The 68,344-nt window shown below is 37.5% G+C and overlaps 12 protein-coding genes, 1 long non-coding RNA gene and 1 pseudogene across 16 annotated transcripts in view; 5 read left to right on the top strand and 9 right to left on the bottom strand.

The window, feature by feature from the left end:
• Positions 1-9,079: 9,079 nt before the first annotated feature.
• Positions 9,080-10,897, bottom strand: LOC131006302 (uncharacterized). Its single transcript, XM_057933495.1, has one exon. It carries the CDS (start codon positions 10,760-10,762, stop codon positions 9,293-9,295), a length of 1,470 nt encoding a protein of 489 aa, XP_057789478.1. The 5' UTR covers positions 10,763-10,897; the 3' UTR covers positions 9,080-9,292.
• Positions 10,898-18,240: 7,343 nt separating this feature from the next.
• Positions 18,241-25,043, top strand: LOC131013802 (pentatricopeptide repeat-containing protein At1g22960, mitochondrial-like; annotated as a pseudogene).
• Positions 25,044-25,797: 754 nt separating this feature from the next.
• On the bottom strand, positions 25,798-26,187 carry LOC131013818 (uncharacterized). Its single transcript, XM_057941827.1, has one exon. It carries the CDS (start codon positions 26,185-26,187, stop codon positions 25,798-25,800), a length of 390 nt encoding a protein of 129 aa, XP_057797810.1.
• Positions 26,188-30,450: 4,263 nt separating this feature from the next.
• LOC131013849 (putative F-box/LRR-repeat/kelch-repeat protein At1g11620) lies at positions 30,451-31,587 on the bottom strand. The gene is made up of 2 exons (XM_057941829.1): positions 30,880-31,587; positions 30,451-30,525 (listed from the first exon to the last, which is right to left on the bottom strand). The coding sequence occupies exons 1-2, from the start codon at positions 31,585-31,587 to the stop codon at positions 30,451-30,453; spliced, it is 783 nt and encodes a 260-aa protein (XP_057797812.1).
• A 1,340-nt stretch (positions 31,588-32,927) lies between these two features.
• LOC131006303 (uncharacterized) lies at positions 32,928-37,136 on the top strand. Of its 2 annotated transcripts, XM_057933496.1 has the most exons (6): positions 32,928-33,494; positions 35,285-35,418; positions 35,717-35,865; positions 36,212-36,294; positions 36,373-36,444; positions 36,874-37,136. In XM_057933496.1, the coding sequence occupies exons 1-5, from the start codon at positions 33,005-33,007 to the stop codon at positions 36,402-36,404; spliced, it is 888 nt and encodes a 295-aa protein (XP_057789479.1). In that variant the 5' UTR covers positions 32,928-33,004; the 3' UTR covers positions 36,405-36,444; positions 36,874-37,136. The 2 variants fall into 2 exon arrangements, 1 of the variants encoding a protein (XP_057789479.1); XR_009095449.1 differs by lacking the exon at positions 36,874-37,136 and having other exon boundaries at positions 36,223-36,294; positions 36,373-36,390.
• Positions 32,950-34,093, bottom strand: LOC131006304 (uncharacterized). The gene is made up of 2 exons (XR_009095450.1): positions 33,970-34,093; positions 32,950-33,928 (listed from the first exon to the last, which is right to left on the bottom strand). It is a non-coding gene; the product is annotated as an uncharacterized LOC131006304 (long non-coding RNA).
• Positions 37,137-38,143: 1,007 nt separating the features above from the next.
• Positions 38,144-39,334, bottom strand: LOC131013865 (aspartic proteinase nepenthesin-1-like). Its single transcript, XM_057941830.1, has one exon. The coding sequence runs from the start codon at positions 39,332-39,334 to the stop codon at positions 38,144-38,146; it is 1,191 nt and encodes a 396-aa protein (XP_057797813.1).
• A 2,159-nt stretch (positions 39,335-41,493) lies between these two features.
• Positions 41,494-45,052, top strand: LOC131006305 (monocopper oxidase-like protein SKU5). Its single transcript, XM_057933498.1, has 9 exons — positions 41,494-41,678; positions 41,802-41,911; positions 42,027-42,297; positions 42,623-42,737; positions 42,936-43,287; positions 43,512-43,962; positions 44,050-44,227; positions 44,472-44,586; positions 44,869-45,052. The coding sequence occupies exons 1-9, from the start codon at positions 41,541-41,543 to the stop codon at positions 44,906-44,908; spliced, it is 1,770 nt and encodes a 589-aa protein (XP_057789481.1). The 5' UTR covers positions 41,494-41,540; the 3' UTR covers positions 44,909-45,052.
• Positions 45,053-45,154: 102 nt separating this feature from the next.
• Positions 45,155-46,454, bottom strand: LOC131006306 (zinc finger protein ZAT5). The gene has a single exon (XM_057933499.1). The coding sequence runs from the start codon at positions 46,275-46,277 to the stop codon at positions 45,438-45,440; it is 840 nt and encodes a 279-aa protein (XP_057789482.1). The 5' UTR covers positions 46,278-46,454; the 3' UTR covers positions 45,155-45,437.
• Positions 46,455-47,327: 873 nt separating this feature from the next.
• On the bottom strand, positions 47,328-50,450 carry LOC131006307 (SHUGOSHIN 2-like). The gene is made up of 12 exons (XM_057933500.1): positions 50,169-50,450; positions 49,644-49,801; positions 49,525-49,562; positions 49,250-49,358; positions 49,144-49,167; positions 48,966-49,034; positions 48,677-48,755; positions 48,546-48,594; positions 48,297-48,464; positions 48,063-48,194; positions 47,852-47,983; positions 47,328-47,772 (listed from the first exon to the last, which is right to left on the bottom strand). Exons 1-12 carry the CDS (start codon positions 50,230-50,232, stop codon positions 47,478-47,480), a joined length of 1,317 nt encoding a protein of 438 aa, XP_057789483.1. The 5' UTR covers positions 50,233-50,450; the 3' UTR covers positions 47,328-47,477.
• A 3,666-nt stretch (positions 50,451-54,116) lies between these two features.
• Positions 54,117-59,444, top strand: LOC131006308 (probable pectate lyase 5). Its single transcript, XM_057933501.1, has 5 exons — positions 54,117-54,509; positions 55,090-55,807; positions 55,883-56,074; positions 56,534-56,739; positions 59,100-59,444. Exons 1-5 carry the CDS (start codon positions 54,379-54,381, stop codon positions 59,350-59,352), a joined length of 1,500 nt encoding a protein of 499 aa, XP_057789484.1. The 5' UTR covers positions 54,117-54,378; the 3' UTR covers positions 59,353-59,444.
• Positions 59,445-59,918: 474 nt separating this feature from the next.
• On the bottom strand, positions 59,919-62,783 carry LOC131006309 (serine/threonine protein phosphatase 2A 57 kDa regulatory subunit B' beta isoform-like). 2 transcript variants are annotated; one of them, XR_009095451.1, is made up of 4 exons: positions 62,646-62,783; positions 61,152-62,495; positions 60,168-60,640; positions 59,919-60,061 (listed from the first exon to the last, which is right to left on the bottom strand). XR_009095451.1 is itself a non-coding variant. In XM_057933502.1 (3 exons), exons 2-3 carry the CDS (start codon positions 62,277-62,279, stop codon positions 60,338-60,340), a joined length of 1,431 nt encoding a protein of 476 aa, XP_057789485.1. In that variant the 5' UTR covers positions 62,280-62,495; positions 62,646-62,783; the 3' UTR covers positions 59,919-60,337. The 2 variants fall into 2 exon arrangements, 1 of the variants encoding a protein (XP_057789485.1); XM_057933502.1 differs by having other exon boundaries at positions 59,919-60,640.
• Positions 62,784-62,805: 22 nt separating this feature from the next.
• On the top strand, positions 62,806-67,046 carry LOC131006310 (putative ribosomal large subunit pseudouridine synthase SVR1, chloroplastic). 2 transcript variants are annotated; one of them, XM_057933503.1, is made up of 10 exons: positions 62,960-63,549; positions 63,835-63,914; positions 64,090-64,190; positions 64,288-64,360; positions 64,470-64,563; positions 64,650-64,698; positions 64,996-65,146; positions 65,838-65,894; positions 66,307-66,362; positions 66,641-67,046. In XM_057933503.1, exons 1-10 carry the CDS (start codon positions 63,075-63,077, stop codon positions 66,699-66,701), a joined length of 1,197 nt encoding a protein of 398 aa, XP_057789486.1. In that variant the 5' UTR covers positions 62,960-63,074; the 3' UTR covers positions 66,702-67,046. The 2 variants fall into 2 exon arrangements, with proteins under 2 accessions (XP_057789487.1, XP_057789486.1); XM_057933504.1 differs by lacking the exon at positions 66,641-67,046 and having other exon boundaries at positions 62,806-63,549; positions 66,307-66,366.
• Positions 67,047-67,086: 40 nt separating this feature from the next.
• The window catches only part of LOC131006311 (U11/U12 small nuclear ribonucleoprotein 31 kDa protein-like), a 1,402-nt gene continuing 144 nt past the window's right edge, over positions 67,087-68,344 (bottom strand). Inside the window, exon 1 of the mRNA XM_057933505.1 lies at positions 67,087-68,344. This exon is cut by the window's right edge and continues 144 nt beyond it. Within this exon, the coding sequence (XP_057789488.1) occupies positions 67,213-67,989 (777 nt within the window). The 5' untranslated portion in view covers positions 67,990-68,344 and the 3' untranslated portion in view covers positions 67,087-67,212.

The following is a 68,344-nucleotide window of genomic DNA, read 5'->3' on the forward strand; positions in this document are numbered from 1 at the left end:
GAAAGATACAAATTTTCTGCCGCCTTGTCTCTTTTGATCCTCATGCCAAGAATCTGATTGGCCTCTCCAAGATCTTTCATGGAGAATCGTTCAGACAATTGCTTCTTCAACTTATCCATTTCCTTTGCATCAGCTCCTGCGATCAACATATCGTCAACGTATAGCAAAAGGATAAGATAACTTTTGTCGAACCTCTTGTAGTAGCAACAATGATCAGCGTGGCATCTCGCGTAGCCAATCTCCAACATAAAACTGTCAAACTTCTTATACCACTGCTTCGGAGCTTGCTTCATGCCATACAAGCTCTTTTTCAACTTGCACACAAGATTTTCTTTTCCTTTCACCACGAATCCCTCGGGCTGTGTCATGTACAAGTTTTCCTCCAAATCACCATGAAGGAACGCTGTCTTTACATCCATCTGATGTAACAACAAGTTTTCTGCAACTACCATGCTCAACACTAAACGAATAGTGGTCAGTTTCACAACAGGAGTAAAAATATCGGTATAATCAATACCGTATCGTTGCTCAAACCCTTTGACAACCAGCCTTGCCTTGTAGCGTTTGCTACCATCAGCTTCAATCTTGATTCGATAGATCCACTTGCAATGCAATGCCTTCTTCCCCTTCGGGAGCTCTACAAGTTCCCAAGTGCCGTTTAGGATAAGAGATGCAATCTCATCATCCATAGCAACTCTCCACATCCGCTTATTACTACCAGTATCTGCCTCTGCATAGCATTCAGGCTCACCACCATCAGTAAGTAGTAAATAAAAGTTAGAGGGCGAGTACCTATCAGGTGCACGTCGCTCTCTAACCGGTCTTGGCAGCGGATTGTTTGGTGGTGGGGTTCTTGGCTCCTCATCTGGAACCTCTTCAAAATTCTGGCTCTCCTTGCTCCCACTCGAGTTTGAGATGTCTAACTCGACTACTTGGGAATCAGAATTGCCAGGGCTAGATGCTTTCACTCTTTCCTTGTACAACACCTGTTCATTGAAAACCACATCTCTACTTCGAATAACCTTTCGGTTCTGCTCATCCCAGAGCCTATAACCGAACTCGTCTCCACCATAACCAATGAACGTACACTTAAGAGATTTAGCATCTAACTTGCTTCTATTAACATGATCAATATGAGCATAAGCAACACATCCAAAGATGCGTAGAAAAGATAGGTTTACCTCTTTTCCTGTCCATTCTTCCTCAGGTATCCGAAACTCCAATGGAACTGATGGACCTCTATTGATTAGGTATGCAGCTGTGTTAACTGCATCTGCCCAAAACATCTTAGGCAACCCACTTTTCAGCCTCATGCATCTTGCTCGCTCATTTAGTGTTCTGTTCATCCGTTCTGCTACACCATTCTGCTGGGGAGTTCCTCTCACGGTTTTCTCCATGCGAATCCCATTCTCAGCACAGTAGTCTTTGAACTCCTTAAGTTCATATTCTCCTCCATTGTCGGATCGTAGACACTTTACTTTCAGCCCTGTTTCAGTTTCTACAAGGGCTTTCCACTTCCTGAAAGTATCAAATGCATCGGATTTATTTTTAAGAAAATAAACCCATACCTTTCGAGTGGAATCATCAATGAAGGTTATGTAGTATTCCGAGCCACCAAGGGATTTTACAGGCGCCGGTCCCCATAGATCACTATGGACCAGCTCCAGCTTCTGCGTCTTCAAGGTTCTGCCGCCTCTCGAGAAGCTTACCCTTTTCTGCTTTCCGAACACGCAATCCTCGCACAGGCCAACTTCAACAGTTTCCAGGCCAGGCAGCCTACCCTTCGAACACATTATCTTCATCCCCTTTTCGCTCATGTGGCCAAGCCGACAATGCCACAAATCTGCATTGTTCACTCCTCCTGCAAGATCAATGCAATCTTTGGAGTTAGTTGTCATATACAACGTGCCATCCTTCTTTCCACGAGCTACAATCATAGCTCCCTTGATTATCTTCCAATTACTGCAGCCAAATGTCACTGTGTAGCCTTCTGCATCAAGCTGCCCAATTGAAAGTAAGTTCCTTTTCAGTCCAGGAATATGTCTGACTTGATTCAGCTTCAACTCGGATCCGTTGGATGTCACAACTCGCACGTCTCCCTTTCCCACGATTTTCAGGGGCTCATCATCAGCAAGATACACCTGTCCAAAATCGCCAGAGACATAATTTTCAATTATATCTTCATTACTGCATGAATGGAAAGACGCTCCAGAATCCAGCACCCACGACTCCATCGGACTGGTCACGCTCAGGACCAACGCCTCGCCTACATCTTCTGTTGTGGCTGCGTTCGCTGTCTTTTTGTGATCCTTTTTCTTCGGTGGCGCTTTACACTGATTCTTAAAGTGCCCGAACTCTTCACAGTTCCAGCACTGGATTGAACCCTTATCCGTCCTGGATTGGCTCTTTCCTCTGGACTTTGACCTTCCCCTGTTCTGCCTTCCTTTCGATCTTCCTCGATATTCCGTGTTCAGTGCAGTCCCTGACCCTGAAGAAGATGGAGATTCTTTCCTGCGAATCTCCTCGCTGATCATCAGATCTCTTACTTCGTCAAAGTGCAACTTTGCCTTTGCCGATGAAGCGCTAACTGCTGTCACTGTTCCGGCCCAACTTTCTGGCAAAGAAGATAGCAATATTAGGGCACGAACTTCATCATCAAACTCGATCTCCACCGAGCTCAGCTGTGTGGTGATCATATTGAACTCGTTCAAATGATTCTGCACTGGTGTGCTCTCGGACATTTTTAGATTGAACAATCGTCTCATCAAATGTACTTTGTTTGCAGTTGATGGTTTCTGGTACATCTCTGCCAGAATCGCCAACATCTCCTTTGTTGACTTTGCTCCAGTCGTGTGGTAGGCAACGTTCCTGGACAGCGATAAACGTATTGCACTCATCGCCTTTCTGTCCAGCAGCTCCCACTCGTCCGGATCCATCTTTTCTGGTTTTTCCTTGAGGGGCTGATGTAGATCTTTTCCATAAAGGTAATCCTCGATCTGCATCTTCCAGAAACCGAAATCCGCACCATCGAACTTCTCAATCGTAATCTTTCCGTCGCCCATCGTAACTGCTCCCAATTGATAAACAAGATAATTTTCTCAAAGTAATTCTTTTCTGATGTGGAGGTTCAGTAATTACTGCAACCACAGAGCATACTAAGAATTACAAAAGAACAATCACTGTTCACAACGAAATCACTATTCACGATGAATAGTAACAGCACAAGAAAATTATCAGACCGCCACAAACGTGGCTCTGATACCAGTTGTTGGGAAATATACACAAATACTTCCGCCCATTATCAAATCGAAAGCAATATCAAAGATATAAATTATCTAAGACGGGAAAAATAATGACACCGATATTTAACGTGGTTCGGCCAAACTGCCTACGTCCACGGACCCACCCCAATATATTAGAGAATCTCACAAAAGGAGGAGTACAACAATACCACACTGTATTTTGTATCTGCCTACGCAGAGGCTATTTCTCAACTCACTTTTATCACTCGTGTATAACTTCCACACTGAAGTTTTCTCTCACAAGATTTTCTCTCTATCTCTCTCTATCTCTATCTCTCTAACTAGAGAATGCTTTGATTGTGTTTTTTTTTTTGGTGTGTTTTACAAATGCTGCGGAGAGGCTCTTTATAGGCAAAAGTTAAGAGGTGGTTGGTGGCAAATGGTGGTAGGTGGCACATGGTGGAGGTAGTTGATGGCTACCTACCTATTTTTGACTAACACCAACTTATTCAAGTTATTTTGGGACGGCCAGCTCCCTCGTGAGTGTTTAATTGAATATTATGAACCTTGATAATCATTACTGCTTTCAACCCTAAAGCTGATTTATTTGGGGATTTCAGTGTATGTTCTTCGTTTTATTATATATGTGAATGACTTGTATTTTTTTATGGAAATATGTGTGATTTAGAAGAGACTCGCTTCATGAATATTTGAAGTTAAGATAAGAACATGTTTTATATGAATCCTAAACTTGTAATATATGTTAGTATATAAAAAAATTTGATCTCGGTGAGTACCCTTTGAATGATAGAACAACTGGTTTTCTATTCAAACTAGTTCATTACCAAAAAAGTATTTACAGATATTAGCATAAAAAAATACAAAACTTGAATTTAGGATTTATCTTTACTTCTGTTTAGTAAAGTCCTATTCTTTAGGTATTTTTTCGGAGTTTTCTTTAGGATTTTTTGTGAAGCGGCCTTTTCTTTAGATTAGTTGAACTATTTTGTTGTTTTCAGTTATGCTTTTCTTTGCAAGGCTATTTAACACGACACCCACTTTGTTTATTTTCAATCAAACAAGTACATTCGCCCGTGCGATGCACGGCGAGAATAATTTTGTATCAAAATTAAACGATGTAGTGTGTGTATCGGTTAAGCGATTAGGGGTTAATGTCTAAAACCGAAGGTCTTAGGTTCGAGCCCCCTGTGGCACGGCCTTTAAATTTCTTTATTTAATCATGTTAATTTATCAAAAATAAATAAATTAAATGATGTATCAAATAAATAAAAAATAAATATTAAATATAGTTAGAATATAAGTAAATGTAAATTATTTTTTCTTAAAAAATAAAATAATCTACATCAATTACTCAGTAAAGATCCTTAATTGTATTTTATAATTTTGAAAAGTATTGTTTTTAATTTTCCATCTATTTGATGGAAAACTTTATTTTCTTCCCTAAAATTATAGAATAAAAACATTGTTCAAATTAAAAGAAACGAAGAAATAATAAAAAAAAGAATTTTCACATCACAATATATATTTTTAAAACATGAGCTAATCATGCATAAAATTATTTTTTCTAAGTTAGCTCATTACATATGTCATCTTATTAGAAAAGCTTCAATTGATAATTAAGTAGGAAAATAAATTATATTATTAGAATTTATTAGAATACTAATAAAAGAGTTGAATAATTATTTGATACCAAATCAAAGATCTTGCATTTATCTTTAATTTAAGATATATGTAGAATATTTTTTATAAATAAAATTTGATTTTTTTTTAAAAAATCAGCAAAATATGAAAAAGAGAATATGAGAGAGAGAGTATAGAAAATTGAAGAATGCCTATGATGAAAAAGAGGACAGAGGAGAAAGAAAATATATGGGATTTGTTGAGTTTTATATTCTTTAATTACAAATTTGCCACAAACTGTGTTTTCATATAATAAATAGATTTGAATATGTATATACCACTATTCTATATATCCTCAATAATTATTACTTTAATTTGACCTGTGTTAAAATATGACGACAAGAATAAGTAGGAAAAAAAAAGGCCTTACCATATCCCTGCTTCTCTTCAAAAGCTATACTTGCAAGTTGCAATCTAACCAGCTCAAGGGTGAGTTGCACCTGCTCATTCCACTTGCGTCTCAACTCTACGACTTCTCTCTTGCTAATAACAATTTATGTGGATCAATTCCAACCTCCCTCTGCAGTAACACGAACCTCCGTCTTCTTGATTTGTCTAGCAATAGATTAAGTAGCAGCATACCCCTTTGTTTACTTGAAAACATTTCAGAGTTAGATCTAAGCCAAAACAACATCAGCGGTAGCATTCCAGATAATTTTCCTATGGATTGTAACCTTGGATATTTGGATCTCAGCAAGAAGGGAAAATCCCAAAGTCTATCGAAAGATGCGAGGGGTTGCAGTTCATGATTGTTGGGAACAACAACATCAACGACATTTTCCCATGCATGCTATCATCTACGTTGCGTGGTCTTGTTTTGCGCTCCAACAGATTCCATGGAGAGGTGAGATGTCATGACAAGAGCTGGCTAGAGCTTCATATATCTTCAAATAATTTCAGTGGATCTCTGGAATCAATAAACTTCTCTAGCTGGAGTTCAATGGTGTCAAGTCGTTATGGTAGACAATTCAACTACGAAAGTTACCGCAAATTGTGGAGCACTGTCGTAACATTAATAATTAAAGGGGTAACCCATCAGATTGATAAGATTTGGCCGGACTTTGGCACCATTGATTTCTCTTGCAATAATTTCGGAGGAGAGATACCAAATGGAATTGGTGATTTTGGCTCACTTCATCTTCTCAACCTCTCCCATAATACCCTCAAGGGAAGCATCCCAAACACATTTGATCAGTTGAGTAGTATTTTACAATGAATATGTATGTTGTTGAGAATCGACCCTCGTCGTCGTTGTTGAAGGCTTCCTTCTCCGGGGCAGCAAAGCAGCGGCAACACAGCGGCGGAACAGCAGCAGGGACGGCGGCGGCAGGGGCAGCAGCAGCGGCGGCTGTCCTCCGGCAACAACGCAGCAGCAACAGCGGCGCAGCAACGAGGTAGCAGCAGCCTCGACAACCTGCAAGGAAAAACACACAAAGAGAGGAACAAGGGGCGTCGATCTTCTCGGCTCAGGTACAGCTCTCTTCCTCTCGATCACGCACACACTAAGCCACGAAGAATCACAAAGGGGACGTTGCTCTCGCCGGCACCACAATCGGCCAACAAGCCTTACACCTTCACCGGTAGCACCTCCACACAAAGGAAGAACACTAAGCAATTTTCGCCTCCTATACAGCCACAGACCAAGGGCTCTTTAAATAGCCTACCAAAGAAGGATCTAGAGAAGGAAGGTGAAGAGGTTCATGGGGGAGAAGAAGCGCAGGGGTCACAGCCCCAAAAGGGCACTAATTTTCGACTGGAAGGGGGAAATGGGAGGGCTGCCAAAATAAGGAGGATAGGGCATGGGCTTGTTGGGCCAAAATTGGGCCAACTAACAACATCTCCACCTTTGGCCCAATCACGGTATTGTGTGCATCAAAGAGGAAGCTGTACCATAATCATCATCGCCGAGCCCCCTGTTAAATCACAAAGAAATAACAGGGAAACACAAGACCACAAAGGTCAACGGGTAAACTAACCAAGTCAATTCCTGCAAAACACAAACAAGAGAAAGACAGCCACCAAGCACGAAGCACACTAACACAAAGTTAGTCTAGCACAAAGAGCCACAAAGAGCTAGCACAGATCACAAAGTACACATGATCACGAAGATAACATGCGACACAAACGGTCATCACAAAGTAAAACTCACAAAGCCACATAGACACAAAGCTACTAATCAATCACAAAGACACTAAGCCACAAAGACTCACATAGTCATTAAGGCACTAACCACCGAAGTCTCACAAAGCCACAAAGCCTAAACAATCACAAAGAACAACACTAAGGCATTAAGAAAGAGCTCCACCTTAGAACACATCACTATTGGTTTCATTACCAATTACATTAGCATGCTCTACATCTTGTTTTTTCTTAGGGTGAGGACAATCCTTAATATAGTGACCAGTTTCACCACAGTTATAGCACTTCCTAGGCTTATATCTATGATTAGACTTATCATTAAATCTCTTTTCACCCCTAACATGCATGACTTTGTCCGGTTCTTGAACACAAATATTAGAATTTAAATCTAATTCCTTATTCTTTAAAGCACTCACAACAATGTCAAGCGTCACATTATCTCTACCATACTTAATAGCAGATTTAACATCACTGTAAGAGTCAGTAATAGCATTTAAAAGAGCATACGGAGCATACTCATCAATATGTTTATCACCCGTCAGTTTTATATCTTGAACTAACTTAGTGAATTCATCAACATTTTCATCAATTTTCTTATTCAAATCAAGTTTGAAACGGAAAAACCTTTCAATCAAAAATATCTTAGACGGCAACGAGGTTCCAGTGTACAACTCCTCTAACTTAGACCATAGTTCTTTAGCAGAAGTCATTCTCCCTACTTTTCTAAGAACACACTCAGACAAGTTGAGAACAATAGCAGACAAGGCAAGACGATTCAATTGAGTTTTCTTTTTCTCATCAACATCTTCATCATACGAATCATCAATTACTTGATAAACATTTTGTTGAATTAAAATACATTCCATTTTCTGCTGCCAAAAACCGAAGTCCGTTTTACCATTAAAAGGAGCTAAACCATAATTTGCCAAAGAAGACATCGCAACACGAAGCAAATAATCACAAAGACTCACAAAGATTGACAACCACAGAGTTTATAGCGGAAGTAAAAATAAGAGACCAAAAACACTATTCACGAAATCACTATTCACGTGAATAGTGACAGCGAGAAAAAAAAAATAAAACAGAAAACAGAATTCGACACACGAATCCTAGATATCTACTAGCAGATAAGCACCAAGCCTAAACTGCACCAGATGGCAGCAACTAGAAATTGAAAAACAAGAGAGGTTTAAGCCGCTTTACCAGAGCGGGATCCTAAGGTCAGGACCCCGACTTACCAATGCGACGACGAGGTCAACCGTGGCTCTGATACCACTGTTGAGAATCGACCCTCGTCGTCGTTGTTGAAGGCTTCCTTCTCCGGGGCAGCAAAGCAGCGGCAACACAGCGGCGGAACAGCAGCAGGGACGGCGGCGGCAGGGGCAGCAGCAGCGGCGGCTGTCCTCCGGCAACAACGCAGCAGCAACAGCGGCGCAGCAACGAGGTAGCAGCAGCCTCGACAACCTGCAAGGAAAAACACACAAAGAGAGGAACAAGGGGCGTCGATCTTCTCGGCTCAGGTACAGCTCTCTTCCTCTCGATCACGCACACACTAAGCCACGAAGAATCACAAAGGGGACGTTGCTCTCGCCGGCACCACAATCGGCCAACAAGCCTTACACCTTCACCGGTAGCACCTCCACACAAAGGAAGAACACTAAGCAATTTTCGTCTCCTATACAGCCACAGACCAAGGGCTCTTTAAATAGCCTACCAAAGAAGGATCTAGAGAAGGAAGGTGAAGAGGTTCATGGGGGAGAAGAAGCGCAGGGGTCACAGCCCCAAAAGGGCACTAATTTTCGACTGGAAGGGGGAAATGGGAGGGCTGCCAAAATAAGGAGGATAGGGCATGGGCTTGTTGGGCCAAAATTGGGCCAACTAACAACATATGTAAACTTCATCAATGTCATTGGATGATTGCACGGAACAACACAAAAGAAACAACGATAAAGTGAAACCATACCTCTCAACAAAATGCATTACAACAACACCAAAAAGATTCATAAATCAAATTGATATTTTGATAAATCATACTCCAAAAAGAACTTCTTGGTTGAGACTAAAAATGAACAACGGAGATTCCAAAAGTAAGAGGAAAAGAGATATTGATATAAACTAGACACAAATGTATGAAATACCAAAAGCTTATTACTATCTAACATTCCTTTAATAATAGACGCGACTGCGACTGCACATTGAGTCTTATACTCTTATCCTCTTCCTTCTCCTTCTGTAGAATCCATCCATTGATTTTGAATGTGGTATCCTCTACTACTCCTACTCCTACTCCTTACTTGGTTTTGAATCTCGTAGTCGTAATCTCCTCTCCTACTCCTTCTCCTACTCCTTGATTGGTTTTGAATCTCGTAGTTGTAATCTCCTCTCCTACTCCTTGATTGGTTTTGAATCTCGTAGTCGTAATCTCCTCTCCTCCTCCTCCTACTCCTTGATTGGTTTTGAATCTCGTATTCGTAATCTCCTCTCCTACTCCTTGATTGGTTTTGAATCTCGTAGTCATAATCTCGTCTCCTACTCCTACTCCTTATTTGGTTTTGAATCTCAAACTCGTACATGAAATCTGATCTGAACATCCTGCCCACCTTGTACAACCTCCTCTTGTCCTCTAGATCCTCCCTCTCCTCCTCCTCCTTACTGTAGGATCCATCCATTGGTTTTGAATCTGGTAGTGAAAATCTGCTCTCTTCGTAAGAAAATATCATCATGGAATATACATAATCATATATATCCAGATCCTCCAACTTCTTGGTTTCCAAATCATAAACTACTAGTTGCTCCATCCCCTCAGAATTTTTTTTCTTTAAAAACAAAAATCGACCTTGGTGCAACATCAGCGGCCTCTCAACATCACATAGATCAACACAAACCCAAGGAATCCACGAGCTCTCTTTCAATACCAGAAGCCGAAAAGTGGTAACAACTCCAAAACTCTGTGATGCCCTCTCATAGCGGATAACACCCACCATGTCATCATGAACCTTGACAAGAATGTCACAGTCCAATAAATGCTCGTTGTCCTTGTGTATTGGTGGTAAACTGATGTTGGTGGAAAAGCATTCACGAGTAAAATCAAATGATAAAACACTATAGTGAAATAGTGTATCATCCCTATGATTTAATTTTATCCAATAACAAGATCCATTAACATAACACTCAGAAGAAGACGAGATGCCATCTAAATCAAAATCAGCAGCTACTTTAATCTGCTTCCAGGAATCCGTTTTGAGTGAAAACACCTCAACTTTCATCTCTGTTTTCCCTCCTCCTCTACAATAACGACACGGGTTCTTCATCTTCACTGTACAATAATGATACAAGTAATCGAAGACTCTCACAACTTTGTAGTCATCTGATTTATGATCATACCCAAACCCACTGCACTCGAAATTAATAATCGCATCTGAATAATGTCGCATCTGAGGGGGATCAAGGAGTTTCATCGCCCTAGTTGTTGGATTGCAAATAATAATTTTGCCCCTAAAATTGTCAAAGTATAACAATCCACCACAACTACTGCCACGAACACAACTTGTTTTGGAGAAGGGGAGAAGGAGATTTTGATAGTCTTCACACACAGACCGGCCTTGCGGAGAAAGTAAAGATAAAGAATGCCCATCACCGCCATCGGCATGATACGTGCGTTTCAGAAGAAGTCGATCCATACCTCGTGAAGAAGGTTGGAGGCTCGATTTGAGAAGGGTTAGATCGATGAAAATTTGGGAGGAGACGATTGTGGAATTTTGAAAAAGGATTAATTTGACAAGGGTTACAACTTAGAAGAGATGGACATGGAATTTATATTTGCTCTTTTACCACGATGCGGCCCGTCAAAATATCAAATTAGGCCCACAATGAAGTAATGGTAGGTTGAGGCCTGCTTATATATAGAAGGCTTGAATATTTGGTAACTCGCCTCCAAATATGTCTAATCGCTGTCCCCAACATGGTAATGGTATTCAAGTTATTTTGGGACGGCCAGCTCCCCTCTTCACTATTTAATTGTATGCATATTAAATACGGGGATTTCAATGTATGTTCTTGGTTTGATATGCATATTAAATAGTATTTTATAATTAGTTGAATTTTATAATTTTTATAAAAAATAAACTAAAAAAATTAAAAGATAAAAAGAAAATAATATAGTAATTTATAAATAAACCTTCAATTTTATAATAACTTCAAAATTACCACTCAAATTGAAATCTTGTCTTTTTAGGGTTTTTTTTTTCCTTTTTTCTTCCTCTATATTTTCTTTTCTTGCGTGAAAAATTATTCAATATTTTGTCACTCAAAATATTTAATATGCATATCAAATTTAATATCACAATAAGAGCTTTAATTCGATATATTTTATGTAAATAGTTAATTTGAAATATAAAAGTTATACTCCATCCGTCCACGAAATAAAGGCCTACTTGCCTTTTTGGGATGTCCACAAAAACAAGGCCTACCTATTTTTGGTAAGTTTTTATTCATATTTTAATTGGTGGGTCCCAATAATCAATACACTTTTTCTCCACTCAACTAATAAATAATACACTTTGTGGGTCCCTTTCTCCACTCAATCAATAAACAATACATTTTGTGGGACCCTTTCTCCACTCAACTAATAAAAATACACTTTTTCTTAAAACCCGTGTTTTGGCATGTAGGCCTTTATTTCGTGGACAGAGGGAGTATTTATTTAAGATTAAAATTTTAAAAAATTATATCTTCTCTCCCATTTTTTTAGGCCCATACCTTTGGTCATTTTGCAAATATAGGACACAAAATTTCGGACTTGCAATTGTAGGACAAATTGATTTTTCAGGCTCAATTTGTCCTACTTATGTCGAATTTTTTAGAATTTGTCCTATAATTGAAAGCCCGAAAAAAATTGTCATATATTTGCAAACCAACCAAAATTAAGGGCCTAAAAAAACTTTGGGGTCATAATTTTTTGTTAGAGAGACAAGACAAAATCGAAAAGATATAAAATTAGAATGATATATAATGAAAATAAAAAATCATTGTTGAGCTATTTTGTAAAATAATTATTGCTTATAAGAAAATGAGAAAATAAGTTGGGATATAAATAACTTATTTTTGTACTCTAGATAATGATAATAATAATAATAATAATAATAATAATAATAATAATAATAATAATAATAATAATAATAATAATAATATAAAATTCATACAAAAACGTACTAAAAATTTAATAAATGTAAATCATATTAGAAATTCTATTTTTAAGGTGTATATATATATATATATATATATATATATATATAATTATTTATCTACAAATTTATATTTTAAGCTAAAGAGTTCTAAAATGAAAAAAATATAAGTTTAATCTTTGTAACCGCATTATATTGTTATAATAAAAAATATAAATATACAAATAATACTATATAGTAAAAATATAAAAAACAAATTTTAAAATGTTATGATTCTTGATCATGACAAATTTTAAATTTAATCTTTGCGAGGTTGTATTTGTTAATTTTATCAAAATACAAATTTTAAAATTAAACTATATATTCATTAAATATATATATATATATATATACAGTGTATATTTCAGTAGAAATTTTGTATAAATTATTTTGATATAATGTGTATATATTATATCATCTTTAATTTTGTCATGTATGAACGAAATTAAAATTCAGGGCAAATTTCGGAATGAGCTAAAGTTTATGTATTTATATTGCAACTTTATATAGTTGAAAAAAATAGCGAAATTCACTAATAGTTTGTGGATTTACAGTCAATTAACGCCTTAAAAAAATATATTATGAAATGCAAATCAGTAAAAAGTAATTAAAAGTTCCAAAAACCCTTTCAAAAACTAATAGAAAATTTGAAAGAAAAATATCTAGATATTTTGGTAGAAATTTTTTAAATAGATAATAATAATCGTTAGTTAAAAAGGTTTTGTCAAGATCTTGGTTATTCATTTTATATCCTCCAATTATAAGATGGTTTTATCTTCATTTAATGCTATTATGTTTATTAGAAACACGTCCACTACCGCTTGGAAATAGTCCTGAGGATGTACACCGAAATACTGACCGTGGGAATTCCACTCGTGTGTCCAAAACTCTCTGCATGCACGATGATAATTTGGCCCATCGTATTTTAAATTCGGCCAATACCGGTACATCAGCCGGACGAGCGCAGCGGACAAATGGTCACGCTGATCAAAATAAGGTTAAAGATTAATAAACCTAATCAAAACAAAAAAGCTAAAGACCAATAAGCTAAAGACTACGGTACTGGATCAAATGGTTCGTCAAGTCGAAATGGGATTCTATGATCCAAAGGGTGTAACCACCCACCGTGGATGAACTCACGGCCAGACCGAGGACATATGCTATTGCAAAGAACATACTCAGCATCCATGGCTAGTGACTGACGACAAAACTACGACCAAATTTGACTATTTCAAGAAACCAAGAAATAACATATATCACTATACAACCAACTAATCCCATGCAAGAACCAAAAACGAAAGTGAAAAAAAAAAATGACATTTTAACGAACGAAAATGAATTGAAAAGAAATGACATTTAAAAAAAAGAAAGAAATGACATTTAAAAAAAATAAGAAAGAAATGACAATAAAACAAATTAAACGTACCCGGATTAAGGAGGTTGAAGAGATGCTGAAGTGACGATGAATACTAATTATCAGTCCTATCCCTCTTTATAGAGGATTTAAGAGATCAAAATTACCATTCGTACTTAGAGTTTACCGTTAAACAAAATCGGTGAAATAGGTTTGAAGAGATAAAAATTACGATTCGTAAGATTTTCCTTACTTACATTATACCGTTAAACATAGTCGGTGAATTTTTTTAGCTAAAACTCGCTGAATCTCAAGAGTTTGCTTACTAATCTCAAGAGTTTCCTTACTTACAGTTTACCGTTAAACATGAAACACATTCGGTGAATTTTTTTAGCTAAAACTCGCTGAATCTCGGTGTTTTTAAGGGTTTCTCATATTAACTTAAAAAAAAATTATATATATATATATTAAAAAAAAATGGCTTTCTTTTCTTCTTTTTTTGAAACGTTTTTTTAATTTGGCTTTCAATCAAATAAATTCATTAAAAATAAATAACTTATTTTGAAAAGCATTATCGATTTTTGATAATATCGAAATATCAATTTTATTGATTCAACACAAACTCGAATCTTTGAGCGAACTTCCTAGCTATGACCTTAGTTTGTTATGTGGATCTATTACTTTGGGCATAGTTGTATAAAAATTTTGTAATAACTTTGAGAAACAAATTCCGTATTGATTAAATTTCAGTTTTCAATTTTGACATAGGAGAGAGATAGACCTATTTTTATATAGTGTGAACTCGATAATCTAAAATTTACCAATGTAACCTATATAATAAAATAAAATTTTAGAAAGGAAATTGATTTCTTTTAAATAGATTTGTGAAATCCATAACATTTTTGTTATGGATTTACCTACTCTCCCAGCCCAACAGCTCAACCAATCTGATTATACTACTTCGCATTATTTTGAACTATTAATCCATATAACAGAATTAATACCAAAGTCGGATTTTAGATACCAACCTTGAGGTATAGGTAAATGACTGAAATTAAACAAAGCACAGTCTTATAATATGGCAAAAGTTTATTAATTTAGTTAGATTCATTAGGATAAATTAATTTGTTCAAATATGATTATACCCGTCTTGTTAAATTATAGGTAAACTAGTTAGTAGGAGTCACGAGCTAGTCTGCGAATTAAACAACAATTAGTATAACATATAATTTATTATTGTTGTACTCATAATAATAATAATAATAATAATAATAATAATAATAATAATAATAATAATAATAATAATAATAATAATAATAATAATAATAATAATAATAATAATAATAATAATAATAATAATAATAATCAATATATTCAAATAAAATTAATTGATAGTATAATTTCTGATATATCTGGTACAAAACAAAAACTGATACAAAAATGATTGTTCAAGGTTTAAAAAATCATTCTTGATAATATAATTGATAGTGCAAAAATAATTTGAGGGTTTAAAATGATATTTACTCGGCAAAAAAATGGACGAATGATACAATTAATATAAATTGATAGTTCAAGGTTTAAAAAATCATTTTCGATATTTCAAGATATCGGATATAATAATTGATAGTGCGAAAATAGTTTGAGAAATAAAACAAAAAATATTGACTTGAAAGAGGCATTCCGATAATTGAACTCGGGACCTCTCGCACCCTAAGAACATCCGCAGCGGGCTCGTGCCGCCTTCTAGGGCGCACCGCGCGCTCGAGTGCTGCGGCGGTGCGTCCTCGGTACTTACGTTGAACCCGGGGCGAAGAAGGGGGAGAGGGGGCACGTTCCACCACGCGCGAAAAATAAATCGATTTTTAATTTAATTTTTGACCATTTGAATATATATATATATATATATATATATATATATATATATATAGGGGCGCGTTACAGTGAGACTCCCTATTTTTCGTGTAACATGAGTACAATGAATAAGACATATAATACTAATGAACAAAACGTATATCTAATGAACAAGATGTATATACTGATGAAAAATAAAATTTAAAAAATTCGTAATGAATAAGACATATATACTGATGAACAGGGCCGTATATACTGATGAACAATGCAGTATATACTAATGAATAACAAAATTTAAAATATTCTGCTCCCTCTAGGATTCGAACCCTGCGAAAAAAAATCACCCTCCAGATACAATATCAGCCATAGGATTGATAAAATAAACGCACCAGATCGTGCTCTAGATCTCACTTAAATTAGAGGGTCTCATTGGAGCGGCCCCCTATATATATATATATATATATATATATATATATATATATATTATGTGTGTGTGTGTGTGTTAAATCGATAGTTGCAGATGCAAACGGCTAAAATAGGGAAGATTTTTTTTTTAAAAAAATAATGTACCTTCAATGGTAACTTTAAATATTTTAGTGTAAAAAAAAAAGAAAATGGGTTAAGTAACGATTGCAAATTATTCAAAAAAAAAAAATCATTTTTCGATAATTTATACGATAATCAATACTTTTCCAGTTGCACAATGTTTGGTAGCTCTCCTCAATTCAATAAAACTTACAAAATCGTCTCCCAATTTTTTTCTAGCAATTCTTTTATTTATGTCATTTAATAATTTGAGTCCTCTGCTTCTAAAAAAACTAAATAAAAACATTATGCCTACTTCGCTTCAACTACAATATATACTCTTCAATAATATACGAAAGAGATCATGTAGTACCCAAGTCTTAGATAGTATGTAATACTCCCTCCGTCTCGTTATTCATGTCTTATTATTTTTCGGCACGGAAATTAAGGAGAAACAAATTAGGTGAATAAGGAACGTGATCCACATATTTAAGTTTGTGACGATTAAGGAATAACAAATCATTTATATTTTATCAATATTAAAAAAGATTTAAGTTTTTTTATTAATTTAATTTTTAATAATCTGTAATTAAATTAATCATTTCATAAAATTCGAATTATACCAAAAAAAATGAAACTTGTAAAACCTGATCACAAACTTAAAGCTGCCCAAAAAATCAAAAGAAAATGGCGCCACAATTTTAAACAATAAACTGGAATAGCAATTAAATTATTAGATTTATTATTTTTAAGTAATCAAATATTTTAAAATAAATCAAATAATTTAAATAAAATAATTTATTATTTTAAAATAATGAAATTATTAATGTTTTGAAAATAAGGAATATAATAATTTAATAAATCTAATTCATCTAATAATTTATTAGTTTAAGATAATAAATCTATTAATTATTTGCTTCAGATTAAGATTTATTATTTTAAATATGGTTAATTGCACCAAATATCACCAACTTCGCCCGAATTCCAATTTCCCCATAATTTTAAAAAAAAAATCAATTTTTTTTATCACAGATTAAATTAATCGTTCATTTTTTCCACGATTTTTAGCTCCGGTGATCGGAAAGCTCAAATAACAAAATCACACATTTTTGAGTATTAGTCTTAGACACCAGTTCCTAAGTTTTCTGGTAATTGCGTAGTGGTTTGTATCTTGGTGTTAATTCATTTTGATTTTGATTTTGATTTTGGTGTTAATTCTCGTGAATTCATTTTAATTCACATAAATTATGGAAAAAATGAAACTCGAGCAAAGTTTGTGATATTTGGTGTAATAAAAATACGCAATTTTTGCAGTCGCCGGAGTGGAACGTGTGTAGCGTGTGCCGGTGAACCATATCAGCGCCGCGTCAACTCCGATCTTAGGGGGAAAAAAATCGTGGGAAAAATGAACCACTAATTCAATCAGTGATAAAAATGATTTTTTTTTTTAAATTATGGGAAAAATAAAATTCGGACAAAGTTGGTGATATTTGGTGCAATTAATTTTTTTTTATTTTTTTCTTCCCTTTTTCCATCGTGAATCTTTTTATAATTTGTCCTGGAAAAATTTATATAAAAATCTGTATTAAACCACTTGAAGAGTTAAGATCCGTCGTATGAATTTTAATACCCTGATTCAGCACCAAAAAGTGGTGATAATTTTGTGATTATATTGATATAAAGAAAAATAGTAGTATTATTTTTAATGGGAGAAGTAGTACTTTTGATATTGAAAAATATCAATTAAAATTGAGGATTAATTGTTTTAAAATACATTAACTTTTTTAATTTTGCAGATCAACTTTAAATTTATCTTCGAATACAAACTCTCAAAAGATAATTTTTGCATAAGTTGAAATAGATTTTATTAGTTCCGTCCACAAAAAATTATCTTAGTAAGAGATTGTATTATGAGTGGAGAAAGAATTCCATTTAAAAAAGTAGTATTTATAATGATAATTAATTATATTTTAAGTGAAGAATAGAGGTTATCATGTGATAAATAATTTTTAAAAATAAAAAATAACACATTTTTGTGGCTACTTGCAATATCGAAAACGTTCCAAAGTGACAACTACTCCTATTTTTCGCATGTCAAATCTATTTGTTTTTATTTTTTCTTCAAAAAAAAAATCTATTTGGCTCACTCTTGTTAATTTTAATAGTGAGAAAGGAAAAACAAAATCGAAAAATTTTGATGTTCCGTTTTATCTCCTTGACGGCTCTTCATTCTTTCGCCGCCACGGTAATGGGCCAAGCCACCCTAAACCTCCCGCCTCCATTTTCAAACCTCTCTTCAGCAACCCTTTCACTCTCACCCTTTTTTTTCTTAGTTTGATGATAAACTGCAGAGCATCATAGAATGCCCCTTTGGTTGCCAGCTTCAAAATCGTTGGCTTCCAAAATTCTCGTTTCTTTATGCTATCCGTCTTCTTTCAATTACGACTTCGGTTTCAAGGTACGGTTTCACTTCGTTTCACAGTTTCATCGCAATTCGGATTTGGGAAAAGATAGCTTTAATGGTGAAGTGGGAAAATATAGTTTTAATGAAGTGAAAGGGAGCTCTGGCGGCAACGACAACGTTAAATCGTCACGAGGGCTCTATCAAAATCTGATTTTGAAAACTATGAGAGAGAATCCGAAGGCTTTTAGAGATGACGACTGGGTTGTTCCTGATTATTGCAGTGCTTTGGTAATCAATTCCGATTTTCTATCGAGTGTGATAGATTCGATTCGCCGCCGGCCGACGACGGTTTTGAAGATATTCCGGTGGGCCGAGCGGCGGAAGGGGTTTAAGCATTCTGAATTTGTGTTTTGCAGTGTTCTTGAGGTTTTGTTGGAGAATGATTTGATGAGCCGTGCGTATTGGGTGGTTGAGAGAGTTATTGATACCAACATGGAGGGTGATGTTGTTGATGCTTTGATTGATAGTTACTCGAATCACGCAGGGTTCTCGATTTCATATTGTGGGTTCTCACTACGAAATCAGATGTTGAGAGGTGTTTGTGGTTGTTTGAAAAGATGGTGAAGAATGGGTTTTCACCAGATGTCAAGAATTGCATTAGGATTCTTAGGGTTTTTAGGGATAGAGGTTTAGATGGTAAAGTTAGAGAAGTGTATGAATCAATGGTTGAGTTTGGGATTGAGCCAACTGTAGTTACTTACAATACAACAGTGGATGTGTTTTGCAGACGTGAGGATGTGCAGCAGGCGCTCGGCCTTTTGCAGGAGATGCAGCGCGTGGGGTGCAGCCCGAGTGATGCTACCTACAATGTGCTGGTTGCCGGGTTGTCAAAGAAAGGCAAAGGAGTTAGCTTCTGAGATGGTGAGTGGAGGGCTGAAGCTTTTGTTAGCCAAAACATGGAGGCTCCACCACCACAACTTTGAGAAAGTTGTTTGCCACCACCACAACTTTGCCACCACCAAAGAGGAAAGTGCAGCCCCATTAACTTTGAGAAAGTTGGGATGTGAGGTGGAATCAACTTTGAGAAAGTTGGGATGTGAGGTGGAATCAACAAATGGAGGCTATAAATATGTGCATCGCAGCAACTTGCAGAGCATCCCAAATTCACAAAAGAAGTCTTGTGAAAGAAGTGTTAGAGAGTGAGAAAATATAGTGAGAGAAAACTTCAGTGTGGAAGTTAAACACGAGTGATAAAAGTGAGTCGAGAGATAGCCTCTGTGTAGGCAAGATACAAAATACAGTGTGGTATTGTTGTACTCCTCCTTTGTGAGATTCTCTAATATATTGGGGTGGGTCCGTGGACGTAGGCAGTTTGGCCGAACCACGTTAAATATCGGTGTTATTATTTTTTCCCGTCTTAGATAATTTATATCTTTGATATTGCTTTCGATTTGATAATGGGTGGAATTATTTGTGTATATTTCCCAACAACTGGTATCAGAGCCACGTTTGTGGCGGTCTGATAATTTTCTTGTGCTGTTACTATTCATCGTGAATAGTGATTTCGTTGTGAACAGTGATTGTTCTTTTGTAATTCTTAGTATGCTCTGTGGTTGCAGTAATTACTGAACCTCCACATCAGAAAAGAATTACTTTGAGAAAATTATCTTGTTTATCAATTGGGAGCAGTTACGATGGGCGACGGAAAGATTACGATTGAGAAGTTCGATGGTACGGATTTCGGTTTCTGGAAGATGCAGATCGAGGATTATCTTTATGGAAAAGATCTACATCAGCCCCTCAAAGAAAAACCAGATAAGATGGATCCGGACGAGTGGGAGCTGCTGGACAGAAAGGCGATGAGTGCAATACGTTTATCGCTGTCCAGGAACGTTGCCTACCACACGACTGGAGCAAAGTCAACAAAGGAGATGTTGGCGATTCTGGCGGAGATGTACCAGAAACCATCAACTGCAAACAAAGTACATTTGATGAGACGATTGTTCAATCTAAAAATGTCCGAGAGCACACCAGTGCAGAATCATTTGAACGAGTTCAATATGATCACCACACAGCTGAGCTCGGTGGAGATCGAGTTTGATGATGAAGTTCGTGCCCTAATATTGCTATCTTCTTTGCCAGAAAGTTGGGCCGGAACAGTGACAGCAGTTAGCGCTTCATCGGCAAAGGCAAAGTTGCGCTTTGACGAAGTAAGAGATCTGATGATCAGCGAGGAGATTCGCAGGAAAGAATCTCCATCTATTTCAGGGTCAGGGTCTGCACTGAACACGGAATATCGAGGAAGATCGAAAGGAAAGAAGAACAGGGGAAGGTCAAAGTCCAGAGGAAAGAGCCAATCCAGGACGGATAAGGGTTCAATCCAGTGCTGGAACTGTGAAGAGTTCGGGCACTTTAAGAATCAGTGTAAAGTGCCACCGAAGAAAAAGGATCACAAAAAGACAGCGAACGCAGCCACAACAGAAGATGTAGGCGAGGCGTTGGTCCTGAGCGTGACCAGTCCGATGGAGTCGTGGGTGCTGGATTCTGGAGCGTCTTTCCATTCATGCAGTAATGAAGATATAATTGAAAATTATGTCTCTGGCGATTTTGGACAGGTGTATCTTGCTGATGATGAGCCCCTGAAAATCGTGGGAAAGGGAGACGTACGAGTTGCGACATCCAACGGATCCGAGTTGAAGCTGAATCAAGTCAGACATATTCCTGGACTGAAAAGGAACTTACTTTCAATTGGGCAGCTTGATGCAGAGGGCTACACAGTGACATTTGGCTGCAGTAATTGGAAGATAATCAAGGGAGCTATGATTGTAGCTCGTGGAAAGAAGGAGGGCACGTTGTATATGACAACTAACTCCAAAGATTGCATTGATCTTGCAGGAGGAGTGAACAATGCAGATTTGTGGCATTGTCGGCTTGGCCACATGAGCGAAAAGGGGATGAAGATAATGTGTTCGAAGGGTAGGCTGCCTGGCCTGGAAACTGTTGAAGTTGGCCTGTGCGAGGATTGCGTGTTCGGAAAGCAGAAAAGGGTAAGCTTCTCGAGAGGCGGCAGAACCTTGAAGACGCAGAAGCTGGAGCTGGTCCATAGTGATCTATGGGGACCGGCGCCTGTAAAATCCCTTGGTGGCTCGGAATACTACATAACCTTCATTGATGATTCCACTCGAAAGGTATGGGTTTATTTTCTTAAAAATAAATCCGATGCATTTGATACTTTCAGGAAGTGGAAAGCCCTTGTAGAAACTGAAACAGGGCTGAAAGTAAAGTGTCTACGATCCGACAATGGAGGAGAATATGAACTTAAGGAGTTCAAAGACTACTGTGCTGAGAATGGGATTCGCATGGAGAAAACCGTGAGAGGAACTCCCCAGCAGAATGGTGTAGCAGAACGGATGAACAGAACACTAAATGAGCGAGCAAGATGCATGAGGCTGAAAAGTGGGTTGCCTAAGATGTTTTGGGCAGATGCAGTTAACACAGCTGCATACCTAATCAATAGAGGTCCATCAGTTCCATTGGAGTTTCGGATACCTGAGGAAGAATGGACAGGAAAAGAGGTAAACCTATCTTTTCTACGCATCTTTGGATGTGTTGCTTATGCTCATATTGATCATGTTAATAGAAGCAAGTTAGATGCTAAATCTCTTAAGTGTACGTTCATTGGTTATGGTGGAGACGAGTTCGGTTATAGGCTCTGGGATGAGCAGAACCGAAAGGTTATTCGAAGTAGAGATGTGGTTTTCAATGAACAGGTGTTGTACAAGGAAAGAGTGAAAGCATCTAGCCCTGGCAATTCTGATTCCCAAGTAGTCGAGTTAGACATCTCAAACTCGAGTGGGAGCAAGGAGAGCCAGAATTTTGAAGAGGTTCCAGATGAGGAGCCAAGAACCCCACCACCAAGCAATCCGCTGCCAAGACCGGTTAGAGAGCGACGTGCACCTGATAGGTACTCGCCCTCTAACTTTTATTTACTACTTACTGATGGTGGTGAGCCTGAATGCTATGCAGAGGCAGATACTGGTAGTAATAAGCGGATGTGGAGAGTTGCTATGGATGATGAGATTGCATCTCTTATCCTAAACGGCACTTGGGAACTTGTAGAGCTCCCGAAGGGGAAGAAGGCATTGCATTGCAAGTGGATCTATCGAATCAAGATTGAAGCTGATGGTAGCAAACGCTACAAGGCAAGGCTGGTTGTCAAAAGGTTTGAGCAACGATACGGTATTGATTATACCGATGTGTTTACTCCTGTTGTGAAACTGACCACTATTCGTTTAGTGTTGAGCATGGTAGTTGCAGAAAACTTGTTGTTACATCAGATGGATGTAAAGACAGCGTTCCTTCATGGTGATTTGGAGGAAAACTTGTACATGACACAACCCGAGGGATTCGTGGTGAAAGGAAAAGAAAATCTTGTGTGCAAGTTGAAAAAGAGCTTGTATGGCCTGAAGCAAGCTCCGAAGCAGTGGTATAAGAAGTTTGACAGTTTTATGTTGGAGATTGGCTACGCGAGATGCCACGCTGATCATTGTTGCTACTACAAGAGGTTCGACAAAAGTTATCTTATCCTTTTGCTATACGTTGACGATATGTTGATCGCAGGAGCTGATGCAAAGGAAATTGATAAGTTGAAAAAGCAATTGTCTGAACGATTCTCCATGAAAGATCTTGGAGAGGCCAATCAGATTCTTGGCATGAGGATCAAAAGAGACAAGGCGGCAGGAAAGTTGTATCTTTCACAAGCCAACTACATTGAGAAGGTATTGAAAAGATTTAACATGCAGAATTCGAAGCCGGTGAACATCCCGTTGGGTTGTCACTTCAAGCTGTCGAAGAAGGAGTCGCCATGTACAAAGGAGGAACGTGCCGAGATGATAAAAGTTCCTTATGCATCGGCAATAGGCAGCATTATGTACGCCATGGTGTGTACAAGGCCAGATATTGCACATGCAGTGGGAGTAGTAAGCCGATTCATGGGTGATCCGGGCAAGCAACATTGGGAAGCAGTCAAGTGGATTTTTCGTTACTTAAGAGGTACCACGGACAAGGCTTTATGTTTTGATGGCAAGAGTGCCAAGTTGGTTGGCTATGTTGATGCAGATTTGGCATCAAATGACCTGGAAGGTCGGAAGAGTACAACCGGGTATGTATTTACTTTTGGTGGTACTGCTATTTCTTGGTCTTCTAAGTTACAGAAGATTGTCACGTTGTCTACTACGGAAGCTGAGTATGTAGCCGTGACGGAAGCAAGCAAGGAGATGGTATGGTTGCAGAATTTCTTGGGAGAACTTGGGAAGAAGCATGAGAATAGTACACTCTTTAGTGACAGTCAAAGTGCTATTTTCTTGGCTAAGAATCCAGCGTTTCACTCAAGGACAAAGCACATTGAGTTGAAGTATCACTACATCCGTCACCTGCTGGAGATGAAGATCTTACAACTTGAGAAGATCCAGGGAAGCAAGAACTCAGCCGATATGTTAACCAAGACAGTTGGTAAAGAGAAACTGGAGTTGTGCTCAACTTCAGTTGGTCTTCTACAGTGAAGACAGTAAGGCTGCTGCGATGATCAAGGTATGAAGACAGATTAAAATCAGTCTTCAAGTGGGAGATTGTTAGCCAAAACATGGAGGCTCCACCACCACAACTTTGAGAAAGTTGTTTGCCACCACCACAACTTTGCCACCACCAAAGAGGAAAGTGCAGCCCCATCAACTTTGAGAAAGTTGGGATGTGAGGTGGAATCAACAAATGGAGGCTATAAATATGTGCATCGCAGCAACTTGCAGAGCATCCCAAATTCACAAAAGAAGTCTTGTGAAAGAAGTGTTAGAGAGTGAGAAAATATAGTGAGAGAAAACTTCAGTGTGGAAGTTAAACACGAGTGATAAAAGTGAGTCGAGAGATAGCCTCTGTGTAGGCAAGATACAAAATACAGTGTGGTATTGTTGTACTCCTCCTTTGTGAGATTCTCTAATATATTGGGGTGGGTCCGTGGACGTAGGCAGTTTGGCCGAACCACGTTAAATATCGGTGTTATTATTTTTTCCCGTCTTAGATAATTTATATCTTTGATATTGCTTTCGATTTGATAATGGGTGGAATTATTTGTGTATATTTCCCAACAACTTTCAGTTTACTCGTACAACTCTTTGATAAGTGGTTATAGTCACAAGGGGATGATAGGTGAGGCTGTAGGCCTCGAGGAAGAGATGAAGACGCGAGGGGCTTTGCCTAATATGCACGGCTACTGCAAGCAAGGGAGAATTGGCTGTGCCACGCAGTGGATTGCCGTCATGCTTAAGAAGAGTATCGAGTTGGATGTGATATCATACAATATTTTGATGTATGGCTATTGTCTAGTAGGGGATGTGAGTGAGGCTCTTGTAAACGGTTGTTACAAGATTGGGAATGTAACAATGGCAAAGGAGTTTTATGATGAGATGGTGCAGGAAGGTTTGGAGCCTGATCATGTTGCATATGCTACGTTCATGGCAGGTGAGGCGAAGCTCGGTCAGGTAGATGTTGTGGTGAGACTGCAGGAGGAGATGCTAGCGAAAGGGCACATAAATCTAAGGAAATCAAAATAAGCCATCAGGAAAATACAAGGACAGAAGAAACATATAGACCTTTACCAACACCAAGATCTGGATGCAGGAATCACATAAATTGTCGTGCATCATCACGTTTCTTCAAAAACAAAAATTTGGGAAATGTACAAACTATTGAACAAATTCATAAAGCGTAACTGATAAATCCAAGCTATGATGCAGTCAACAAGAATTCACAAAAGAGCTAAGCTACAACGTATATCAAAATAAGTAGGGCTGTAAAGATATTCATTTTTTAAGATTGTGTTAGAAGAGTAATATGATTTAACCTAGCAAATAATACACCAAATATAAAGAATAATAATATAGAGTAGTATTTTACAATGAATATGTATGTAAACTTCATCAATGTCATTGGATGATTGCACGGAACAACACTAAAGAAACAACGATAAAGTGAACCCATACCTCTCAACAAAATGCATTAAAACAACACCAAAAAGATTCATAAATCAAATTGATATTTTGATAAATCATACTCCAAAAAGAACTTCTTGGTTGAGACTAAAAATGAACAACAGAGATTCCAAAAGTAAGAGGAAAAGAGATCTTGATATAAACTAGACACAAATGTATGAAATACCAAAAGCTTATTACTATCTGACATTCCTTTAATAATATAGGCGACTGCACATTGAGTCTTGTATTCTTGTGCTCTTCCTTCTCCTTCTCCCTGCGGTAGAATCCATCCATTGATCTTGAATCTGGTATCCTCTACTACTACTCCTACTCCTTACTTGGTTTTGAATCTCATAGTCATAATCTCCTCTCTACTCCTTCTCCTACTCCTTGATTGGTTTTGAATCTCGTAGTCGTAATCTCCTCTCCTACTCCTTCTCCTTGATTGGTTTTGAATCTCGTATTCGTAATCTCCTCTCCTACTCCTTGATTGGTTTTGAATCTTGTAGTCATAATCTCCTCTCCTACTCCTACTCCTCCTACTCCTTGATTGGTTTTGAATCTCGTAGTCATAATCTCGTCTCCTACTCCTACTCCTTATTTGGTTTTGAATCTCAAACTCGTACATGAAATCTGATCTGAACATCCTGCCCACCTTGTACAACCTCCTCTTGTCCTCTAGATCCTCCCTCTCCTCCTCCTCCTTACTGTAGGATCCATCCATTGGTTTTGAATCTGGTAGTGAAAATCTGCTCTCTTCGTAAGAAAATATCATCATGGAATATGTTAGTCAAAGGTGAATAGTAAATTTTGCGAACAGTGTTTCGTGCGCAACGGTAATTATTCTTTTAAAATTCTTAGTATGCTCTGTGGTTGCAGTGTAAACTGAACCTCCACATCAGAAACGAATTTTTTGAGAAAATTATCGTATTTTTTGATCGAGTGGGAGCAATGTCGACAGACGATAAAATTTCCAAAATGGAGAAATTCAATGGTGTGAATTTTGGATTTTGGAAAATGCAAATGGAGGATTACTTGTACCAGAAGGACCTGTATAAGCCCTTGAAGGAAAAGCCAGTGGATATGAAGGACGACGAGTGGGAGGTGCTTGATCGAAAGGCACTCGGCGCAATCAGACTGACCTTGTCAAAGTCAGTCGCCTTCAACATAAAGCATGAGAAGACAACATCGTCTCTCATGAAAGCTTTATCCAGCATGTACGAGCAGCCGTCTGCAGCAAATAAAGTTCATTTGATCAAGAAATTGTTCAATATGAAAATGACGGAGAGCGGAAGATTTGGAGAACATTTGAACGAGTTCAACGAAGTGACGGACCAACTTACCACGGTGGACATCAATTTCGATGATGAGGTCCGGGCTTTGTTAATACTTGGGCAGTTACCTGAGAGCTGGAATGGCACAGTTACGGCCATTAGCAGCTCTGCCGGTAAGTCCAAAATGAAGTTCGATGATGTCGTGAGCATGATCTTAACCGAGGAGATCCGGAGGCAGTCAGATGTAGTCTCCACTTCAGGTGCCGCTTTAAATGCAGAAAGCAGATGCAGAAACTCAAACAGAAGTCAAGGGCGTGGACGGAGCAAGTCAAGGAATGGCAGGCAGAGCTCCAGGATCCACAAAAATTCCAACAAATCAAAGTCTGTTGAATGTTGGAATTGTGGTCAGGTCGGACACTACAGAACGCAGTGTAAAGTACCTTCAAAAGAAAACGAGAAAAAGACCGAAGCCAATGTTGTGGCTGAAGAAGAAGGCGATGCCTTGATATGCTCTATGGAGAAAAGGGCCGAGTATTGGGTTATAGACTCTGGAGCATCTTTCCATGCCACCTCGAATCGAAATTCCTTCATTAATTACATGTCGGGAAATTTCGGAGAAGTATATCTCGGAGATGATCATCCATGCAGCGTGGTGGGCATAGGAGAAGTACAGATCAAACTCAATGGATCTGTATGGAAATTGAAGGACGTGAGACATATTCCAGAGTTGAGGAAGAACTTAATCTCCGTCAAGCAATTGTCAAGAGAATGATGTGATACACACTTCTCAGGTGATTATTGGAAAATCACTAAGGGCGCAATGATTCTTGCACGTGGCAAGGATACTGGCAGCCTATACACAACGATGAATGCGTGTGTGACAATTGCAGTTGCTGATAGCAAGAAGAATGCAAATTTGTGGCACCAAAGACTTGGGCACATGAGCCAGAAAGGGCTCAAGTATATGCATTCGAAAGGGAAACTACCAGAGCTTCAGTATGTTGATATAGACTTTTGCGAAAGTTGTATCTTCGAGAAGCAGAAGAGGGTGAGTTTCAATACCAGTGGTAGAACTCCGAAGCAAGTAAAGCTTGAGTTAGTCCACACAGATGTTTGGGGCCCAACAGCAGTTTCATCCATTGGCGGAAAGTCTTACTTTGTGACTTTCATCGATGACCACTCGAGAAAGGTGTGGGTTTACTTCTTGAGACACAAGTCAGAGGTGTTTGAGGCGTTCAAGAAGTGGAAGGCCATGGTGGAGAATGAAACTGGCTTACGGATAAAGAAGTTGAGATCCGATAATGGTGGAGAATACGAAGATATGGCGTTCAAGAAATTTTGTTACCAGGACGGCATCAAGTTAGAAAGGACGTTGCCAGGGACACCACAACAAAATGGAGTTGCAGAACGCATGAACCGGACGTTGACAGAAAGAGCTAGGAGCATGAGGATACATGCAGGACTGCCAACACAATTTTGGGCAGAAGCTGTCAACACAGCGGCATATCTCGTTAACCATGGGCCATCTGTACCATTGGAGTACAGAATACCTGAGGAAGTTTGGAGCGGCAAAGAAATTAAACTTTCTCACTTGAAAGTATTTGGTTGTGTCGCGTATGTACACATTAGTGATAATGCCAGGAGTAAGCTCGACTCCAAATCACTAAAATGTACTTTCATTGGATATGGTGGAGATGAGTTCGGGTACCGTTTTTGGGATGACAAAAACAGGAAGGTCATTCGAAGCAGGAATGTCATATTCAATGAAAATGTGATGTACAAGGACAGGAATGCAGTGCAGTCCACCGACACAACAAGTGATGATCCAACATATGTTGATCCAGATGATACTACAGAGTGCAGTACATCAAAGCAAACAGATGAAGGTTTGCAGACGGAGGAGCCCAACTCTGAGGCTGATCCACCACAGTCTCCAGTTCCAGCTCCAACTCCTATACCCAGGAGGTCATCTCGACCTCATGTTCCAAACAGGAAGTACATGAATCAGATGTTACTGACCGATGCTGGTGAACCTGAATTTTATGAAGAAGCATGTCAAGTCGGAGATTCTGTCAAGTGGGAGCTTGCAATGAAAGAAGAGATAAAATCTCTTATCTCTAATATGACGTGGGAACTAGTTGAGTTGCCCAAAGGAAAGAAAGCTCTACACAACAAATGGGTGTACAGAATCAAAGAAGAGCATGATGGTTCAAAGCGATATAAGGCAAGATTGGTAGTCAAAGGTTTCCAACAGGAAGAAGGAATTGACTACACAGATATCTTTGCTCCGGTTGTAAAGTTGACAACAATCCGATCGGTCCTGAGTATTGTTGCAATGGAGGACTTGCATCTAGAGCAGTTAGATGTGAAAACTGCTTTCCTCAATGGTGACTTAGAGGAGGAAATATACATGCAACAACCAGATGGATTCTCTGTCAAAGGAAAGGAGAAGCTGGTGTGCAAGTTGAAAAAGAGCCTGTATGGCTTGAAGCAAGCTCCGAAGCAATGGTACAAGAAGTTTGATGGATTCATGCAGAAAAATGGCTACATGAAGTGCAATGCTGACCATTGTTGTTACTTCAAGAGGTTCGAGTCCAGCTATATCATCTTGCTACTTTATGTTGATGACATGTTAGTAGCCGGCTCAGACTTGAATGAAATCAAGAAGTTGAAAAGACAGCTTTCAGCGGAGTTCGAGATGAAGGACTTAGGAGAAGCAAAGCAAATTCTTGGGATGAGAATTTACAGAGACAAGCAAAAAGGTGTTTTGCAGTTGTCTCAGGCCAACTACGTCAATCGAATCTTGCAAAGATTCAACATGAGCAGTGCTAAGCCGGTTAGCTCAGCATTAGCTAACCATTTCCGCCTATCCAAAGAGCACTCTCCAAAGACTAAGGAGGAAAGAGACTTCATGGCTAAAATTCCTTACGCCTCAGCCATTGGAAGTCTGATGTATGCCATGGTCTGTACTAGACCAGATATCGCTCATGCAGTGGGAGTTGTGAGCAGATTTATGGCAAATCCAGGAAAGCAGCATTGGGAAGCAGTAAAGTGGATATTGAGATATCTACGTGGATCTACTGATAGATGCTTATGCTTTCGACGAGGTGATGTAGCACTACAAGGTTTTGTAGATGCAGATTTTGCCGGTGAGGTAGATCGCAGGAGAAGCACTACCGGTTATGTCTTTACTGTTGGCACGACTGCTGTTAGTTGGATCTCGCAGATACAAAAGATTGTTGCTTTATCCACTACAGAAGCAGAGTACGTGGCAATCACCGAGGCTAGCAAAGAAATGATCTGGTTACAAGGGTTGTTGGCAGAATTGGGTTTTGATCAGACGAAGAATGTCTTGCACAGCGATAGTCAGAGTGCGATACATCTGGCAAAGAATTCAGCATTTCATTCTAGAACGAAACATATTGGACTTCGTTATCATTTCATCAGATCTCTGTTGGAGGATGAGGTGTTAATACTTGAAAAGATCCAAGGAGCTCAAAATCCAGCCGACATGCTTACAAAGGCAGTAACCATTGATAAATTGAAGTTGTGCTCAGCTTCAATTGGTTTGCTAGAATGACAAAGACAGAAAGGCTGCTGCGTTGATCAAGGTGTGAAGACAGATTGAAATCAGTCTTCAAGTGGGAGATTGTTAGTCAAAGGTGGTAGCTTTCTTTTTTGGCTGCCACCAACCACCTCTCACCAACCACATCTCACCTACCACCTCCAATTCCTTCACTATAAATAATCCCCTCCGCAGCACTTGCCAAACACAACACCAAATACAACTATCAAACAAAGCTTTCAGCTAAGAAAGATAGAGAGAGAAATAGAGAGAGAAAATTCTTGTGAGAGAAAACTTCAGTGTGGAAGTTATACACGAGTGATAAAAGTGAGTTGAGAGATAGCCTCTGCGTAGGCATATACAAAATACAGTGTGGTATTTTTTGTTGTACTCCTCCTTTTGAGATTCTCTAATATATTGGTGTGGGTCCGTGGACGTAGGCAGTTTGGCCGAACCACGTTAAAAATATCGGTGTCATTTTTTTTCTTCTCGTTTCATATCGGTCGATATCCACAATATTGAGTCACACTTGATCCCGGGCGGAATTAGTTGCGTCTAATTTCCTAACAGAATATACATAATCATATATATCCAGATCCTCCAACTTCTTGGTTTCCAAATCATAAACTACTAGTTGCTCCATCCCCTCAGAATTTTTTTTCTTTAAAAACAAAAATCGACCTTGGTGCAACATCAGCGGCCTCTCAACATCACATAGATCAACACAAACCCAAGGAATCCACGAGCTCTCTTTCAATACCAGAAGCCGAAAAGTGGTAACAACTCCAAAACTCTGTGATGCCCTCTCATAGCGGATAACACCCACCATGTCATCATGAACCTTGACAAGAATGTCATGCTCCTTGTCCTTGTGTATTGGTGGTAAACTGATGTTGGAGAAGCATTCACGAGTAAAATCAAATGATACAACACTATAGTGAAATAGTGTATCATCCCTATGATTTAATTTTATCCAATAATAAGATCCATTAACATTACACGAAGAAGACGAGATGCCATCTAAATCAAAATCAGCAGCTACTTTAATCTGCTTCCAGGAATCCGTTTTGAGTGAAAACACCTCAACTTTCATCTCTGTTTTCCCTCCTCCTCTACAATAACGACACGGGTTCTTCATCTTCACTGTACAATAATGATACAAGTAATCGAAGATTCTCACAACTTTGTAGTCATCTGATTTATGATCATACCCAAACCCACTGCACATGAAATTAATAATCGCATCTGAATAATGTCGCATCTGAGGGGGATCAAGGAGTTTCATCGCCCTGGTTGTTGGATTGCAAATAATAATTTTGCCCCTAAAATTGTCAAAGTATAACAATCCACCACAACTACTGCCATGAACACAACTTGTTTTGGAGAAGGGGAGAAGGAGATTTTGATAATCTTCACACACAGACCGGCATTGCGGAGAAAGTAAAGATAAATAATGCCCATCACCGCCATCGGCATGATACTTGCGTTTCAGAAGAAGTCGATCCATACCTCGTGAAGAAGGTTGGAGGCTCGATTTTAGAAGGGTTAGATCGATGAAAATTTGGGAAGAGACGGTTGTGGAATTTTGAAAAAGGATTAATTTGACAAGGGTTACAAGAGATGGACATGGAATTTATATTTAAAATTGTTTCCTTATGTGCAGTGAACTAATTACTCCCCACCAAAAGGAAACAATCCATAGTACCCCTAAAAAAAATTATTTAACTTATCTTCTTTTTTCTAAGTTATGTTCAGTGGTCTCCCAAATGTAGAGCAAGACAATTTCATCTTTTTTCTAAATTTTCTTCATAGATCTCTCAAGTTTAGAACGTCAAAATTTCTTTAAAATTTTCAACCATATTGTTAGTAGGTACGTAAATGAGTACCTAAAGTGTGAGGATCGAATCGATAGGAAACAAATAGAGATTAAGGTTTTATTTTTATATAAGTTCAAATATCTAATTTGTAATATAAAATTTACTTACTATCCTATTAATTAGTTTTATAAATATTAATGATGATTTATGTTTAGAATATGTACACTAACACTAACACTAACAGTAACACTCTATGCTTCTAATCAATATTAAAATAAATTTTTGTAGCTAACTCTTGCCTCCAATCCGTCGTAAATATAAGATGATGAAACAAATTCAAAATTAATCAATTTATCAAAATTAAATAATGAATTAGTTTGGGTTATTTTTAGAGTTCCGTTTGTAATTCAAATAATTACAACAATAATACGTTCATAATGCGCAAAATATAACAGAAGAATAGGAATTTTATTATACATGTACAAAATAATATGTAAATATATGACACACACACATACAAAAACTAAACTAACATGACATATATAATTCCATACTCTTTAATTAGCGCTAAACGACTCTCTATTGCTTCAAAACCACACAAATATATCAAATCGTATATGGTATGTATAATTTTTAAATTGGAATGAGATATATCATATAAATCTAGCAATTTAAAACTCTTTTTTTCAAAAAAAAAAAAACTCTTTTCATCACGGGTGGAACTTGACAATCTAACTTTTACCATGATCCGGCCCGTCAAAAATATCAAATTAGGCCCACAAAGAAGTGATATACGATATATATTCTGGTGAATTGATCCTAACAAAATCAGAAGACGAATAAAAAGAAAAACTTAGTCCAAAGAAAAGCATCGGTAGTTAGGGCATGGGAATGAAGGGGTTTAACGTGATCGCCGCATTCGTGGTGGTTTTCTCATTGCTGATCGCCGCATTCGTCGTCTTCTCATTGCTGTCTTTCGGCGGCCATGACCATGGCGATGGCGATGCTTCAGATTTCAATTCCGATCCATCATTTAATTTTGAGTTTAAATCTGGTACAGAATTTTATTTGGATTGCTTAAGGCATTACGCACGTGTTGAACGTGAAGACTTCTGGCCCGATAGCCCCAGCGAGGAGGACTTCTTGTCGGATATCAACTGGCAGGTTGGCAACGCTTGTAGATACGGCATCGAATCGGTAGAGGACGCTTATAGGGGTATTGGTAGGTTGAGCCCTGATTATGTAGAAGCCTTGAATATTTGGTTCAAGGGTAATCAAACCTTAACTCAGCTCGAAATATGTCGCATTGATCCTAATCGCTGTCCCCAACATGCTGCCAACTTATTCAAGTTATTTTGGGACGGCCAGCTCCCTCGTGAGTGTTTAATTGAATATTATGAACCTTGATAATCATTACTGCTTTCAACCCTAAAGCTGATTTATATGGGGATTTCAGTGTATGTTCTTCGTTTTATTATATATGCTCTCTACCTGTTGTGAATGACTTGTATTTTTTTTATGGAAATATGTGTGATTTAGAAGAGACTCGCTTCATGAATATTTGAAGTTAATCGTTGTTGGAAATTAATATGGTCCGGAAATCAAGGAAGTGAAAAAGCAAAGAATTTCATAAACAAGAATCTTAAGATAAGAACATGTTTTATATGAATCCTAAACTTATAATATATGTTAGTATATAAAAAAATTTGATCTCGGTGAGTACCCTTTGAATGATAGAACAACTGGTTTTCTATTCAAATTTGAATATGTATATACCACTATTCTATCCTCAATAATTATTGCTTTGACCTGTGTTAAAATATGACGACAAGAATAATTATTGCTTTGACCTGTGTTAAAATATGACGACAAGAATAAGTAGGAAAAAAAAAAGTAATCAAAGTATTAAAGAAGTAACTAGATGTGTTGAAGATGGAATATGTCCAGTGGGAGTGTTTATAGATTCTCTACTTGTGGTATACTGTTCAAGTTGATTAAAACATATGCAAACCGGGCAGTCTGTGCCCTGGCTGGTCTAGCAAAAAATGAATCATGCTTTAATGATATCGAAAGAAAGTGTTCTCAGTTCTGCAGGTGGTAGTCTTCTGATAATTACAGTTCTGACCTTGAGAGCTTCAACAAGGCCATCCTCAAGTATGGAGAATCATTAACCTACCTTGTTCTCTTTTATCTTATGTGTTTAACTGCAAAAAAATGGAAGGGGCTGAAGGGAATCCAATGTGTGGGGGAGCATGGCTAATGGAATGCTGGCCTGTAGCCTTCACCCTACTGATATTAAGATAGATAAGCATCTGGGATTTTTACAGTAAGGGGAGCTATAGCGTGAAGTCTCTCAACTAAATCTGTGGACGTGTGTAGGCCAAGATGTGCCTGTTAGCTTTGGTCCTACTTCTCTGCTTGTGGATTATGGGTCAGATTGGAAGCTGCAAACTGTGGTTGAATCTAATGGTGAATGTTTTTTCTCATCTTATCCAATTCTAGGATTTCTTGAATATTTACCTTGTTGTTTTATGGAGTAGATATTAGAAATATTTGGAAGATTTTTGTGTGAATGATTTGTTATGCTAATGTCTCATCAAATCACAGATTTTAAGTCCCCCTTTTTGTGTTTGATATTGTTAGAAATTAGAAAATAGACTTCATCTTTGAGGATTTCTCATCCCTTTGTAATAATTTCTAATACCTACCTTTTGATTGTCTAATAAAATATCTTATGAGAAGAACAGAAGAGAAAGCTGTTACATTCACCAGAAGATCAGCTATTGGTTGAGAGATTGTAAATTATTTCACTGTATGTTATAAATTCTATATTGGCTTTCTTAATTGGACTTTGTTTAGCTGCACTTGTACATTTGCTTGTGTAGTTAAATTCATTTATTTTCTGCAGTTGCGGAGACAGAGATGAATTCCTCTCCAACGTAGCATAAAAATTCTCAATCCATTAAAAGTGCTCAGCAGGAATCACTCTTCGCACAGTTTTGTTTATATGCTCTTTGGTTTGGGAACTGTAGTATACGGGGTATTTCTGTTAACAAATACTACTTTGTTCTATGGAGCTTATTGGAAAACAGTGTATTTGTTTTTTAGTCCATCTTATCATTTTTTTCGATTTCTTACTGATCTTCATCTTGTTTATTTGATTAGCAATTTCCGTACTCTGGATAGAGTTCGTGCGGGAGGTCTGCTGGTGTTGGGAAGAATCACAACCACTACCAAGAATGCCATCAAATGGCCCAATCGACCTGTCCACTTGTTTGATTAACCAGAAACTGCACACGGTTGGTTGCTTTGAGCCTTTGATAACCATCTAGATACTAGACTAGGAGCAATTTTAACGAATTTATCTCTATCTATTTAACTTTTTTATGTCCTGGCAACAAAGCATTTAAGGATCTCACTTTGGGTTTTTAGCTTGCCGTCTGCATTGATAAAAAGCATAGGGAGGGTGAAGGACATTTTGATGATGTAGATGAATCTATGGCTACATAGATCCTGTTTTGATTTGATTTTCTTTCACGTGATTCTTCTATTACGTTCTCATTCACCATCTTACAATTAGTATCCATTTGACTGCAGGAAGATCCTCAGAGTCCATCAGACATTTCTTCGTCTCACGGAACTAGTAAAGAAGGTTCTGGCAGGAAAGATCAAGATCCTCAGAGTCCAGCAGACATTTCTTCTTCTCATGGAGCTAGTAAAGAAGGTTCTGGCAGGAAAGATGATAGGTATAAAAGATAATTCTAGGAATTCGTAATTTAAAGATTTTTTCTCATTTCTCAACTTGTGATAAGTTATTGAATATATCAATGTCCAACTGTTTTTGCAGATTATGCAACTTGCTTTTGTTGCTTAAAGATAACGATCATCTTATGATGTTTCTTTCATGAAAGTAATTGAATATCTTATATTAATATGTGGCCCTGTATCTTGAAGTTGTTTAAAGAGAACCATTGATCTAAGAATATCCTTCATAAGTTCTCAGATTGGTTGCGTGGTTCAAGAATGCAGTAGCGAGTTATTCTAGATATGTTTATATTTCTGCATTTGCTAATAGTTATCCCTAAATGTCAGCAATGATGCAGCTAATGTAACAAAGTTGGTGATGCTTCTGAAGTTGCACAAGATTATGCATGCTCCAATCACTCTGGTAACTGGTAAGTTCACTTTCTGCTGCTTTTGTCTCAAACAAAAGTAAAATAAATGAAATGCATCTCTTTCTTACTTTACTGCAGGAACCACCTACTATGCCAGAAGACATGCATGAAGAACGTCTGAAAGTTGCTGTAGCCTTGGGTGATTCATATGTAAGCAAAGATATGATATTTTCACTGGCCATCTTAATTTCTAGAAATCGTTGCTCGTCTCCTTAGTGGCAAATAGTATTGGGATCAACCGGTTAGTTGTAAGCATTTAACTTCAAACTCCATCCCCACCCATTATTTGACCATTGGAAACTATTGATGTTAATATAGCCAAGGCTCAAGTTAGAGTTGTCGCTTCCTAGATATAGTTTTTCAATTAATTTTGTACTCTAGATAAAAGAGGTTGATGATTTTAGATTTGTAATCCTTGTATGAAGAGTTTGATGCGCATTTTTCATGAGATTGTTAAACTATGTGTAGTGATTATATTAGAGTTATATTGTCTCTTAAAATGATTGGATAACATTGTTTTTGTTGAGGACTATAAGCCTTTCCAGACACAAGTTTAATGTTGCTATTGTGCTTTTGTAGAGTGTCGATGGTTCACATTCGACTACGGAGAAACGGTCGTCACCCATCAGTTTGCTGTACACTGGAAAGATATTGCTAGCCTTTCTTCTCTTATTCGTCATTGGTGCATGGAAAACCTTCCTAAAATCATCTTGTACATCAGCTCTTCAATATGACTAGAACTCAACTCAAATCTATAGTTATTTTTATTTCTTTATATGATTATATTATGTATTTATACTTGTCTTGTCTGGTGTACCATCTATGATATTTATTTTTCATGAGGTTGGATTGCTCGGTTTGATGAGATAAAAGATCTGGATGTATTTGATGATTAGAGTTTGTAAATAATAATATTCGATTATGAGACTGTCACTCTACAAGTTGAGCGATTAAACCATAATAGATGTTTCAAGGGCCGCATATCTATTCTACAAATATCGACTATTCTACAAATACATCAAATAACAGTCTCAGTATATAGACGAAAATTTGAAAAAACTGGAAGATAATTAACGAATCAGTTTCACCAAAACCATTAATTTCATACTATGTAGACTATGTGAGGAATAAACAAGAACACAAGAAAACGAAAACACTAGCAGATAATTTTATTTTTTTTTATGAAGAAAAGAGAATATTATTAAGAACACAAACACGGAGCATGAAGATGAAAATGGGGTTCATCCCAAACATTAAGTGTATGAACATCTCTTGGAGCTATGAGCAATAGCATTTTGATTCCTCCTCACGTGATTAATGCGAAGTGTGAGCCAACTCTCTTACAATCCGACTCGAGCCAACCTTGTGAGAATCCCATCTCCTTGATCCATGAATGATACCCATAAATTCTCCCTCCTCCACCGTAGGCCTACCTGATAACTTCACAGATTTACCAGCACCCTCATGGTTCCTTCCCTATCTTGCCAAAGTATCATGCAAAAACTGGCAGATAATTAAAGAACTAGTTTCACCAAAACCATTAATTTCATACTATGTGAGGAATAGATAACAACACAAGAAAATAAGGAAAGAGACTGCTACTGTTCTTCAACTGATCAGCGTTACAGTTGAAGGCATTCCAACAATTCGAAACTAACTAATATTTGAATACAAGCTCAAACTTTATGAGAACATGAGAAATTAAGCGAGAGAAAAACGTTTCAAAATTGCGACTTGGGTGCATTTCATTAAGAGAAGAGAGCAAGATAATAAAATTCATAATTTTATTTATTAACCTTTAAAATCTACAGCATTGAAACACTATCCAACTAGAAAAATAAAAATATTCCTATACTAGTCGTGCACAGTCGACCTTCTGGAACATAAATTCCTTTGATTCAAGATCAAAGCCGACGCGAAAGAACTGCTGCATCACATTCCCTATAAGACTTTGGCTGCTGCTGTCGAGATCAACAGCATCCGATGGGAGTATAGCCAGGCAAAAACTGCCGGTGTACCTCTGATAGAATACGTTTTCAGGCGAAAGCTCCATAGTTGCTCCACCCTCAAACGTAAAATATACATTTGGAAATCTTTGCAAATCCCTAGTCAAGAGCCCATTGTAGCAGAGCATCTTGTGACCTCTATATGCTAGGGAATAATTTCTAGTTACAGTAGAATCAACCTTAATAAGCTTGATGACTTGATATTCAAATTTGGTGAAGGCCACTCCGGGAATGTACGTGTAGGTTGAACCTGTATCCACGATCATGCCGCCACTGTAGTAAGTGGAGTTTCTTCTGAAAATCTGTGGGTCGACGGCCACTAATTTGTTGCCAACTCTGATGCTTTCCAGATTGATATAGTATTTGTTTTCAATAATGAGTCGAGTTTTATACTCGAAGACGCCGATGTCATCCCCTATAATCAAGAAGCTATAGGGATACGATTCATCACTCACGTTCCCTAAACAATAGGAGAACTTGGAAGCCTTTATTTGTGAAACGAGTGAGAGTCGATTGGCAGCGAAACCCAAGATGCCCGTACTTGTGCGCCTCTGCGGCCTAGCAGATCTGGAACAACCGAAAACTATGTTATCCAATTCTTTCGGACTCGTCCCAAGTTTGAACGTGTCTCGAGCGAGGTATCCCTTGCTTTTGGCCGAGCCATACTGTACTTTATATGACATGCGGCCTCTTCTGTCGTCGGCTTCCAATTTCACTGCACCAGTTCCATAACATATATCAGTGTTGATACACTTTTCTATCTCGAAACTGGTCGAGCTTTTCGGATCAAATAATGGCTCGGGTGCGTCGGCTACGCACGGATGGCAGTTGATCCAAAGCAGGCTACTACCGGTGTCCATGATCAAAGATTGTTTCATGGACTGAGATCCAACTCGCAAATCAGCCAAGAATCCAAATTTTACTGAAGTGAGGTTGGTCTCTAAACCATTGCGACCGCGAATCGGTGAGTCGGCAGCAACGTCGTGGACAAAGCTCGGTGGATATTCCGCCGCGTGCAACAACACCAACAACATTAATCTTATTATGGGTGAAGAAGGAAAGAAATGCATGTTGGAACTATGCAAACTATAGTTTCTAATTAAGAGAATAAAACCGAGTATTAGTTAAGAACACATAACCCTATTTTTATAGTTTCATCTGAGTTTAGTTTATGGTAATAGTATATGAAAGGTCGTCAAATTTTGGATGTAATTAATAAGTCGGTCAATTGCCTCAAGAATCTACGACCGTTAATTCAAGAAATCTTTTGAATTAGGAAAGTATTACATCTTTCCTAAATTCAAATTACACACTCTATTAATGAATCTACGACCGTTAATTCAAGAAATCTTTTGAATTAGGAAAGTATTACAACATCTTTCCTAAATTCAAATTACACACTCTATTAATTACGGTAGGTGATGTGATTTCTTATATATATGGAAATATTTTATATACACGACTTCATTTAAGATTCGTAGGGGACAAATATTTAAGATTACGTAATTACTAAATATTGAAGAATCTTAGAAATCTCTCTAAGCTAACTAATTCAAAAGATGAATTAATGATGCTAAAACTATACCTCCGCGGTACTGGATGTTGTCCTATGTTTAAAATATTTACGGGCTTGCCCAATTGTAATTGTAAATTTTGTAATAATATTATCCTCACACATCTTATAATCGCAACGGTTATTAATTTAAAGCTTCGATGCTCTTTCCTACGTGAAATTTTGTGTATTTACTTTTATATCATCTATTCACTTTTATATATTAATTTTCTCCCTCTCCCTCAACATGGAAATCTCAATAACAAACATGAAAATTTTCATTAAATGATGGAATTTTATTAATTTATTTTTCTTTTTTATTCTTATTTTAATGCAATCACGTTTTATTGTTACTTTAATACATTATAAGTAAATTATTGACCATTAATCTTGTTAACATTCAATATTAGTAATTTCCCCCGAAATTGGGGGGTTTTGCGTTGTGGACAAATTCGGGCCGGCCCACACATATTTTCGATCAGGCAAGTACGAACCCGCGGCCCAAATAATGTTATGGCTCATCACCCTGATCCAAAATCGTGATTTTGTTCAATCAAATCAAATTAAATTGTATACTAAAATTTTCTATACAACTATATATAATATATGATTTGCCAATTTGGTAATATATTGATCAATTTATTATCTCGAAATAATATTTATAGTTTCGTTTAATTTTTAAACTAAAATAAGAATTAGATCTGAGAAATGATATAACAATATATCATCGACCGCTACATTAAAAATATATTTACTTTGCATGACCGATATAATGAATGATTAGATATTTTTATCCTAAAAAAAATCTTACTATTTTAATGGAATACGAATCAAACAAAACTAGCTTAAATGATAAAAGTAATCAATGCATGCATGGCCTTGGGATATCTTAAAGTTCTAATTCATTAAAGTAAACAAGGGATTAATCTTACTATTTTTATCTATCAAGACTAATCCTTCAAAGCAAATACCCCTAAAAAAAGAATTAGACCCTAGAAATACTATAGCAATATATTAATTCAATTAAATATGCATTAAAAATCTATCTTTGATTTTATATTAATCTCTTTAACTTGTACAATCACATAAGCTAAATCTAGCCTACTATGATTTCAACTACACTCGCATTCCAAGAGGTATTCACAATCTGACGTATTTGACACCTTAAACTTTTTGAAAATCAACATCCACTAGCTAGTACTCGTCGGAATAGTTTTAATTTCTTGAAAAAAATCACCAAATTGTGAAACAAAATCAACTAGAGAACTAATACTCGTTCTAATGTTTAAAAATACTTATATAAATTAAGTTCGCATTAAAGTCCTAATCAAAACAATAATTGGCATAAAAATCGTCGAAATGCATGCAAAATAGATAAATAAATAAAGAATATTCGTTCAACTCGATGATAAAAAAATAAATAAATTAGTCTAGCTGTTTATCAAACGGAACAGCTAAAGCAATGCTTAATCATCGATAAGCAATCCAACGTAACAATTAATCCCAATATTATACGTAACTCATTTTCGTAAATTACAAACACAATTCTTCTTGGCCTTTTCAGTTTACTCTGAAAACTTCACCAACTTAGATTGACAACTTAACAAGAGACAAACTTAATAAATTCATTTAATTATGTTTAAAAGGCCTTAATTCATTCTAATATGGTTTGATGAGTTAGGAAGGAGATGGCCGCCCTCAGCTGCATAGGGTGGTGGTTGGCTTGTTTCACGGCGTTGTGCATTGTGGTGGTCGGAGATGAAATCTTCTTAGAGTGGCGCGTAAAAATAGACGAGACCATCAATCCAGTATCAGAAGATCAACCGGTATATATGATTTATTAATTTAAATGTTGTGTTTTTGTTTTGTAAGTAGTGATGATTTAATTAATTTAGTCTCTTATATTGAATATGGAGAAGAATAACCATTTTATGTTGTTAATTTACAAGGTTATCACCATAAATGATTTATTTCCTGGTCCTCTTATAAATGCATCAACCAACGATAATTTGCATATCAATGTGTTCAATGATATGGATGAGCCTCTTCTCATGACATGGTATGATCTCTTAATCATATATTTAATATTGTATAAATATTATTTAGGACCCATTGATATCACTTAGAGAGTAATTTTTTCTAATTCTCTTTCTTAAAATGATTTGAAATTGCAGGAATGGAATTCAACAAAGGCTAAATTCTTGGCAAGATGGGGTTTCGGGCTCCAATTGCCCGATCCGGCCCGGTACCAATTGGACTTATGTTTTCCAAATGAAGGATCAAATAGGCAGCTTCTACTACTTTCCTTCGCTTAATTTTCAGCGGGCCGCCGGAGGATTCGGCCCGATCCGGATCAACAATCGGATCATCATAAATGTGCCATTCCCAAAGCCCGAACAAGAGTTCGATCTTCTTGTTGGCGATTGGTATTATGAAAATTTCACGGTATTGTTTGAATTTCATCTATATCCCATTACCAATAATACTCCGTTATTTCTTACTTTTTACGAATCTTAATAATCATGATAACACTTAATAATACACTGAATAACTTCATTTTAAAACATGTTTCCCTCCCTTTTAGGAAGTTATTTGGGGATGATGGAAGTATTCAGTTTGATTATTTTTGAAGCATAATTTATTTCGATTAATAGTATACTAGAATCAAGTCAAGTATATGGAATGCTTCTTTCAAACCAACTCATTTACATTGATATTTTAATTTTTTTTTTCATTCAATTCGATTCGGTTCGATTTTCATACTCCGCAGGTTGTAAGGGCCACAGGCGGCGTGGGCCATTTTCCAAATCGGATGCTTATAAATGGCAAAGGCCCATTTAACGACCCAACTTCTAAGGCCCACGAGTCTTTTAATGTAACCCAAGGTCTATACTTGCTAAATTCATCTTTTCATAAATTTATTACATTTCAAATTCTTGAAAACCTACGGATTACAAAATGTGTCTTTGTCTAAAGAGGACAAAAAAATTAAGACAACAAGCCGTATTAATGTCTCTTAAACACCTAATACAAACCAATGTGATAATTCAATAACTAATATTTTCATGTATGTTTCGATTCAGGAAAAATCTACAGATTCAGAATCACAAACGTGGGCAATTTGTGGAGCATCAATTTTAGGATTCAGAGTCACACGATGCTATTGGTCGAGACGGAAGGATCGTACACCAATCAGACGTTGTTAAGCTCGCTCGACGTCCACGTGGGCCAGTCCTACTCTGTGCTCGTCACAGCGGATCAAGCCCCGTCAGACTACTATGTCGTAGCAACTCCTAAAATAGGAGGGAATAATTCTATTGCAGCTGTTGGGCTGTTGCATTATGACAAGTCCACCACAACTCCTAATGGGCCGCTGCCAATTGGGCCTGACCCAAATGATATCAATTTCTCCATCAATCAAGCTAGATCCATCACGTAAGCCCAATTAAATGATGCTCAAATGGTTTTATAATCAATTACATTATATATATATATATATATATATATATATATATATATATATATATATAAATACAATTTCGAGGGAATTTTGTCCCTGAAATGATGTTTCGTTGTTGAAATTGATTCTTTTCAATGCTAAAAGAATTGAAATGTTGAATTTTATATTTTAATTTATTTATTTTCCCCTATATATGTAGGATGAACATGACAACCGGTGCTGCAAGACCTAACCCTCAAAGCTCATTTAATGTGACAAACGTGACACTATCACAAACTTTTCTTCTTAATGGAAAGATCGCCATACTCGATGGAGTCACTCGTTACACCATCAACAATGTGGCATACATAACTCCATCTACTCCGCTCAAGTTAGCCGATCAATTTCTCAATGGCTCCGGCGTCTACGAGCTCGACAAATATCCCGTCCACTCGGGGCTCCCCGCCCCCGTGAACGGGACATTTGTCGTGTCGGGGTTGCATAAGGGATGGCTAGAGATCGTATTTGTAAATGATGGAGATATGTATGACTCTTGGCATTTGGATGGCTATGGGTTTTTCGTGGTCGGGTATGGTCTAGGGCAATGGACGCCCGAGGCACGTTCTACGATGTACAATTTGTATGATCCGATCGTACGTTCAACTGTTCAGGTATATATATAGTTTTTTAAATATAAATTATACATACGATAAAAATTCAACGTATGTGCACAACATTAACAACATGATATTGATTAGGTTTATCCCGGTGGATGGACGGCAGTGTATGTATATTTGGACAATCCAGGAATGTGGAATTTAAGGTCACAAAACCTTAAACGTTGGTATTTAGGTCAAGAACTCTACATTAGGGTTTATGATCCTGATCCTAACCCTGCAAAAGAGAGACCACCTCCTTCCAACCTCTTATTTTGTGGTAATTAATTAACCAACTTTTACTGCATTTTTTTGTTTAATTACCAACGTGTGACTCATGTAAAAGTTATGAATTAAAATATTAATTAATATCTAACAAAATTAAATACAAATTATTGATTATTATAGTATATCATATTACACTATAATCAAATTATGTAAAATAAAATTATTTTATTTTTTTTCTTATTTGTTTTATGCAAAATAAAATTTTAACCTTATATTAATTGTGTTATAAATATTAGGAGCCGTTTCAGCGCCTCCACCTCCATCTCTACCCACTACACCGCCGCCGTCGATCCCAGTTTCGGCTCCGCCGCCGCCAGCTTCAGCTGCTGCGAAGACATCGCACATAGGCTGGTAATTTTTACATACGATTGTATTACTCAACTATTTTATGTTACATATATATTTAGTTGTGGGATTTCATTACTGAAAAAGTAATATATACTAAAATTTCACGTGAAATGGTTTGAAGGATCTTAATTTTTAGACGATACCTATGTAATAATATGGATATTTTGGCCCATCACCTTACTACATTTTTGTGATTAAAAAAAATGTAAATCTTTATAACTTAATATTGTGCTAGTTCTGTTATTCCTAATTTATTTTTCTGGATCATATTCTTATTTGTTGCAGGTTGTATATTGTAACGAGCTGCATTCTTGCAGCCATCTGAAGTGAGTGGATGCTTATTACTCCAGTTTCGGGTGGAAATTAGTATTGAATGTTAATAAGATTAATGGTCTATCATTTATTTATAAACAAGAAATTGTTTTTTTACTGTTATAAACTTACAGTGACTATTTAAAATACATAATCGCACAAGTCAACAAGTTAACAACTATATATGGAAAAAAAAATGAGGCAAGCACTACTACTAGTATATATATTTTCGGAGTTAGTATGATATGTAGTATTAAAGTTACAACAAAACGTGATTGCATTAAACAATAAAACAAACTAAACAATTCAAAGAATTCAATTTCCATTTCACAAAGTTATCAACATTGTCATGACTAGCTACTAAGCTAAAAGAACCAATATATTACAACAACAACAATAATAAACCAAAAAAATCAATTAAGAAAGGGAAAAAATATTTTTCAGAAAAAGAAAGAAAACAATTTAAAAGAAATGATTATCTAATTAGCTTTGCATTTGGAAGATCAATGTGTCAAAAATAATTGAACCTCCTCAATTAAATTTCAATAATGGCAGTCAACCAATGCCGGAGCTGCGGTGGAGATCACCATCTTCTCCGGGCTCTTTTCCCGCCGCGCACTGCCGCCGCCGTATCCGAACCGCTGGCTCTCATCTTCCGGCGCCGGAAAGTTGAGATCCAGCGACAGCCCGTTCCTCGGCTTCTTCGGCTCCGGCAGCGGGCTGGCCGGGCCGGCCCGGTGCCGCCTCATGTGGCCGCCGAGGGCCTGCCCGGAGGCGAACTCCGCCCCGCAATACGAGCACTCGTGGACCCTCGGCGACGGCAGCTGCCTTCCTCCGCCGCCGGCGGTGCTGCTCAGCTGCAACGAGAGGGAAGGTGGGATTCTTTTCTTCGACGTAGACGGAGGCGACGGGAAATCGTCGTCGAAGTCGGGGAACGACGCCGTTTTCTTGTCGTTTTTGGGCTTCTTGTGGCTCGTGCGGTGGCCGCCGAGGGCTTGGAACGACGAGAAAACCCGGTTGCACGTCTTGCATGCGTACATGCCGCCTCCGCCGGCGGCGGCGGCGCCACCGCCGCGATCGGCGGTGGGTTTGGTTGGTTTGGAATGGTATTGTTGAGGATGATCGTGGTGGGATTTTTGAATGGGGAGAAAATGGCCGCGGGAGAGGAGGATCAAGCATCGGGCGGTGTCCTCCTCCTCCGTGGTGGTGCTGTCCGCCGCGGAGGCGGCGGAGAAGCTGGGACTAAGGCGGTGGTTGTTGACGGTGAAGGGAATAGGTGAATGAGGTCTCTGTCTCTTGGTGCGCTTGCCTTTGGCGACCGGGGACAGGTCATTATTGTGGCACGGCGGCGCCACCACCACTTCCTCCTCCACAGTCTCCATTTGCCTCCGCCACCATCACCGTGATGGGAACTGCTATGGCACTTGTTGGTGTTTAACTTTTGTAGAGTGGGAGAGAGAAGAGAGAGAGGGGGGAGGAGAGAGGAGGGAGGGAGAAATGGGGAGAGAGAGAGAGAGAGAGGAGAGAGAGGTGGAGGTTTGAAGGAGATTAGGGGGACACTAGTGTGGGGTGGTGATTGTATGCATATATTAGTTAGTGATTAGTTTGTATGAAAGCCTTTATCTATTTATCTCCTATTAAAAGGCAAATTGGATTGAAGGAGTAGAAAGCTTTGCAAATATCGAATAACTAATTTTGTGTCCAAGACTAATTTTTTAACTGTTTAGCCTATACAAGTCAAAGATCACTTTAAGTTCGTTTGTTTGTTTGTTTTCTTTTGGTAAACTTAAAAAAAACGTTTTTGAGGTGTACTTTATTTCCTTTGGCATTTTCTTTTGCATGTATAATATATTTTAATATTGAGATTACAAATGGAAAGAAGAAAATTTTACATTTTGACCAATTAAAGAATAAACAATAATGGGTCATGTTTTTCTTTTCTTTTTTAGTTAATTAGGGAGGTCTTTTAAAAGATTGACCAAAAGTAAACATTTTTCTCTAAGTAAGCTAAGTAGAGAACACATTTTGTGACTAAAATATAATGATTTTGAGTTTTGTAATGTGATTTGAGTTGGGCTACCTAGAACGTGTTTATAGGTGGCAGTTACAAATAGCTAAGCAATAAATTTAAGTTTAAAGATTAATTACAAATCCAGATATATTTTAATCGATGTTTATCGAGCTAAGTCAAGATAGATGGAAGGCAAGTTATTGGCATGAACCCTAAATAATTGAATTTGATAATTGTGTGTTGCACGTATAGGGGAATATTATCTTGTTTGTGATGTACCAAATTTGTAAAATTGGATTGCTTCACTGGGCTCCATCTCCATATAAAGTTGTAGACGAACCTTCGCACGTATATAAATCAAAATCATGAGTTTACTTTTCACTTCAACTAATTCAACGTAAGTAAATAAAAACCAATCTCATGCTTAGTAAAAGGTTACATATTCTCATATCATACTAAAGGAAGCATCTCTTGTCCAAATTTTACAGTAGGAGTTAGCAGCTTCATGTTAAAAGAAACAACATATGAGACGACAACAACAAAATTCTTACCTACAAACATCGTTCACTCACTACGATCTACGCATTTTAGCGTTCACAGGGATCTCCCTGTAGGTTTGAACCTTCCTCGCAGCCACACGAGATGGCCTTCCTAAAGATGGTTTTCCAGACCCTTGTGATTCACAGCTCTGACCAGAACAGCTTCTGTCATCTTCATTCTTAACCGATGTGTCCACAGAAGTCGAGCAATTCTCTGGGACAGGTGAAGAACAGTTGGTAGATATGGTATTGTCCATCTCCGACAGATCATCTGCCTGTTTTGGTCTTTTGGCCTTAAACTTAGGGGATTGCCTCCTCGCAGAGGGTCTGAAATGGAAGCAGTCAAGAAATCAATCGATGAATAATTCATGGAGATATTTGAAATATGTGTAACAGAGAATATCACCTTTGTACAGCATGGCCTTCATTTATAACTGATGTTTCAACAGAAGTTGAGACATTCTCCTGGATTGTTTCATCAGGTACTGGATATGGTGTGACGGCCTTAAAGCTAGCGGATTGCCTCCTCACAGAGGGTCTGAAATGGAAACAGTCAAGAAATCAATCGATGAAAAATTCATGGAGATATTTGAAATATGTGTAACAGAGAATATCACCTTTGTACAGCATGGCCTTCATTAATAACCGACGTTTCAACAGAAGTTGAGCCATTCTCCTGGATTGTTTCATCAGGAATTGGACATGGTGTGACGGCCTTAAACCTAGCGGATTGCCTCCTGACAGAGGGTCTGGCATGGATATACACGAGACATCAATCAAAGAAAATCTCACTGAATATCAAGAAAGAATTTGGGTGTGATTCATTTATTGCTTGCATAACAAATCATCACCTTTTAGCAACATGGTCTTCATTGTTAGCCAATGCATCCACAGAAGTTGATGGGGATGTTCCATCAGGAAGCGGACATTTGGGAATTTTGGAATCATACATTTCAGACAAACTATCGTCATCTGGTTCGACAGCCTTGAACCTAGCAGATTGCCTCCTCGTGGGAAGTCTGACATGAAAATCCAAGAAAGGTCAACCAAAGAAAATCATTAGGCTATTTGTTTTATGTAATATTTGTGTAATAGATCACCTATTTCCAGCATTATCCTTGGACTGCGACTGTTCAGAAGAGCCCAGACCTGTAAATAATCCAAAGGAAAAATACTTGAATTATCCTCTAAAAGACCATAAAAAAGAAGATAATTCCCAAATGATACTCACTCAGTGATCGCAGTCTCTTTTTGGCATTACGAGGCTTTTTATGATCTTTTGAGGGATCTTCTTCTTCAATCAGATTCACCTTTTGAAGGTTGAAACAGCCATATTAAATGTCAAAAGTTTAAAAAGAGGAAAGCTCAAGGAACAAGATTTAACAACTGCAAAGCACTTGTGGTCAACATGCGAACAATAGAAGGAACAAAAGTAAATTGTTCAAGGTGCATTTACTTCAGCATTTGCATGTTAAACATTTAGTGAGAATTGTCCTTATAGCAGGTTTAGTTACACAGACCTCAAGTTTGGAATTCCTTGCTTTAAGCAAACCATTTTTGCATCCAAGCTCGTGTTGCAAGGTTTTCAACTGAGAAGAAAAGGACATTAAGAATGTTAGCTCGCACAGCGGGATAGATTATACATGGAATCAAACCATAAATCCAAAAGAGTTACTCATGAGGTGTCATTTAACTTACCCTATCTTTACCTGAATTTAGTTCCTGAAAATTTGACAGATAAATGAAAAGGTCAACCAAATGCATAAAAAACTAGGCACACTTCAAAGTACAAGGAGGCACAAACCGCAAGCATAAGGGTGTGTGACAGAGCTAGTTGCTGATTCTGTTCCCGCATTTTAATCAAATTTGACCTCAATCTTTCTAGTTCAATTCCACTCTGTTCAATTATTTTGCTTTATCAAAAAGAATGTCAAGGAATTTAAAAGTTTCATCAGAAGCCATTTATCAAAAAGAATGTCAAGGAATTTAATAGTTTCATCAGAAGCCAACAATCTGCAGCAAAGCAAAAACGATCCAACATAAGGAACACAATAACGAATGCAAATCCAAAGAGGATACTTTCTCTGCGCCAACATCTTCGCCAAAGCCAAATTTTCCTGAATCAATAATCACAATCAAGAACCAAATAATAAGTCCATGTATCAACATGATAAGAAGACACATTAATGAATGTTTACCTTCTGGAGCTGCTCAATATACTCTTTAGTAGTTGTAGGAATCGACTGAGACTTCTGGTCTTGAATCAACAGCCTACTCTGAGGCAAGTTGCTAATGTCAGCCAGCTTCCGCCTGGCCAAATTCTGAGGGCACAGCCTAGCTGCTTTCTCGTCTTTATCTAGAGTTTAGCAAAGATTTCAAATGGAAATAAGCAACCCCCATTGTTAGAACTAACTAGCTAGCTTCTAGTGACAGACTATCCCCGTAATCCAAATTAAAGAAGGAGCCCCAATTCAATTGAACATTCAGCTATTGAAACAAACTGGAATTGAGTTTCCTTAGCTTCATTATAACCGGTCAATTTTTGAAAATTCTATCCAAAAAGATTAAGTAAGCCTAGAATTATGAAGGTGTATAATTTACAAAAATTGCGCCTTTTCTCTGCTCAAATAACACATATCACACATTTTCGCCGAATTGGACAGCTAACGTAAAATCAACTAAAGAAACCCTAAAATCAGAAGCAGAAGTAAAATGAGACTCACTATAACATCCAATTGCAGCAGCATTCTGCGTGTCGAGATTCAGAAAACCATCCCTCTCCGACATCGTTGTTGCTTCCCGACTCTCTCACTACACGGTTCTCTCTCTCTATCTGTACAGCGCTTTAGGCCTAATTAGCCATCGCTCTTCATCTCTCACTCTGGTGGGGTGGGGGTAGGGTGGGGGGGTGCCTGGATTTGAAATGAGGTAAGGAAATAAAAATAAGAGGGAAGGAGGCTAGGACATGGCGAACGGCATTCCGGAGCAAATCCCGAGCCTACTTCGATTTGAAAAACTTGAAAGACGAATTTATGACTAATGGGCCCGAATCTATGACTAATGGGCCCACTCCTTTTTGGGCTAATATATATCATTAATGGGCCCGAATATATTTTGCATGTTTTACGAAGCCCATTACCCAACATTATAAATGCGAATAATAACCCACGTGATAAAGTATATGTCCCAACAAAGAATTTCAAACAGATAATAATAATAAAAGCATATAAATTTGACAAACGAGCAAAATAAGTCTTAAAAACAACTATAACTAAAATAGAAAAATAAGTTCCCTTGCTTTCGGCTGTTATATGACTTATCCATTTATTTTTACAAATTTTCTATTTTGTTTTGGTAGACAAGACAAATATGGTGGCTACATGAATTTATTTATATATGATCAAGTTGATGCTTTAATTTGTGATTTGGACAACCTTAAAAAACTTATTTTCCTTTTTCTTGCATGATCATATTTCACTTTCAGCCGTTAACTTTTCCCATGTCATCTTTATGTGTCTCGAGGCAATGCATAAACATAAAAGAATAATTGGAAAGAAACTAAAACACGTAGATTTACCATTATCTTGTGACTATATATGTTCATTGTGTAATTTTCGAATTTTTCCTTTCCTTCTAGTATACGGTTTGCTTCTTATGTATAAAATGAAAGTATTTAGACTTATTTAGCTAATTCTACTATTTTTTCTTGGGTTGATTACACTTTATGCTTTTGATCTTCATACTGAATTACAAAAAATCATCTGACTTTTAAAATATGAAGAAAAAAAATACAAATATGACACAAAGACGAAATTTCCGACTTCAAAAAGATGAACTGGACTGCTGAAGTTTGTCTTGTATATGTCATATTTGTAATGATAAATCTCATCTTTTCGAGCTCGAAATGCATAGTTTTTTTAAAGGTTGATATTTGCAACATGTCCAAAAATTAGATCGTTAAGTATAATTAACTTTTTAATTTTTATTTTAAAAATATATATGAACTATAGATTTCATAGAAAAACTCTTGCGATCCAATGCATGAAAAAAAGTTCTAAATAAAGTGTTTAATAGATCAAATTGAAATATTCTTGTGAGTTGGAGTTTTATACTTTTTTTCTTTCTTTGATAATACTTTTTTTTCTTTTAGAGCTGATTCTTATTTGGTGTGAATGTGATAAAGTATTTTTGTCTACTTGATCCAAAATCCGTGATAATTATATTCCGCAATATTTGAAAAAAGAAATATACAAATAGTTTTTATTGCAACTTGCATGCTAAAGATATTGAGAAAAGGAATAAAGGGATAATTTTTTTTGCTCATAAATTGCTCTTTTCTTTCTTCTATTCTCATTAGGTAACTAGCAAAAACATCATGTTTTTTGCGATTTGATTGACTTTACATAATTTAATCGTATAATATTTAAATTTCCGTTGTATAAATGCGAAACCGTGGCGTGAATATTTACTTATTGGGAGAAACATAGTTCATTGTTCATGCAGAGCACGTGCCAATATGGAGGAAACAAATTAATGTCGAAACCTATTAATACCCGAAAAATATTCAACTCTGATTTTTCATTTAATTTCATTGCGTACTACGTAATTGAAATTAAAATTCAATAAAGAATAAAGATAAGATGATCTGATACCCTTTTTAAGAATAATGAAAAACTAGCTTTTTTCACAAAGTAAACATTGATTCATCTTTTTGAATAGAATCTCTCTGAATTAAGACTACACGTTAGTGATGACAATATTAATTTCACCAATATTATCTTCCGCACAAAGCTAACTTATTTATAATTAATTTAATTTCTAAAGTCTAAAACATCATAAAGAAAACTCTGAAATCAGCAAACTAGAGCTCTATATTTATTAGAAATAGATATTCAATGAAAAAAAAAACTAGTAAATACAATTAGCTTCTTCTTTTTCTTTTCTTTTTTTCTGAAAAGAAATTTAATTAGCTTTTTGAGCATGTGATAACATGCATAAATGTTTGCCAAAAATCCTAAAATTCCAATGCATGCATGGTAACATGAATCTCCATAACTGTAAAGTCTTAAAAATTCCTTTTTTCATAACTTTTTTAGATCTTAGCCAGTTTAGAAAAGGGGGAACGTGCTAGCGTGGATGAATTTGAATATGTTACGATTTCAGATATAATCTGAATTATTTCGTGTTTTATTATATATTTTTATAAATCATATACTAAAAATACATATAAATGAGAAGAAATATTACATGAATTTAGTTGAACGATTCGATGGTGATATGAACTTCAATTTATTTGTAAATTAATTGGTTGGGATTTGAGATTTTTGGGCCCACTTGCATATATACATTAATATACACATATTTGATTTCTTGAACCAATCTATATAATATATAAAACACCAATTTTTTTGGCGCCATTTTTGGCAGTTTCAGAAAATCCATTTTTTTCGGCAAATCATATTCTCTCTTCAACTCCTTTTAATTCATTCTTCTTCTTCTTCTTCTTCTTCTTCTATATTCCAGTATCTCTCTCAACACTTCCATCCACCACGCTGCCGCAGCCGCTAACCCCCACCTCCCAATAAGCCGTCAACATAAACCCTAAACCCAACCATGAATTCCAACAAAAATAATATTCACATCTTTCATCCATCAACCGAAGAAAGTGATTAAAAAAAGATTTAGAAAGAAAAATAAAAATAGAGATCCAATTGAAGGAAACGAGTGAAAGATAATAATCTGAGTTTTTTTTTGTCAAAAAAAAGAAAACAGTATTGATATTTTACCTAAAGATCTCTTCTTCAATCTGAATTTTTTTCCCCTCTATTTCTTCATTTAGAGGAAAAATGCAAACTTAAAATCCAAATAAAATTGTTCGTCAGCATATTATATTATAATAAAAATTATTAGTATATTATTTATTACGATAAATGCTATTATTATTATTATAATATATAGAGATAAAGAAATAGAGAGAAGGTTGGGATTAATTAGCCGTCAGTCTTTGAAATTATATATTTCTCGCTGTCTGTATTATAAATTTTATATATTTGTATCTACTAGCAATTTATTTTGTCACTATATGTCATCTAATATAATCATACAATATTAATTTCGGGTAAAGACTACAAAATTCAAGAGAAATATAAAACTAGTAAAGACTATACGATAGTATTTCGAAAGATGGTAAGTGAGCACAGCTAATTTGTGGATTCAATATTATGTTATTAGTAAAACAAGAACATTCAGGAATATTGAAATGATAAGTTTAAGACAATAAAATAATAAATGAAATTAAAAATCTCCCTCGGCATGGCAAGCAAGATAAGAATGTGAAGTGCCTTCTGCAAGCAAAGAAAAAGATAAATACTAACAAATAATCTTTCTAATTCCTCTTTCTTTCTTATGCGCCAAACAAGTGAAGAGTTTCAATATAAATAATTCACCAATAATGCAAAGCCAAATTCAAATATTTAATATTGAAAGAGAATATAAGTACCAAACAATTTATTCTCCAAGACTTGCCTATTTCTTGTCTTTGAGGGTTTAAAGTGTCCAACTGCTAATTTCTTCAAGGTTAAAACTGCTCAAATACTTTCTTGAAGGCAATGCAAAATCCAATTTTTCCTAGAAAAGAATTAAAGGATAATAGCACCTCCAAAAACCCCACCAAGAAAGCAACAAATATTTCATTTCAAAAATCTCCACAATTTCCACTACACTATTTCAAAAAATAAAAAATGATACCCTGCATCATTATAGATGATAAACACATTGATTTTTATTTATATAAATGATGACACAATTTCCCAAATTCCCTATCTAAGGAAGCAAGAAATCTCTTCCTTGGAGAGTCTCTTTCACAAGAAACCCAATAACACATCATATACTCTTCCTCTCTCCCTCCCTCCATTCTTTAATTTCTGACAAAGAATGCTTCCTCAATTCTGCATTCTCTTGTTTTGCATCTTCTTCCTCTCTCTCTCTTCATTTATCTCATCCTACAATCTCTCTCTCCCCCATCAACACCCTGACCCTGAAGCTGTTGTCCAGCATGTGCAGAGGTATATACGTAGATAGATACACGTTGTTGTGTGCATTGATGGAGAGGCACTGAGCCCCCACCTGGGTTCTGCTCAAAATTGGAACTTTTTATCTGGGCTTTCATCTTCTGGAGTTTTTAGGAGCTGGGTTTTTCTTGATTTTGATGGGATTTAGCATTCAGTTCAAGAACTCTTCATCTGGCATTTTTTGCTGCTGTCTCTCAACATTCATGTCTCTGTTTTTTTTGTTATGCAAATGTGTTTTGAGATGTTCTTTGTTTCTTTTTGCTGTTAACATTGTTCATGAAGTTAATGGTGTTCAGTAAATTTAATTTTGATCATTGTAATTGTACCTTTATCTGGAATTCGCCCTAATTTTGGATTTCTGACATTGCCCTTTTATCTACCATGTGTTCTTCCCCCGTTCAGTCATTGTGTGTTGTGTGTGTGTTTTCTGACATTAAATATCTCATGTGGGTCTAGTCTAGCTATTTACCTCTGCTTTTCCTCATTTACTTTTACTCATTTTCTCAGCTTTGAAGTTTCCAAAATTTGTAAAAAGCACATTTCTTCAATCTTTGCTACTCTTCTTGTATTGCAGGAGTGTTAATGCCTCATTTTCAAGAAGGCATGAGCTCCTCTCCGCCCCAATCCCAACCGGCATTGCCCAATGCCTCACCGGAAACCCCATCGACGACTGCTGGCGCTGCGACCCCAATTGGGGCTCCAACCGACAGCGCCTAGCCGACTGCGCCATTGGCTTTGGCCGTGGCGCAAAGGGGGGGATGGGAGGCCGTTACTACGTTGTAACGGACTCCTCTGACCGCGACGCGGAGAACCCTATCCCGGGCACCCTCCGCCACGCGGTCATCCAAGACGAGCCCCTCTGGATCATCTTCCAATCAAGCATGGTGATCAAGCTCAAGCACGAGCTCATCTTCAACAGCTACAAGACCGTGGATGGCCGCGGGGCCAACGTGCACATCACTGGGAACGGCTGCATAACCCTCCAATATGTCAGCAATGTGATCATCCACAATGTGCACATATACAACTGCGTGCCATCGGGGAACACGATTGTGAGGTCGAGCCCTTCACACGCCGGTTGGAGGGGGAAGTCGGATGGGGATGGGATATCCATCTTTTCATCGAGGAACATTTGGATTGATCATTGTGCTCTGTCACATTGCACAGATGGCTTGATTGATGCCATCATGGGATCAACTGCCATAACCATTTCTAACAGCTATTTCTCCCACCATGATGAGGTTATGCTGCTTGGCCACAATGACAATCACTTGGCTGATTCAGGGATGCAGGTATTCATCTCTAGCTCGACCGTGATCTTTTCATGCTCGTTGTGTTTGTCATTCTAATGGTGATGGTTGATTTAGGTGACTATAGCGTTCAATCACTTTGGGGAGAAGCTTGTGCAGAGGATGCCGAGGTGCAGGAGAGGATACATTCATGTAGTGAACAATGATTTCACGGAATGGCAAATGTATGCAATCGGAGGAAGTGCTAGTCCCACCATTAATAGTCAAGGAAATCGGTATATGGCACCAGCTGATCCTAATGCAAAGGAGGTAACAATCTCAATCCATTTTTTTGCATAATTTGAGGTAGAAAATGATCAAATTCATTGTACAATTTATGTGATGAAACTCATGAGGCCGAGGGGACCAGGTCACATGGAAATTGAGGTTGGGATTGTGAGATCAGCTAAGTAGAAAGTAGAGTTAATTTTTAAAAGATTAGAGTTTGAATTTGATCAATCTAATGAGAAGATGAGATGTAGCCTTTTTTCTAGGGAAATTGATGGTGATATGAGCTATTCACTAAAGTGAGGACCAGTGATAGATTCTTTGATTCTTCTCTGTGCTTTTTCCTCAACTTGCAATATATGAGATTTCTTGAGCTTTTTTCTTCTTTTTTTTTGTAGGACCATTTCTTTATGAAAAGCTTTTTCAAGTGTCACTATCACCATGTAATTTTAATCACAGAATAGATCAAGTTTTACTGAAGTTTTTAAATTGGTTGGATAGGTAACAAAGCGTGTAGACACGGACGAGGATGAGTGGGCCGGGTGGAACTGGAGGACGGATGGGGACATTTTGGTGAATGGCGCCTTCTTTGTGCCATCCGGTGCAGGGGTCAGCATGCAGTATGCTAAGGCGACAAGCGTCGAGGCAAAGTCTGCTGCCCTCATCGACCAACTCACCATGAATGCCGGTGTTATTGGTGGCCAAAGGTACACACACACAACACACTCTTCCTTTATATTAGCTTATGATAATTCAACCATAATATGATTATTGTGACAAAGAGTCATATGCTAGTGATGTTTTTTACATGTGCATTAGAGTTTAACCTAAGTCATAGCGCGTCAAGGGTATTCTTGTCTTTTCACATCATAAGGTGGAGCTCTTTTTTGTCTACTAGGTGGCTTTTAGGGTGCTTTTGTAGCCACCTTTTTCACCATCCTTACTCTTATGAGTGCTACATCAAGGTTCCCCTCACATTAATTGACGTATTTGCCCTCATTCACGCACAAAACACATAGATATTAGACACACTCAATACGCTCCGTTGTACCAAAAATGGCTCCAATATATCTTCACCATTCATTACATTTCACATAGCCATTCCCTAATAACACTGACTCTCAAAAGCACATACGGAATGGAGCTATTAAAACGCGATGCTTATAAAATAAAAGGCGACGCCCCTCAAGAATCTAGGTGACCAGAGAACCTTACATTTTCCAAGTTACCTTTGAGGGCTTTTCTTCTTTTAGCAAATTTTATCAAAGTAGTCTTTCTTTAAAGTTTAGAGAGATGTTTGGTATATCCACAATGAGGGTACACTCTTCTTTTTTCTTTTTTCTTTTTTTGATAACCAATACTTTCTATGTTCGGAATATTAGGCACTATACTTTGTATAGCTATGACATGTATATCATTTATTATTCATGACACAATTTCTATGCAAATGTCATCGGAAAACTCCGTTATTTCATCAAGCGTAGTAGCATCTATCGTCCATTCTACCTCTCTCTCTCTCTACTTTTGGTCCTTTGGATAATGTAGGCCATCCCAAGTTTGTGTATGGGTATTTTTAGCGAGGATAGAGGTTATTTACTTAGATGCCATGATTCATGCTTTCCAGCCAATGGTGGGCTCCTTTAGTTGGACTTTTTGGGTTTGTGGGCCCGGCCCAAAATTTGGCTCTTTTCTTGGGCCCACTTCTCTACCAAGTTTTCTTTCATATATATTTACTTGGTTTATCAATATTCTTGAAGAGGGAATATGACCATTTTGCCCCATTTTTCTATAGAAAAGCCTATATCCATTCTTTAAAAAAAAATCCATTATATTTCTCGTTTGGTCTATTGAAGTAGTTCACTTTAATCTTGAATTGCTTTACAACTACACAATAACCTCACAATCTAAACATGTGCTTGTTATTTAATACTACATTTGGATCTAAGAGTAACGACATAGAGATATTGAAGCTAACGTCCACATCTAACCACATATCGAAATGCCAAAATTATCACTAAACTTATATTATGATTCTCGAATGAGGAGTGGGACGTTAATGTTTGACATTGTATACAATATTTAGTTTGTAATTATTGATATATACACATAAATTTTTATCACTATACAAAACATATACTCCCTCCGTCCGCCAAAAGTGTACCACTTTGGCTGGGCACGGTATTTAATAAAATTGGTGATAATTTTGATGTAGTGGAGAAAGGGTCCCACCACTTTATGAGATGTGTGGTTGAGATTGAATTTGAGGTGGTTTTTTTGTAAATAAAGAGTGTTTGTAAGGATAAAAGATTAAAGTGGATGGTGGGACCATTTCCATAAAAGGAAAGTGGCATACTCTTTGCGGACGCCCGATTTAGTAAAAATGGTATACTTTTGGCGGACGGAGGGAGTACATCGAATCTAGCATCTAGAGTCGTTCTTGAAATTTGATGACAAAAAGTCTACATAATAAATTGAAATATTTGATTTATATGAAAGAAATTGAAATATTTGATCGGTGACGGGAGGAAAATTTGTCCAAATAAACTATGTTCCACATGCTATTTCCCGTTACGTGGGTCCCACTTGTGGTGGTCCTTTTCTTATATTTCAATTCCTAATTTATTTTTCTAATAGCTACCTATTTCTGCATGTGAGGCAATCAAATTACTAGGAGGGCCCATAATTCATATAATCAATTGCACTTTTTTGGATGGAAAAGTGACTAATATTGCGATATTTGAGATGTTATATTTGATTAGGTTGAACGATGTCATATACTAGTATTCATACTATCATAACATAATTTATTTATACGAAACTATTCAAGAAACAAATAACTATTCAAGAAATTCCCCGAAATTAATATGCTTGATATGTTGAGATGCATCATTTATTAAATTACGCACACAATTTAAAACATATATATATAACCGACAATCTAATAGATACCACATAGATTGCATGGGCCTCATTTGTATAAATGACATGCATTATTGAAGGTTGTCAATTTGGAGTTTGGACACCTACGCAAAAATTAAATTAATTAAATTTGGTGAATTTATTGTAGGGACAATGGTTTTAGCATATCATATGGGGGAGGGGGCAGGGCTACCGGCGCAACCAGTGACGGCGGTGGTGGGCCCGACGGCAGCGGCAGCGGCTATGGTGATGGCGACACCTATAGTATGATATTTGGGAGCGGCGCGCCACCAACTCAATTATCTCGGCCACCCACCACTATCTTATTATCTCTTATAATTATTTTAGTTTTGTATACCATCACCAATTGTGGTGCTTCACTATCATCACTCTCACTATAGCTATAGAAAAATTGAACAAATTTGGCAAATGTTATACAAAGGAAAAAAAAAGAGAGGAGATTAATGAAGAAGTTTTAGAATTCAAATAAAAATATCCCCACTATGTACATACAAAATTACAAATACTACCTACCATAATCAATGTTTCACAAGTGAAAATAACATTGTGATGAGGAAAAGTTGATGGTATTTTCAAAGAAAAGGCATTATTAATATGTATATGTATTGGCATTGGAATTTAAAGAATATATCACTTTCTTAGTGCAGAAAAGTCTTCTAAGCAAGAAAAGTTTACACTATGAACACTAAGCTGAAAAGTTTGATTCGTTACTGTTAATTTTTCTGATTAAACTTTTTTTGTTACCTCATTAATGATTGATTTCAATTAAACAAAAACATTATTAGAAATAAAAAAAAATTGGGCACTGCTCAAGTAAGCAACATGAGATTTCATGAAGGTGATATAGCCATCATCATCAGTTGCTTTCCATTTCAGATCAATTTATGATGAAATTCACTTCATATTAGAAACCAGACAAGATCAGCACATATCAGAGAACTTCAAATTTAGATGGAGATGAATCATTTTGTATATTTCTATAATCAAATCATCAAAGAATAGATGAATGATAATTTACAAAGCTCTTGCAACAACAGCCTCATCCTTGGATTTTTCTGTTCAACTACTTGATTTTCCACCATAAATATTCTATGATGCAAATAGTTGGCCATTATTAGGATAAAGAAATGAAAAAGTTAAAAAGTGTATAACGAAAAAATTTGATGTGGGAAACACAATTCAGCAGTAGTCGTACCTCCTTTCTTCTGATATTTTCCCTTTCTTTTCAGCTCTTAGCAAGCAACCAGGGGAAGGAATTCGCCGAAACTCTACATCTCCCAAGCAGAGCTTTGCCCAATCCAGAAGCCATCAATATTCTTGAAAATATATTTTAAAAGATCACTAAATGAGAACCTTGTCGTCTCCTTACGCAACCTCAGCAGCTACCTCTTCCAGTCTTTTCCAAGTCGTGATGCGTTTCTCTTCCAACTCTCTTGCCATTGCCTCCTTTTTCTCATACTGTCTCTGGCATCGCTCATATAGCTCACTGTCCATCTCCACGAACATCCTTCGAACATTGCAGCTCAAGCCGTTGATTGCCTGGTTCCAATGATATTGTATATTCTTCTCCAGTGGATCGAAAATGATTGGCAAAATAACGTGTCGATTTTCTGCTATCAAGCCTACTATGTGTTCATTGTTCCACCAAAAAAGAGCTCGTTCAGCCACCTGTACCACAGAAAGGGGGCAATCTAGACGATCAACCAGCAACAAGAATTTCTATAAAAAAAATACTACTATGAAATATAACAACGTTTCCGTAGTAAACAGAGATTTGATAAGGAAACATGATTCATAGAACACACATCTTAGCATATATGAAGAAATAGTAAGCTTCAAATACATGATCTGAACGCGTATTTTGTTTGCATACTCTCCTCCGAAGAGCACACACTAAACCAAATATTCAGGCTAAACAATGTATATACAATGATGAGATGCTCCACAACAACATTGACAAAGAATGGAAGGACACAACACCACTTTGGCCACATCCAAAACAGGGGTAAACAAACAAAGTTATGTACCCTAAACTAGCAATATTAGGCATGTTCAAAACAAGGTCAAGAAAAAGGCATATCGTGGGCACGCATGCACGTATATGAAGCTCAATGACATGTTCTCTTATCATAGGCCTGCATAAATTATGGAATGTACAAATTAATGGGCGTTCTGGAACCTGGAAATGAGGGCTTCTGATGCTTCGTCCTATTTGCTTAAACAAAGGAACCATGCAGCGCTGGAACTCTAAAGTTTGGGTGACCTCCAAAATTTCTTCTAATTCCCCAAGAAACAGAACCTCTTTGCCACAGTTTGAGATAGGCCAACACTTCAGCAAACCCCTAATAACGATATCAGCCAACCTGTAATCTTTCTCGACAAATAGTGTCATACAATAGGCCAACTGATGATGGTAGGAAGCAACACATTTAGGTTTGTGTAATGGAATAAGTGCTCGTACAAGAAACAACTTATGCTCTTCTTTCATTGGCACTGCAAACCCATTGATAATACTTGCAAAAATCTCCAATAACTCATTAACCCCACCATACCTCTCTGTCTCAAATATAAACCGATACAAGATGTTGTTCATTGCAGTCCTTATATAGGGCCGATGAACCATGAACCTCCCATATATCCGATGAAGAATAGTCTTCAAGTACTCCCTCTCTCTTATGTCCTCACAATCAAACAGATCGAGCAATTTTAACACAAACGAGTGATCAAGGTATCTCTTGGCAATCTTGGTGTCTGTATCAGATGACACCACATATCTCAAAAGCAACTCATAAACTAGTTGCAAGTGAGGCCAGGCTGGTTCCATATACATCTCGTCCTCTTCAGGATCTCCACCCGGTCCACCAGTAGCCTCGTGCGCTGCAGGTGGCAAGCTCCGGAATATATTCAAGGCTATCATCTTGACCATCTCATCTTGCATTATCTCATTCATTTTACACGATCCCGTCTGCACAATATCAATAAGCTCCGCGAGGGTCTGCCTCTTGATCTCCTTCTCTCGCGCAGACTTCATTGTATCCACAAAATCAAAGAAAAAACAGCACACATGGACCTTCCTGATGAACACCCCATGTTTCTCATTTAATGGGGTATCCTTCAAATTTGGCAACACCTCCACCGTGGCCGGCCTCGGTGGGACGACGGGACCAGCCGTTGGCTTCGGCGTCACGTTCGTCCGTGATGCATGATTGACTGTCACATTAGACGGTGGAGGTGCTGGTGCGGGAACTGGTGCCTCAATTGATTCCTTTGAGGACTTTTTCCCCCTTTTCATTATTTTGTTAAACATCTTGCCTCTTTTTATTTCTTTACCCCAAATAAAAAATCACAAGCAATCAAAGATACAGAATCACAAAACCAGTACCTGCAACACTAATCAACTACTATGTTTTCCCCAATTCAGACCCATTTTCTCCTTCTTTTACATTTCCTCATCAATTTCATTCTCATTTTCAACATTTCCTACATAATCGTAACCAAACCAATTTGCATACAAATTCTGCACCTGGAAATTGGCAAAGACAAAATAATAGCAAACAAGAAAACCGGCATTAATTAGCGTCAAATTACAACATTGAATAGAACAAGGATCAGAGTCGCGGAGCATTCTTTTATTGTTGTTGCTGTAATAAAAGCAGAAAGTAAAGACAAGTACCTCAAATGAGATGGGCTGAAAATTGAGAAAGCCAAATGAAAATCTGGAAATCAACGACATGAGAGAGAAAAAAACGTATGAGGCGAGGTGAGAGAGAATTGCGTGTATTGATTTGGGAAACAAAGATCCGAAAAAAAGGTGGGAAGGGGAATTTCCAAATTAGGATAATTATTTAATTAAAAGAACTAAACGAAAAAAGTAATGTTACAAATTCTTCATTCTTTCCTTAATCTTTTCGTATAAAATTTTACCTATAAATTATCCAAATTTTATCAAATTTTAATTTGGAGAAATGAAAATTACAAACTCTAAGATTCTTTTTTTTTTTAATAGTAACGGCCAACGGAAATGTATAAATAAATTACGAATTTTATCTTTAAAGTCACTGAACAGCGAGACTGATTTCAATCCGCCATCTACCACCGCGAAATGGCGGCGATAGCAGCGGCAGCGACCGCGTTCTCAACGCTCCATCTCTCTAGAACCTCCATCATCCTCCCCCGCCGCCACCTCCGAACAGTGATTACCTCCTCTCTCTCATCCACCGACATCAACATCAAATTCGCCCCGCCCAAACATAAACCGCAATTGCAGAAATCCTCGCCGCTCGCTTCAGCCTCCGCGGAATCGGAACCCGCAGACCCGGTCTACATCCCCTGGATTGTCAGTGACGAGAACGGCAATGTCAAACTCCAGTCGACGCCGTCGGAGCGTTTCCTCAGAGCCATCGCGCATGAGAGCACGCAGAAAAAGAAGAAGAAAGATGATAGAAGTAGTGTTGGTAAAGCCAAGCCGGGGGTTCCCACAGCTGAGCCGAAGTACTCGAAGGCGGCTCGGAGGTTTTACAATGAGCGATTCCGGGAGCCTCCGCAGCGGCTCGCGAAAGTGCTGGCGGCTGCAGGAGGTAAATACTAGTCTTATTTTTTTTGTTTAGATACCTAACTTCTGGAAGTAATATAATGAAGACAGTTGGGGATGGAAGAGGCACAGGTGCTTGATTAGTTGATTTACAGGATTAGTTTTTGTAGTCTTACATTTTCTGCCTACTTAGTTGACTAATCTACCAGAGATGACATAGTATAATCTGCGTGAAACCTCAAACGGAAAGTTGTAAATCTAATTGGTTTGTGTATTGGGTGTAGTGATGTTCAGTATCATGTGCTATTTTGTGACTTGGTTTGATTGACAGTGGCATCTAGGAGAAGTTGTGAGGAGCTAATTTTTCAAGGGAAGGTGACCGTCAATGGCTCCGTATGCAACACACCCCAGGTTGGCATTACAGTCGTTTTAGGAGTCATATCAATGTAATGGTATTTAGCATATATCGTGGGACTTTGTCATCTGCCAGTAATACCAAGAATGGATAGTTAAGATGACTATAAGTTTATATGATTCTCATTTTTTTCTCATTTTGCGTTTCTTGATTCTTTGATGATGGGGCCAGACTAGAGTAGATCCTGCTCAGGATATTATTTATGTTAATGGAAGCCGTCTGGCAAAGAAGCTTCCTCCTAAGGTCTATCTTGCCCTAAACAAGCCAAAAGGGTTTGTTAATAAACTCTATCTCTAATTTTTTGGCACTTAAATCTTGGCCCCAATGTTTAACGGAACTGGAGTTCATACAAAATTTCAATTATCGCAGATATATATGCTCAGCAGGAGAGAAAGAGACGAAATCTGCACTCTCTCTGTTTGATGATTTTATGAAAACTTGGGTATGAAGACTACTAAAGTTGCTTTTGCACAGAATTTATCTCAGCGTGCAACTACTTTTTTCTTAAGATCCCGGTCGCTGAATTAAGATGTCTGATGCCTTTGTATCAGAATAAAAGGAACCCTGGAACACCAAAGCCAAGACTCTTTACGGTTGGCCGCCTTGATGTTAACACAACCGGGTTAATTATAGTGACAAATGATGGTATAGATCTATTGTATGCTTTATTCTTAAATTTGCAAGTTGATATATTTGTTTTCCATATAATGAGTTCTCTGTATGATTTTTAGGTGAGTTTGCCAATAAGGTTTCCCATCCTTCATCCAATTTATCCAAGGAGTAAGGGCTTGCTTCCCCCACTCTGTTGTTTTAGAACTGTATCTACTATCTATTTATCTTGTTAACTTTTATGATGAACTTATAGTTGTTGTCTCATTTTCTTGTTAAAAGTCTCGACTCTCACTGCAACTCTTTCCATCTCATACTCATAGTGCACGTGATATTTTTCTACATTAACCAAAATGTTCTTGAAAGCCTTTTCATTTTGGCTTTAGCATTAGTAAAGTGGTTCGTGATCTCGTGCTTGTCTATTTATAGTTTATTTAACAAATGCACTTCCAATTTTATTGGTGGCAGATACATTGCAACTATTAGTGGCGCGGTCAGTAAGCGGCAATTGCTTGCCATTGGCGAGGGAACAGTTGTAGAAGGTGTCCATTGTATCCCTGATCTGGTGGAGTTGCTACCACGACAGCCAGATATTTCGAGAGCTCGGATTCGCATTGTGGTACTGCTGTAACTTATGCATTCATCTTCTTTTTTCTTCAGTTTCTTTATAGTTGAACTTAGTGTTCGTAGTTGGTTGCCGAGGTTGCCTTTTTTAGTCATTTCCGTCATATGAAATTGTGATATGCCAAATCGTTTTGCTTTTGCATTTTTAAAGAGTCAACCAGTCTGTTGGATGGAATTCTCTTTCTTAGATAGTATTTCAATCTGATAAATGTATGTGATACTGTCTTCTAATCTCTACATTTTAACAGTTGCCTTTATATTTTGTCTTTCTGGGCTGAGTGGGGTGGAGGTCTGTTGTAATTTCCTGCTAAACTTTTGCTCCTTTCTGGACATGAAATGCTGCCCAACTGAGGATCTCTTACAAAATTAAGGAATAAAACTAATAAAATAGAAATGCATGTATCAAGCGGTAGCAATCTTGTAAATGCACTAATAGAAAATTACAGATTTTGGTTTTGTTTGTCTTTGAGGTCATCTGCACTAGCTTCTACATTTGATCTTTCTTTGTATTCTTAACCCTGCATGGATTTCTTAGACTTCGCGACTGGACGCCAGTTTGAAATGGTTTGGCTTGAAAGTATTAAAATTGCTTCATGTTATCTGAATAGGGATTTGTGCATTGTATATGTTCTGTGATGTTTGAATCAAGACGAATATTACACCTCATTGTTTCCTTAATGAGGCAGGTTCACGAAGGAAGAAATCATGAAGTGAGAGAACTTGTAAAAAATGCTGGACTTCAGGTACTGTGGGGATTGCAGCATGCCTTTAACATATGATACTTACCTCTACTTGATTCATCAACTGATTTTTTAACAATACCTGGAGCTGCATGCAATAAAGGCAAAGCAAATATGTCATAAAACCTATCTCTTCAGAAACTCGAAATATCATAATAATGTTTCTTTTGGTCCTTCAATTATTCTCCGAGAAAGCCGATCAAGGTTTAAACGCCACACTTGTGCTCTTTAGGACAAGTTGAAGAACATTGTTTCTGACCTTCATCAACACTGACCTTTTTCTAGATAAAATTTAGCCAAAAAGTCCTAAATCACAGGCATCTTATGAATTTGTATTCTAAATATTGACTACTCTCACTTTCCAGTAAAGGGGTCATGTTTCATGCCTTTCTTCATTTGTCTGTGCTTGTTTCAGATTCATTCCCTGAAGCGTGTGCGTATAGGCGGTTTCAGGCTTCCATCTGATCTTGGGTAAGCTTTTCAAATTCTTTCCAATTTAAAACTTGTTTATGTCTTTGTCATCACAAGTTTTGCTGAATCAGAAGTAGACAGTAGGTTTTAACATTTCCAAAACGGCCTCGGATTATCAGCCCTTTTACCTTAACAGTTTGTGTTTCACATTTTGCTTCAGAATTTGAAAGTGGCTAACAAATTAGGTGGCATATATCAATCTTTATCATATTCTTGAAACATACAACAAAGTTCCCTTTTAATGATCTGTTTACATATTACTGTGTCATCTTGGACAGGCTGGGCAAGCATCAAGAACTAAAGGCGGCTAGTTTGAGAGCACTGGGCTGGAAGAGCTAAAGACATCGCTCACGAATGGTGATCTTATATCAATCTGAACCCAGACACTACGCCTTGCTCAATTTTGGTCGTGCACCAGTTTTTGTTCGAACGAGCATAGCCTCATTGCAGTTGCGAGACAGGAGTTTACCAGCTCAGATAGATGTTGAAGGGAAGGGACTCAAATTGATATTTGGTAGAATTTAACATCACTTCTCACTCATGTATAGTTTACTGCACTTGGATTTGCACAAGTGTTGTAGTGTTGCAGTGTTTTAACTCTTGAAATGATGCATATTTGTCTGTGCATACAACCTTCTTATGTTATTATTAGTTCTCTAATTAACTTTGTTGTTTATAAGAAAATATAGATCCTAGTAAATGTTAATTTGTAAGTATGCGTTAATGAAGTTGAATAAGTTTGTGAATTCGAAAATTTGAAAACAAACATGATGAATAAAGTGTGTATGGATGAAACTAAAAACAGATTTTACAAAAATTGGCAGATAAAATCCATTATCCTTCCGAAATCTCAATCCTCATCATCACTCTCATCGCTAAAATAACCCTTCTTCTTCTCTCTCCTCTCCTTTCTCACTCCTCCCTTCCCATCCTCCACCTTCAGCAGCCTCTCCTCCGCCGCCCCTCCTCCATCCACCACCGACGCCCAATTCTCCATCTCCAGCTCACCTTCATCTTCCCGTTCCTCCTCCTCCTCCTCCTCCCCCCCTTCAAAATCCCTCCCCCTACTCTCCCCTCCACCGCTACCGCCTCGCCTCCCCTTCTTCGGCGGCGGCGGCCGCTCCCTCGGCCCCAAAAAATTCCGCGGGCACTCGTACGACAAATGCCCCTCCTCGCCGCACTCGTAGCACCTGCTCTTGTCCTTGTACACCTTCTTCTTAATGAACTCCGTCGCGCGCCCGTTGTCGGCGGCGATCGAGGCGCGTAGGGTTCGGCCGTTGAGGATCTTCCCGTCCATCTCCTTGGCCGCCCTGGCGGCGTCCTCGCGGCGGACGAAGAGGACGAACGCCACGCCCTTGCTCTGGCGCGTGGCGCGGTCCTTGAGCACCGTGACCTTGGCGAGCTTGCCGAAGGTGGAGAAGATCGTGTGGAGGTCGGAGTTGGTCAGGTTGTAGTCGATGTTGCTGACGTACACCGTCGATTTCGACGGCGCCAGCCCTCCGCTTCCGCCGCCGCGCGAGGATTTGGATGCGCCGGTGGACGGCGTCGCCTCGGCGGCGGCGGAGGAGTAGCGGTAGAAGAAGGTATCGTCCTCTTCGTCGTCGCTCTGGTTTCTCTTCCGAGGCATCTTTTCTTTTTCCTTATTTTTTTTTTGGAGGAAATGATTATTTTGCCCATTACTTATTGAGCTATGAATTTCAAGCTAAAGTCGCACTTGTTTTTTTGCTATATTTTTAAGCCGCTGAAGCTTTTTATCCTCTCTTTTTCTTTTTAACTTTATTTCTTTTCTGTGTTATTGATTAATTCATTCTTGAAACAAAAAAATATTAATTCAAGTAAAATTTCAGGGATTTAGCTTAGTTTTCAATTCCCATTATCTTTAAGTTTTTTTAATTATAAAATGAAATAATTTTGATCCAAAATAACTGCGTTGGTAGACTTTTGATCCGAGTTTATCTCACTCACAACTTCGAACAAGGATG

The sequence above is a fragment of the Salvia miltiorrhiza genome, chromosome 1, assembly GCF_028751815.1.
Source record: "Salvia miltiorrhiza cultivar Shanhuang (shh) chromosome 1, IMPLAD_Smil_shh, whole genome shotgun sequence".
Taxonomy (NCBI): Eukaryota; Viridiplantae; Streptophyta; class Magnoliopsida; order Lamiales; family Lamiaceae; genus Salvia; species Salvia miltiorrhiza.

Coding starts and splice junctions, on each gene's coding strand:
- LOC131006302 (XM_057933495.1), bottom strand. CDS start 10,762: ATGGATCGACTTCTTCTGAAACGCACGTATCATGCCGATGGCGGTGAT.
- LOC131013818 (XM_057941827.1), bottom strand. CDS start 26,187: ATGGATGGATCCTACAGTAAGGAGGAGGAGGAGAGGGAGGATCTAGAG.
- LOC131013849 (XM_057941829.1), bottom strand. CDS start 31,587: ATGAAACTCCTTGATCCCCCTCAGATGCGACATTATTCAGATGCGATT. Junction 30,526..30,879: donor ATCTGGATATATATGATTAT/GTATATTCTGTT, acceptor TTTGTTTGATAG/TTGTATTTGGTGTTGTGTTT.
- LOC131006303 (XM_057933496.1), top strand. CDS start 33,005: ATGGGAATGAAGGGGTTTAACGTGATCGCCGCATTCGTGGTGGTTTTC. Junction 33,495..35,284: donor TTGGGACGGCCAGCTCCCTC/GTGAGTGTTTAA, acceptor TTATTTGATTAG/CAATTTCCGTACTCTGGATA. Junction 36,295..36,372: donor TCCAATCACTCTGGTAACTG/GTAAGTTCACTT, acceptor ACTTTACTGCAG/GAACCACCTACTATGCCAGA.
- LOC131013865 (XM_057941830.1), bottom strand. CDS start 39,334: ATGTTGTTGGTGTTGTTGCACGCGGCGGAATATCCACCGAGCTTTGTC.
- LOC131006305 (XM_057933498.1), top strand. CDS start 41,541: ATGGCCGCCCTCAGCTGCATAGGGTGGTGGTTGGCTTGTTTCACGGCG. Junction 41,679..41,801: donor CAGTATCAGAAGATCAACCG/GTATATATGATT, acceptor TTAATTTACAAG/GTTATCACCATAAATGATTT. Junction 41,912..42,026: donor GAGCCTCTTCTCATGACATG/GTATGATCTCTT, acceptor TTGAAATTGCAG/GAATGGAATTCAACAAAGGC.
- LOC131006306 (XM_057933499.1), bottom strand. CDS start 46,277: ATGGAGACTGTGGAGGAGGAAGTGGTGGTGGCGCCGCCGTGCCACAAT.
- LOC131006307 (XM_057933500.1), bottom strand. CDS start 50,232: ATGTCGGAGAGGGATGGTTTTCTGAATCTCGACACGCAGAATGCTGCT. Junction 49,168..49,249: donor CACACACCCTTATGCTTGCG/GTTTGTGCCTCC, acceptor TCAAATTTTCAG/GAACTAAATTCAGGTAAAGA. Junction 49,035..49,143: donor TAAATTCAGGTAAAGATAGG/GTAAGTTAAATG, acceptor TTTTCTTCTCAG/TTGAAAACCTTGCAACACGA.
- LOC131006308 (XM_057933501.1), top strand. CDS start 54,379: ATGCTTCCTCAATTCTGCATTCTCTTGTTTTGCATCTTCTTCCTCTCT. Junction 54,510..55,089: donor GTTGTCCAGCATGTGCAGAG/GTATATACGTAG, acceptor CTTGTATTGCAG/GAGTGTTAATGCCTCATTTT. Junction 55,808..55,882: donor TGGCTGATTCAGGGATGCAG/GTATTCATCTCT, acceptor TGGTTGATTTAG/GTGACTATAGCGTTCAATCA.
- LOC131006309 (XM_057933502.1), bottom strand. CDS start 62,279: ATGTTTAACAAAATAATGAAAAGGGGGAAAAAGTCCTCAAAGGAATCA. Junction 60,641..61,151: donor TCAGAAGCCCTCATTTCCAG/GTTCCAGAACGC, acceptor TCTGTGGTACAG/GTGGCTGAACGAGCTCTTTT.
- LOC131006310 (XM_057933503.1), top strand. CDS start 63,075: ATGGCGGCGATAGCAGCGGCAGCGACCGCGTTCTCAACGCTCCATCTC. Junction 63,915..64,089: donor CCGTATGCAACACACCCCAG/GTTGGCATTACA, acceptor TGATGGGGCCAG/ACTAGAGTAGATCCTGCTCA. Junction 66,363..66,640: donor AGGCTTCCATCTGATCTTGG/GTAAGCTTTTCA, acceptor CATCTTGGACAG/GCTGGGCAAGCATCAAGAAC.